Below are 72,089 nucleotides of genomic sequence, written 5' to 3' on the forward strand. Positions count from 1 at the left end.
GCAATAAGGAGTTCATGATCTGAGCCACAGTCAGCTCCTGGTCTTGTTTTTGCTAACTGTATACAGCTTTTCCATCTTTGGCTGCAAAGAATATAATCAATCTGATTTCGTTGTTGACTAAAACACAGGAGGTTCTTATTGTCTCACATCCTTCTCAGCATTTGTTATCATATAGCTTTGTAGTTATTTTAATGTGATGGATGTAAAGTGATAAATAATGATTTAACTTTGCATTTCTTTGAGGATTACGGAGATTGAAACACCTGAATCTGCTTTTTAATATGTTTCACTTCCTAGTCACATATGTCACCTTTTTGTTATAACTTGGGATGCAATTTATGTTTCCCAAACTTGTAAAAGACTCTCATATTCTAGATAACATTGTCTTGTTTTTTTTTTTTTCTTTCTTGCAATCCCCCATGCCTGTAATGTTCTCTCAAACTTTCTCTGTGAAGCAAAAATCCTTAATTTTGATGTATTGACATCCATCGATATTTCACCTTTTGATAGATGCTTTCTAGTACATTTTTACACTTAACTTTTACAGTGTTACATTTCACATTTTCATACACTTAAGATATTAAAATTTCACTTGTGCAAAGTGTAAGAATAACAGTCCAAATTAATTTTTCTTAATAATTTCCCATTTCCTTGACATTGTTTCTTAAATAATCACTATTACTCTCATACTTCTTGGTTCCATATATAACCACATTGATCCATCAAGCACTATCAGTTCTTAAGGTTCACTCTTTTTCCGTTGCATAATTTGATAGCTTGTATTCCTACTACACACATTTTATTTCATGTCTTTGCTGCTTGTAGTACAATCCAGTTACATGATTGTACTTTCCTTTTCACTTTATTTTAGTAGAATATGGATATTGTTTTTTCACATCTTTTTTTCTTTACCAGTTTGGCCAGAGTTTTACCAATTGTATTAATCACTTTTTAGTCAGCTTTTGGTGTCACTGATTTGTTTCCAATTTTTTTCCCTTTTCAATATAATTGATTTATTCTCTGCTTTTATTATTCTCTCCCTTTTGTTTACAGTAGATTTAATTTGCTTTTCTTTTCCTAGTTTGTAAAGGTGGAAGCTTAGGCCGATGATCTGGGACATTTTTCTGCCCTGATGAAAACATTTAGGTTAGGGTAGCTAGCTGTTCTTCAATGACCACTCAGGCAATCTTTTCCTATCATGTTTAGTCTCTGAAGGGCTTCCCTGATAGCTCATTTGGTAAAGAATCCCCCTGCAATGTAGGAGACCCTGGTTTGATTTCTGGGTTAGGAAGATCTGCTGGAAAAGGGATAGGCTACCCACTCCAGTATTCTTGGGTTTCCCTGGTAGCTCAGCTGCTAAAGAGTCCACCTGCCAAGCAAGAGACCTGGGTTCAATCTCTGGGTTGGGACGATCCCCTGGCAAAGGGAAAGGCTACCCACTCCAGTATTCTGGCCTGGAGAATTCCATGGACTGTATAGTCCATGAGGTTGCAGAGTCAGACATGAATGAGAAACTTTCACTTTCATGTCTGAAAAAGCCTTTAAAGTTCATCTCTGAGAAATATTTCTTACAGGTATAGATACCTGGGACAGAAGATTTTTCTATTTTTTTCTTCAGAATTTTAAGAAAACCACTGGTTATTTTCTCACTTACATGGTTTCTGATGGGAAGTGAAGTGAAGTTGCTCAGTTGTGTCTGACTCTTTGCAACCCCATGGACTGTAGCCTATCAGGCTTCTCCGTCCATGGGATTTTCCAGGTAAGGGTACTGGAGTGGGGAGGAAGCAGTAATTTTAGTCACTGTTCCTCTGTGCATGGTGAGTCCTTCCTTTGCTACTGTCAACATTTTCTTATCTTCTTCAGCAGTTTGAGTGTGATATCTCTGAATGTGGTTTATATGTTTGTATAGTGTCACCCTGATTATTCAACTTATATGCAGAGTACATCATGAGGAATGCTGGGCTGGAAGAAGCACAAGTTGGAATCAAGATTGCTGGGAGAAATAGCAATAACCTCAGATATGCAGATGACACCATCCTTATGGCAGAAAGTGAAGAGGAACTCAAAAGCCTCTTGATGAAAGTGAAAGAGGAGCGTGAAAAAGTTGGCTTAAAGCTCAACATTCAGAAAACTAAGACCATGGCATCTGGTCCCATCACTTCATGGGAAATAGAGGGGGAAACAGTAGAAACAGTGTCAGACTTTATTTTTCTGGGCTCCAAAATCACTGCAGATGCTGATTGCAGCCATGAAATTAAAAGACGCTTACTCCTTGGAAGGAAAGTTATGACCAACCTAGATAGCATATTAAAAAGCAGAGACATTACTTTGCCAACAAAGGCCCATCTAGTCAAGGCTATGGTTTTTCCCGTGGTCATGTATGGATGTGAGAGTTGGACTGTGAAGAAAGCTGAGCGCTGAAGAATTGATGCTTTTGAACTGTGGTGTTGGAGAAGACTCTTGAGAGTCCCTTGGACTACAAGGAGATCCAACCAGTCCATTCTAAAGGAGATCAGTCCTGGGTGTTCATTGGAAGGACTGATGCTAAAGCTGAAACTTCAATACTTTGGCCAGCTCATGTGAATAGTTGACTCATTGGAAGAGCCTCTGATGCTGGGAGGGGTTGGGGTCAGGAGGAGAAGGGGATGACAGAGGATGAGATGGCTGGATGGCATCACCGAGTGGATGGACATGAGTTTGAGTGAACTCAGGAAGTTGGTGATGGACAGGGAGGGCTGGCATGCTGCGATTCACGGGGTCTCAAAGAGTTGGACATGACTGAGTGACTGAACTGAATTGGAATGATCCTGCTTTGGGTTCTCTTAACCTCTTGACTCTCAATTTTGGTATCTTTTATTACTTTTGGAAATTACAGGCATTATATATCAAATATTTGTCCTGTCTTTTACTCTGTCTATTCTCTTTCTGCGGAGAAGGCAATCTCAAGCCACTCCAGTACTCTTGCCTGGAAAATCCCATGGATGAAGGAGCCTGGTGGGCTGCAGTCCATGGGGTCGCTAGGGGTCGAACACGACTGAGCGACTTCACTTTCACACATTGGAAAAGGAAATGGCAACCCCCTCCAGTGTTCTTGCCTGGAGAATCTCAGGGACGGGAGAGCCTGGTGGACTTCCGACTATGGGGTCACACAGACTCGGATACGACTGAAGTAACTTAGCAGCAGCAGCAGCAGCATTCTCTTTCTGAGTCTCCAGTTATAAGTATGTAGATGATTTGACATTGCCTCACAGCTCTTTGATGCTGTTTGTTTTAATACTCACTTTCTGTTTGTACTTATGTTTTCGTGATTTCAAAACACCAAAACTGACCCAGCTTCAAGTTTGCTGGTTCTTTCCTTAGCCAGTGGATCTTAACTTAAGTCTCAAGGCTGACAGGTGTCATTTTCTCTCCCTAAAGCCTTTGTCCTGATGAGACAAAGAAGCATTCGCATCAAAAATGGATCAAAGTCCCTGTTGCTTCACACTCTCACCAGCATTTGGTGTTGTCAATGCTCTGGATTTTGGCCTTTCTAATAGGTATGCAGTGGTACCTCATTGTTTTAATTTGCATTTCCTTGATGATATAGGAGAATCTTGTTGTATTTTTATCTGCTATTAGTATATGTTCCTTGGTGAGATATCTTTTAAGGATTTCAGCCCAATTGTTAAGTAGGCTGTTTGTATCCTTATTGTTGAGTTTCAAGAGTTCTTTGTATATTATGTGTACCAGTTATCATGGATTATGCCTTTGGTGTTATATTCTTATTAATTTTCATTATGAAATTTAGAGCTGTGTTAGTTCCCAAAAAAATGACTATTGTATTTTTTACTGTAATCTTGAACAATTTAGAAGTTATATGAAGAGAATTAATATCTTATTATGTGAAGTCTTTCTCTTTATTTTTTAAAATTTTTTATTTATTGTTTTTTTTAATTTTTTAAAAAAAATTTATTTTATTGGAGGCAAATTATCTTACACTAATATATTGCTTGGTTTTGCCATATATTGACACAAATCCGCCCCGGGTGTACATGTGTTCCCTTTCTTGAACCCCCCTCCCACCTCCCTCTTCCACATATCCTCCCTCCAGGTCATCCCCGTGCACCAGCCCCAAGCATCCTATATCATGCGTCGAACCTGGACTGGTGATTCATTTCACATATGATAATATACATGCTACAATGCCGTTCTCCCCAATCATCCCACCTTCACCCTCTCCCACAGAGTCCCAAAGACTGTTCTACATAGCTATGTCTCTTTTGCAGTCTCGTATACAGTGGAGAAGGCAATGGCAAGCCACTCCAGCATTCTTGCCTGGAGAATCCCAGGGATGGGGGAGCCTGGTGGGCTGCCGTCTATGGGGTCGCACAGAGTCGGACACGACTGAGGTGACTTAGCGGCAGCAGCAGCAGCAGCATACAGGGTTAAGGGTACCATCTTTTAAAATTCCATATATATGCATTCAGTTCAGTTCAGTTCAGTTCAGTTCAGTCGCTCAGTCGTGTCCGACTCTCCACGACCCCATGAATTACAGCACGCCAGGCCTCCCTGTCCATCACCAACTCCCGGAGTTCACTCAAACTCATGTCCACAGAGTCGGTGATGCCACCCAGCCATCTCATTCTCTGCCGTCCCCTTCTCCTCCCGCCCCCAACCTTTCCCAGCATCAGAGTCTTTTCCAGTGAGTCAACTCGTTGCATGAGGTGGCCAAAGTATTGCAGTTTCAGCTTTATCATCAGTCCTTTCAATGAACACCCAGGATTGATCTCCCTTAGAATGGACTGGTTGGATCTCCTTGCAGTACAAGGGACTCTCAAGAGTCTTCTCCAACACCACAGTTCAAAAGCATCAATTCTTCGGTGCTCAGCTTTTAGTATACTGTATTGATGTTTTTCTTTCTGGCTTACTTCACTCTGTATAATTGGCTCCAATTTCATCCACCTCATTAGAACTGATTCAAATACATTCTTTTTGATGGCTGAAAAATACTCCATTGTGTATATGTACCAAAGCTTTCTTATCCATTCATTTGCAGATGGACATCTAGGTTGCTTCCATGTCCTGGCTATTATAAACAGTGCTGCAATGAACATTGGAGTACATGTGTCTCTTTCAATTCTGGTTTCCTCGGTGTGTATGCCCAGGAGTTCGATTGCTGGATCATATGGAAGTTCTATTTCCAGTTTTTTGAGGAATCTCCACACTGTTCTCCATAGTGACTGTACTAGTTTGCATTCCCACCAACAGTGTAAGAGGGTTCCTTTCTCTCCACATCCTCTCCAGCATTTATTGCATGTAGACTTTTGGATAGCAGCCATTCTGACTGGTGTGAAATGGTATCTCATTGTGGTTTTGATTTGCATTTCTCTGATTATGAGGGATGTTGAGCATTTTTTCATGAGTTTGTTTGCCATCTTTATGTCTTTGGAGAAATGTCTGTTTCTTTCTTTGGCCCATTTTTTTTATTGGGTCACTTATTTTTCTGGAATTGAGCTGCAGGAGCTGCTTGTATATTTTGGAGATTAATCCTTTATCAGTTGCTTCATTTGCTATTATTTTCTCCCAATCTGCAGGCTGTCTTTTCACCTTGCTTATAGTTTCCTTTGGGGTGCACAAGCTTTTGATTTTAATTAGGTCCCATTTGTTTATTTTTGCTTTTATTTCCAATATTCTGGGAGGTGGGTCTTGGAGGATCCTGCTGTGATTTATGTCGGAGAGTGTTTTGCCTACGTTCTCCTCTAGGAGTTTTACAGAATCTGGTCTTACATTTAGCTCTCTAATCCATTTTGAGTTTATTTTGGTGTATGGTGTTAGGAAGTGTTCTAGTTTCATTCTTTTACAAGTGGCTGATCAGTTTTCCCAGCACCACTTGTTAAAGAGACTGTCTTTTTTCCATTTTATGTTCTTGCCTCCTTTGTCAAAGATAAGGTGTCCATAGCTGCATGGATTTATCTCTGGGCTTTCTATTTTGTTCCATTGATCTATATTTCTGTCTTTATTCCAGTACCATACTGTCTTGATGACTGTGGCTTTGTAGTAGAGCCTGAAGTCTGGCAGGTTAATTCCTCCAGTTCCATTCTTCTTCTTCAAGATTGTTTTGGCTATTCGAGGCTTTTTGTATTTCCATACAAATTGTGAGATTATTTGTTCTAGTTCTGTGAAAAATATCGTTGGTAGCTTGATAGGGATTGCATTGAATGTATAAATTACTTTGGGTAGTATACTCATTTTCACAATATTTATTCTTCCAATCCACAAACACGGTATATTTCTCCATCTATTAGTGTCCTCTTTGATTACTTTCACTAGTGTTTTATAGTTTTCTATGTACAAATCTTTTGTTTCCTTAGGTAGATATATTCCTAAGTATTTAATTCTTTTCATTGCAACAGTGAATGGAATAGTTTCCTTAATTTCTCTTTCTATTTTCTCATTATTAGTGTATAGGAATGCAAGGGATTTCTGTGTGTTGATTTTATATCCTGCAACTTTACTGTATTCATTGATTAGCTCTAGTAGTTTTCTGATAAAGTCTTTAGGGATTTCTGTGTAGAGGATCATGTCATCAGCGAACAGTGAAAGTTTTACTTCTTCTTTTCCAATTTAGATTCCTTTTATGTCTTTTTCTGCTCTGATTGCTGTGGCCAAAACTTCCAGAACTATGTTGAATAGTAGTGGTGAGAGTGGGCACCCTTGTCTTGTTCCTGACTTTAGGGGAAATGCTTTCAGTTTTTCACCATTGAGGATAATGTTTGCTGTGGGTTTGTCGTATATAGCTTTTATTATGTTGAGATATGTCCCTTCTATTCCCACTTTCTGGAGAGTTTTTATCATAAATGGATGTTGTATTTTGTCAAAGGCCTTCTCTGCATCTATTGAGATAATCATATGATTTTTATTTTTCAGTTTGTTAATGTGGTGTATTACATTGATTGATTTGCAGATATTGAAGAATCCTTGCATTCCTGGGATAAAGCCCACTTGGTCATGATGTATGATCTTCTTAATGTGTTGTTGGATTCTGATTGCCAGAATTTTGTTAAGGATTTTTGCATCTATGTTCATCAGTGATATTGGCCTGTAGTTTTCTTTTTTGTGGGATCTTTACCAGGTTTTGGGATTAGGGTGATGGTGGCCTCATAGAATGAGTTTGGAAGTTTCCCTTCCTCAGCAATTTTCTGGAAGAGTTTTAGTAGAATAGGTGTTAGCTCTTCTCTAAATTTTTGGTAGAATTCAGCTGTGAAGCCGTCTGGACCTGGGCTTTTGTTTGCTGGAAGATTTCTGATTACTTCCTCTAGTTCCGTTTTTGTGATGGGTCTGTTCAGATTTTCTATTTCTTCCTGGTTTAGTTTTGGCAAGGTGTAAAAGACTCTGATGCTGGGAAAGGTTGGGGGCGGGAGGAGAAGGGGACGACAGAGAATGAGATGGCTGGATGGCATCACCGACTCTGTGGACATGAGTTTGAGTGAACTCTGGGAGTTGGTGATGGACAGGGAGGCCTGGCGTGCTGTGATTCATGGGGTCGTGGAGAGTCGGACACGACTGAGCGACTGAACTGACTGACTGACTGACTGACTTTTCTAGGAATTTGTCCATTTCTTCCAAATTATTCATTTTATTGCCATATAATTGCTGATAGTATTCTTTAATAATCCTTTGTATTTCTGTGTTGTCGGTTGTGATCTCTCCATTTTCATTTCTAATTTTATTGATTTGGTTCTTCTCCCTTCGTTTCTTGATGAGTCTGGCTAGTGGTTTGTCAATTTTATTTACCTTCTCAAAGAACCAGCTTTTGGCTTTGTTGATTTTTGCTATGGTCTCTTTTGTTTCTTTTGCATTTATCTCTGCCCTAATTTTTACGATTTCTTTCCTTCTACTAACCCTGGGGTTCTTCATTTCTTCCTTTTCTAGTTGCTTTAGATGTAGAGTTAGGTTATTTAGTTGACTTTTTTCTTGTTTCTTGAAGTGTGCCTGTATTGCTATGAACGTCCCCCTTAGCACTGCTTTTACAGTGTCCCAGAGATTTTGGGTTGTTGTGTTTTCATTTTCATTCATTTCTATGCATATTTTCATTTCTCTTTTGATTTCTTCTATGATTTGTTCATTATTCAGCAGCATGTTGTTCAGACTCCATATGTTGGCATTTTTAACAGTTTTTCTCCTGTAATGAGATCTAATCTTACCGCATTGTGGTCAGAAAAGATGCTTGGAATGATTTCAATTTTTTTGAATTTACCAAGGCTAGATTTATGGCCCAGGATGTGATCTATCCTGGAAAAGGTTCCGTGTGCGCTTGAGAAAAAGGTGAAATTCATTGTTTGGGGGTGAAATGTCCTATAGATATCTATTAGCTCTAACTGGTCTATTGTATCATTTAAAGTTTGTGTTTCCTTGTTAATTTTCTGTTTAGTTGATCTATCCATAGATGTAAGTGGGGTATTAAATTCTCCCACTATTATTGTGTTATTATTAATTTCCCTTTTCTTCTTGTTAGTAATTGTCTTACATATTGCGGTGCTCCTATGTTGGGTGCATAAATATTTATAATTGTTATGTCTTCTTCTTGGATTGATCCTTTGATCATTATGTAGTTTCCTTCTTTGTCTCTTTTCACAGCCTTTGTTTTAAAATCTATTTTATCTGATATGAGTATTGCTACTCCTGCTTTCTTTTGGTCTCTATTTGCATGGAATATCTTTTTCCAGCCCTTCACTTTCAGTCTGTATGTGTCCCTCGTTTTGAGGTGGGTCTCTTGTAGACAACATATATGGGGGTCTTGTTTTTGTATCCATTCAGCCAGCCTTTGTCTTTTGGTTGGGGCCTTCAACCCATTTACGTTTAAGGTGATTATTGATAAGTATGATCCCATTGCCATTTTCTTTATTGTTTTGGGTTCGAGTTTATATACCCTTTCTGTGTTTCCTGTCTAGAGAGGATCCTTTAGTATTTGTTGGAGAGCTGGTTTGGTGATGCTGAATTCTCTCAGCTTTTGCTTGTCTGTAATTCTTTTGATTTCTCCTTCATATTTGAATGAGATCCTTGCTGGGTACAGTAATCTGGGCTGTAGGTTACTTTCTTTCATGACTTTAAATATGTTTTGCCATTCTCTCCTGGCCTGTAGAGTTTCTGCTGAAAGATCAGCTGTTATCCTTATGGGGATCCCCTTGTGTGTTATTTGTTGTTTTTCCCTTGCTGCTTTTAATATTTGTTCTTTGTGTTTGATCTTTGTTAATTTGATTAATATTGCCTTGGGGTATTTCGCCTTGGGTTTATCCTGTTAGGGACTTTCTGTGTTTCTTGGACTTGGGTGATTATTTCTTTCCCCATTTTAGGGAAATTTTCATCTCTTATCTCCTCAAGTATTCTTTCATGGTCTTTCTTTTTGTCTTCTTCTTCTGGGACTCCTATGATTCAAATGTTGGAGCGTTTAATATTGTCCCATATGTCTCTAATATTGTCCTCATTTCTTTTAATTCGTTTTTCTTTTTTCCTCTCTGTTTCATTTATTTCTACAATTCTATCTTCTAGCTCTCTTACCCTGTCTTCTGCCTCTGTTATTCTACTGTTTGTTCCCTCCAGAGTGTTTCTGATCTCATCTATTGCATTATTCATTGTATATTGACTCTTTTTTATTTCCTCTAATTCCTTATTAAACATTTCTTGCATCTTCTCAATTCTTTTCTCCAGTTTATTTATCTGTAACTCCATCTTGCTTTCCAGATTTTGAATCATTTTCACAATTAAAATTCGAAATTCTTTATCAGGTAGGTTCCCTATATCTTCCTCTTTTGTTTGTGTTGGTGGACATTTATCCTGTTCCTTTACTTGCTGGGTATTTCTCTGCCTCTTCATCTTGCTTATATTGCTGTGTTGGAGGTGGCCTTTCCGTCTTCTGACAGTTTGTGGAGTTCTCTTTATTATGTTGTTACCTCGTTGTATGTGGGGTTGGATGGGTGACTTGTCAAGGTTCCCTATTTAGGGAAGCTTGTGTCGATGTTCTGGTGGGTGGAGCTGGATTTCTTCTCTCTGGAGTGCAATGAAGTGTCCAGTAATGAGTTTGAGATGTCAGTGGGTTTGGAGTGGCTTTGGGCAGCCTGTATATTGAAGCTCAGTGCTATTCTCCTGTGTTGCTGGATAGTTTGCATAGTATGTCTTTCACTGAAATTTGTTGACCCTTGGGTGGTGCCTGGTTTTAGTATATGTATGGAGGCATTTGATGAGTACCTATCAATTAATGATCTCTGGAACAGGAGATCTCTGGTGTTCTCAGCATTTGGCCTTAAGCCTCTGCCTCTGGTTTTCAGTCTTATTCTTGCAGTAGGCTCAAGGCTTCTCCCTCTGTTACTTCCAAGGCAGTTCCTTCTGTTGAAAAAGCTCTTCTGTTTTCTGGTCTCCTCAGTGTCTAATTCCCGTCCTGACACCAGGATGCGGTGGTGGACACTTTCTTTTTTTCCCCGCTCACCTGTTCAGTCCTGCTGTGGGGAGGGAGGAACACAGCTGACAAATATCCCTGGCGTCTGTGGGGAGTGCTCGCAGTGTCTCGGCTACACTGGGAATGCTCCCTCTCGAGGCGTGTGGGCTTTCCCTGTTTATGCTGCTTAGGCTCTAGGTTGCTCTGCTGGGAGCTGTCCGCGGCCGTCTCTGGGTTGCATGCACTTCCCAGGTCTGAGCGGCTCAGGTTCAGGTCCTCGGGTACTCGACAAAGGCGCAGACTTGGCTGGGCCTGCGTTTTGTGCCTTCCCTGGTCCTAGCAGCTCAGGTGACCAAGCATTTCGCGAGTGCGGTCACTGCGACTAATCGCCTTTCCGGTCCCTGCTGCTTGGTTTTCTGGGAGTACAACCGCGCAGTTTCTCAGGTGGATATCGACCGGCCCGAACCCAAGAAGTCCTGGCCAGCAAGGAAGCCTGCCTGCAGCTTGGCATGGGAAGCCTCTCTGGGGCCGCGGCTGCCCCGGCCAGGCGCTGGCTGCCCTCCCCACCCGCATTGGCGGGGGCTGGGGGCTGGGCCGCCCGCTGTGGCTCCCTCCGCTCAGTGCCCTGTTCTGCGGGTGGGGCTGGCGGAGTCCTGGGTTGGGGCTTTTGGAAGGCTTTTCCTAGTCTTTTCGCCTTTTAGCTGCAGCTTCTGCTTTGCTATTTTAAGTTTGAGCCCTCAGTTTGCCCTGGAGCGTTCAAGCCCAGTTCTTCCTCTAAGCCCCCTCCCCGCACGCCTCCCTGCCCAGCCCCCGCCTACTAGTGGGGGGCGCAGGCATCTGCACCGCTTCTCCTCTGAGAGTTTCCTCTGGGCACTTAGTCTGTGAGTTTTAATTGTTTATGTCTTTTGTCTCCCAGTTATGCGGCCCTCTGAGGTTCCACTCGCCAGTGTTTCCAGGTGTTTGGAAACTTCTCTCTTTTTTTTTTAAGCCTCCCTTCCCGGGACGGAGCTCCATCCCTCCCTCTTTTGTCTCTCTTTTTATCTTTTATACTATTTCCTACCTCCTTTTGATGACTATGAGCTGCTTTTCTGAGTGCCTGATGTCCTCTGCCGGTATTCAGAAGTTGTTTTGTGCGATTTACTCAGTGTTCAAATGTTCTTTTGCTGATTTTGTGGGGGAGAAAGTGGTCACACTGTCCTATTCCTCCGCCATCTTCCCGTGCTCCCTCTAGAACCAGACATCCTGGAATGTGAAGTCTTTCTCTTTAACAATAACTTTTACTTTACAGTTGTTCACATTTCTTTTAGAAATTTTTCAGTTCAATCACTCAGTAGTGTCAGACTCTTTGCGACCTCATGACTCTTTGCAACACACCAGCCTTCGCTGGCCATCATGAACTCCCAGAGCTTGCTCAAACTCATGTCCATTCAACCACTCATCCTCTGTCGTCCTCTTCTCCTCATTCATTCAATTTTTCCCAGCATCAGGGTCTTTTCCAATGAGTCAGTTCTTTGCATCAGGTGGCCAAAGTATTGGAGCTTTAGTTTTCAGCATCAGTCCTTCCAATGAATACTCGGGACTGATTTCCTTCAAGATGGACTGGTTGGATTTCCTTGCAGTCCAAGGGACTCTCAACAGTCTTCTCTAACAACACAGTTGAAAAGCATCAATTCTTCAGCGCTCAGCCTTCTTTATAGTCTAACTCTCGATTCCATACATGACTACTGGAAAAACCATAGCTTTGACTAGATGGACTTTTGCTGGCAAAGTAATATCTGCTTTTAATATGCTATCTTGGTTGGTCATAGCTTTTTTTCCAAGGAGCAAGAATCTTTTAATTTCATGGCTGCAGTCACCATCTGCAGTGATTTTGGAGCCCCCAAAATAAAATCTGTCACTGTTTCCATTGTTTCTCCATCTCTGTGCCATGAAGTGATGGGACCAGATGCCATGCTCTTAGTTTTTTTGAATATTGAGTTTTAAGTCAGCTTTTTCACTTTCTTCTTTCACTTTCAACAAGAAGCTCTTTAGTTCCTCTTCACTTTCTGCCATGAGGGTGGTGTCATCTCCATATCTGAGATTATTGATATTTTCCTGGCAATCTTGATTCCAGCTTGTGCTTCACCCAGCCTAGCATTTTGCATGATATGTTCTACATATAAGTTAAATAAGCAGGGTGACAATACACACCCCTGATGTATTCCTTTCCCAGTCTGGAACTAGTTCCATGTCTGGTTCTAACTGTTGCTTCTTGACCTGCATACAGCTTCCTCATGAGGCAGGTAAGGTGGTCTGGTATTCCCATCTCTTTAAAATTTTTCTAGTTTATTGTGATCCACACAGTCAAAGGTTTTGGCATAGTCAATAAAGCAGAAGTAGATGTTTTTCTGGAACTCTTGCTTTTTCTGTGATCCAATGGGTGTTGGCCATTTGATTCCTCTGCCTTTTTTAAATTTGAATTTAGAATGCCTTTGCTAAATTTGAATTCTTGAATAGCATTTAAAATTTTGATTTGTCCATCTTGCAGGCTTCTTAAGTTAATTCCTAGATATTTTACTTCTTTTGTTTCATTTCAAATGAATTATCTTTTCCAAATGGCAGTTATTTGGTGATGTGAAGATGATTAATTTAATTTAATATTTAATTTTTCACTGAAATTTGGTAGATGCTTTTACTGCTTATAATTTTTTCAGCTCTTTTTTTATTCTTTTCCCCTGCTACTGCTGCTGCTAAGTCACTTCAGTTGTTTCCGACTCTGTGAGACCCCATAGACGGCAGCCCACCAGGCTCCCCCATCCCTGGGATTCTGCAGGCAAGAACACTGGAGTGGGTCACCGTTTCCTTCTCCAATGCATGAAAGGCTTTTCCCCTAGAAAACAATAATATAACCTAAATATAATGATAATAAAGCTTTCAATTTCCATATTTCTTTTCTTCTCTGATCTAACTGAACTAATACTTTCAAAACAATGTTATTTAAAATAATGATAAAAGATATATTTGTTTTATTTTTATTTCAATTAAATGCTGCTAATGTTTCTCAATTAAGTATGATTTTTACAAGTAACTTAAATGTCTTAGATTGAGAATACTAACAAATACTTTGGGTGCTTGTTAATGCCCTTTCAGTGCATATAGAGGTCATTTATATGACTTTTATTTATTGTTTCCTCCATCTTCAAATTTATATAAATAGATATACTAGCGTTTAAGAATCCTTACATTCTTAGAATAAATAACAATTCATAAACTGTATTTTTATATTAATTTGCTTTTTGGAATCTGCTTTTATTTTTACAGTTATAATATTGATTGAGTGTAAGTTCTACTCAGCTTTCCTTTTCTGCTTTTTTTCTGGGTTCCGAGTCCATATTATTCTTATTTCCTAAAGAGTTTTTGGGTTTTGTTACATTCTTTCCCCTATTTTATTATTTTTTTTGAAGATATGATTGCATTGTGGTGAATTTTTCCTTACAAGTTTGGTAGAAATCCCTGTGAAGTTGTTTGAACATTTGAATTTTGGAAAGAACAGCTTTATAGCAACATATTCTAGAGTAATTGTCTGGCAATATTTTATACTGTTTCAGGCTTTAGTTTTAATTTATATACTCAGATAATTTATCTCCTATAAGTTCTCATTGTCATTGAGCAGAGTAGTGAGCAAAATATTCTATCATTATTCTATTAGTGTTTTCTCTGTCCATGGTTATTGTCACAAAAACATTTCAATGTTTTATATTCATATTTTACTTTTTTTCCTGTTTCAATGATTAAGAGTTTAAATATTTTTTGTGTTTTAAAGTAAATTATTCTTAATGTATTTTTATTCTATTAATCTAATAATTTTTAATCCATTAAAGTTTGCTTTTATATTTGTTAGTTCCCTTTACTTGCCACAAGTTTATTTTTTATATTCTGTCAAGAGAAGTGTTTTCCTGATTTATTTTACTTATTTTAATCTTTTAAGTATTAATGTGACATTTAAAACCTCAGATTTTCTTTTGAGTAATGTTTTAGTTGTATAACATGTTTGTTCAAAATTTGCTAGTCTGGTGTAAACTTGCATTTCTTTCAGAAGTTATTTCCTTATGCCAAATCCATTTTGAATAATCAATTTACCAAGCCGAATTAACCTTAATGTACTCAGTTACTTTGATATGGCTCTATATAATTAATAAATAAAAAATGCATGTACCTAATATGATAGGGTGATAAATAAATACAAGAGCAATACATTTTTCCATCTGAAAAATTTATTTCTTGAAACAGCAATAATATAGAAATGAATAAACTAAGTCTGAATCTTTCAGGTCTCTTTTGATTAGCTGGTTTGCATATCCTTATACAGAAAATAGGGCTTCCAAGGTGGCTCAGTGAGTAAGGAACATGCCTGCAATGCAGGAGACACAGGAGATATGTGTTCGATTCCTGAGTTGGGAAGATTCCCTGGAGGAGGCTGCGGCAACCCACTTCAGTGTTCTTGCCTGGAGAATCCCATGGACAGAGGAGCCTGGTGGTCTACAGTCCATAGGTCACAAAGAGTTGGATATAACTGAAGTGACTGAGCACCTGTACATACAGAGAATAATGATTTTATTCTAACACACCCTCTTAGAAATTTGAGAAATACAACTAGCTTCCTCCTGTTTCAGTTTTCAAGTCTTCACAAGCTTGAGAATGATGTAATCTGCTGGATATAACAAAGGACTTCACAGTGCCTGAGAGTCGGTTTATGTCTTTGAATCCATTAAAAGCGTTTACATTGAGTTTTATGGAATTCTGAGAATCAGTTCATTTTTCATGATACGCAGTCAATTTACTCATGTTGGCCAGAAGATCTGGAAATTAGATAGGATTTAAAATTTTCTGTCCCTCATACACTCAGTGGGCTAAATTGTACTGGCATCTGCTTGTGTATAGGTCTGACATGAGGACAGAAGGAAAGAGGAACGCAGGCTAAATAGCTACTGTTGCCTTGTGATGAAAGTTACTATATTGACATTTCCACATTCAGGTCTGCTGAGTGCATGATGGGATTGTGTGGATCTGTGCATCCCCACCTCTTCCCATACTCTCTGCTTACTCCATGCCCAACCTCAACATCAGGAGCTGGATAGTGACAGTGGTAATAATGATAGACTTGATGATTACTGAGTATTTTCTAGATGTTTTCATTTACAACTCACTTCATCTTCACAACAAACCCAGGAGGTAGGTACTATTATTGCAGTAGGCATCCCAAGGTTGTCCAGTTCTCAATCCCCAGAACCTGTGAATATGTTGTGTTCCATGAAATATTACATGGCAAGAGGCATGGTTTCAGACGGAATTAATGATATTAATCAGCTCTTAAATTAAGGACATTATACTGGAAAATTCAGTGGGCCCAGCATAACCACCAGTGTTCTTTCTAAATTTTATTTTTTGAAGTATAGCTGATTTACAACATCTTGATAGTTTCAGGTGTATCACACAATGATTTAAATGTGACAGCTGTCATATCAACATGCATTAAAAAAGACATCAAAACTGGTGAATTTCGTGTAGTCATTTTAATCTTGAACATGGAATAAAAAAGCAACATTTTCAGCATAAAATGCTTTATCATATCAATAAAGATAAAAATTCAATTGAAATACAAAATGAAAAATAGTTATGTAGGTACAGGAGGTAACATTAGGGAAGCCAAGTTGAAAAACAAACATTGGATGGAAGACCTGAGCAGATATATCTGACTGTGTACCATGGAGCAGGTAGATTCTGAGGTTAAATCCAGACAATAACCCTCATAAAAATAAAAAGGGAATTTCTATAGAGCTGAAACAATAAATCATCTAAAATGTATGATTTCAAACAAAACTATGGGACATACAAAGAAGTAGTAAGGCATGGTTTATACTCAGTTTCAGAAGTAGAAACTGTCCATAGAAACTATTTCTGAAAGGGTCCATTTGATGGACTTAGCAAAGACTTCAATCCAGCCATTAAAATATGTTCAAAGAATTAAAGGAGACAATTTGAAGAGTAAAAATAAATTAGGATAACAAGTTAGTAAATATAAAATATCAATAGAGAAAATAAAATATAGAGTCAATTATTACAACAAATGGAATATGGAAATCAAGAACAAATTTGAGTTGGTGGAATAAGGAATCACTGTGAACATGAATTAGATCAATACAAAATAGCCAATTTCAACAATAGGAAACATACTGAAGAATAGTGAAGAGACAATAGGACACATTCCAGCTATGAATCCCAGCTGTCTCCTGTCTCCAACTAGGAGATAGAAAAAGAAACAGAAGAAAAAAAGAAAATGAAGAAATAATGGCTTCTGCTGCTAAGTCACTTCAGTCGTATCCGACTCTGTGTGACCCCACAGAGGGAAGCCCACCAGGCTCCCCCGTCCCTGGGATTCTCCAGGCAAGAACACTGGAGTGAGTTGCCATTTCCTTCTCCAATGTGTGAAAGTGAAAATTGAAAGTGAAGTCGTTCAGTCGTGTCCGACCCTTAGCGACCCCACGGACTGCAGCCCACCAGGCTCCTCCATCCATGGGATTTTCCAGGCAAGAGTACTGGAGTGGCTTGCCATTGCCTTCTCCGGAAGTAATGGCTAAAACTTGCCAAATTTGGTGAAAAATAGAATCCAAGAGATCTCAGATACTCATGAAACCTAAGTAATATAAACACAAAAAACCACAATTAAACATTGTCAAATTGCTGAAAGACAAAGGCAAAGACAAAATCTTGAAAGCAGTAAAACAGAAATGGTTGTCAATAATAAGATTAAGAACTGACTGTTTATGACAAACAGTGCAGCCTAACAGGCAGGATGGAATGACATATTCAAAGTGTTGATGAAGAAAAATAGAATCAATGAATAAATATTATATGTGTTTACATATAAAGCTAAAAATCAATAGAGAAAGTAAATATGGTAAACGACTGATGCTGAGGCTGAAACTCCAACACTTTGGCCACCTGATGCGAAGAGTTGACTCACTGGAAAAGACCCTGATGCTGGGAGGGATTGGGGGCGGGAGGAGAAGGGGACGACAGAGGATGAGATGGCTGGACCATCTCATCTGGCATCACTGACTAGATGGACATGAGTTTAAGTGAACTCTGGGAGTTGGTGATGGACAGGGAGGCCCGGCGTGCTGCAATTCATGGGGTTGCAAAGAGTTGGACACGACTGAGTGACTGAACTGAACTGAACTGAATTATGCTTGTTTATCACAAAGGAAGGCAGATAAATCGAAACAAAAAAGATATGAAATGTGTAAAAAAATAGAAAAATGTAAATCCAACCCTAAAATAGCCATTTTAAATGTAAATAGATTAAACATTTCAATCAAAAAGCAGGGATTGCTAAAGTGAATAAGGAAGGTTTCTATAAAAGAAATATTTTATTTATAGCCAAAGAAATAAATAACTGAAAGCAAATGATGGCAAAATGATATACCATTCAAACTGCAACTATAAATAATCTGAAATAGCTGTATTAGTATCAACATTGGCTTTAAGCAATATTGCTAAAGACAGAAAGGGACATTTCCTATTGATAAAGTAGCCAATATGCCATGAAGATTTAACAACTGTAAATGCATTTAAATGGAGTCCGAAATAAATGAAGAAAAATCTTATATATTCATAAGAGAAATAGACAACTCAGCAATCTTAGTTGGAGATTTCAATATTCCTCTCGTAGCAATCACAGGCAACCAGAAAAAAAAAAAAAGCAATAAGGATACAGAAGACTAAAATGACCCTATCATTCAACTTGACCTGACTTATAGAGGACTTTCACTCAACAGTACAGCTTCACTGCATGTGACTCATCCTCCAGGGTAGACCCTAGGCTAGGTCATTAAACAATTTTTAATAACTTCAAATGGATGAATTAAGTTGGAAATAAACAACAGAAAAAAGTCTGTGCTTAGAGGAAACTTTGTAACTTTAAACACTTATAGTAAATGGAAGAAAGATCTAAGATCAATAGTCTCAGCTTTCACCTTAAGAAGATAGAAAGCTAAGAGCAGCCAATCCAGTGCCAATAAGAGGTAGATGGAAATAACAAAATCAAGGTAGAAATTGACAAAAGAGAAAAACATTAGAGGAAATCAATTAAACAAAAAGTTCTTTGTAAAGATAACACAGTCAATAGATATTTTACTAGACTGATGAGAACAAAAGATGGAGAGATAGAAACCGGAGCATAAAAAGGAATGTCGAACCTTGTACATTGACCTTGATTTCACCTCTGCCAGACACATATTGTACATAAAGGAACTCCTAGATAAATTTGGGACACTGGATGACATTAGTCAAATAGATGTTTCTTATGCTGTAATGATGTGGAAGCAGTAGGAGGGGGTTTGACATAACCCCCAGACTCCTGGGGGAGTTCTTTGAATAGCAAAGAATTTCAGAAGATAATCCAAACTTCTCCATGCCACTAACAAAAGTTGGGAACTTAACTAAGGAACACTTAGCAAGACGATCCTCCGGGTTTGATGAGAGACCCAAGAAAAATGTTTTTTCTTTGAGAAAGATATAGCTCATGTATTTTGTTAGATTGCAGTGACAGGAAAATTATCTTAATTGATCAAATTTTACTTATTTTTCAGGGAATGCTGTGATTCATTCAGTTCAGTCACTCAGTTGTGTCCAACTCTTCGTGACCCCCATGAACCGCAGCACGCCAGGACTCCCTGTCCATCACCAACTCCCGGAGTTCACCCAAACCCATGTCCATTGAGTTGGTGATGCCATCCAGCCATCTCATCCTCTGTCGTCCCCTCCTCTTCCTGCCCTTAATCTTTCCCAGCATCAGGGTCTTTTCAAATGAGTCAGCTTTTTGCATGAGGTGGCCAAAGTATTGGAGTTTCAGCTTCAGCATCAGTCCTTCCAGTGAATATTCAGGACTGATTTCCTTTAGGATGGACTGGTTGGATCTCCCTGCAGTCCAAGGGACTCTCAAGAGTCTTTTCCAACACCACAGTTCAAAAGCATCAATTCTTTGGCGCTCAGCTTTTAGACAAACAGATTAAAGCACAGACTCTTGGATGCTGGTGATAGGACCTTGGCAAACCCAGTTAACCTCTTTAAGTTTCCATATCTGAAATATGCGCTTCCCAGGTTGTATAGTTGGTTGAAAAAAAAAAAAAAGAAAAAAGAAAATTCTGCCTGCCAATGCAGGAAATGAAAAGGATGTTGGTTCAATCCCTGGGTCAGGAAGATTCCCTGGAGAAGGAAATGACAACCCACTCCAGTATTCTTGCCTGGAAAATTTCATGAACAGAGAAACCTGGCAGGCTACAGTTCATGGGGTTTCCGAGGAGTTGGACTTGACTGAGCACACACACTACTACCACTACTGCCATTCAGCCCTAATACAGTGTGAATCATAATCTCCTTAAACCTAGTTCTACAAATAATAGGGTTGTTTTGATGCACAAATGATATAACATATGTGCAAGGTACTTCATAAATGTTCAAAGCACTGTAAAATATTTATCTCTCTATATATTAATTCTTGTCCATTTCTGGGCAAGGAGTTTTTTCCTAATTTTTTGACTGACTCTTATTTTTTCTCTGGTGTGCAATTTTTTAAAGTCTTTCAAATTATTATGGAAATGTATTGTTTTATAGTTTCTTTGTATAAAGTTAATAATCTGAGGCCTTGTTAACTCTGGTAGTATTTTGTTTTCTTGTAAGTTTCTGCTAGATCTGACATATGAGATCAGTCTACAATTTTCTGAAATTTGTATCATAGTCTTCCCACAGTAGTACTGATGGATGCGTCTCTTCTTTACCTCCTCAAGACATGCTTCCAGGTAATTCACACTAAAATACAGATTCTTGAAAATGATTTTAGGTGAGAGTTCTGCTAAGGACATGGGTTGGAGGGACAAAGGGTTTGGTATTTAGTACAGATCAAAGTTTTCACATATACTGCATCCAACCCCCAAATATTTGGATTCAGTACTTCTGGATGGGGCCTGGACATCTGTATTTTTAAATAGAGTATTTTAAAACACTGAAAGACACCCCAGCTAAGAACTTCTTATCTATGGGATAAAACATTCCAGAATGTCTAGCATCAGTCAACACATGCGAGGTTTTTGGAAGGGCATCCGGGACTGTTTGGCCTACTTGAAACACACCACACAGATCATTGTTTGGTGGCCTTAAAACCAGTCAGCACATAGAGCTCTCTCTGGCATCTGACCGTCTCTGAAATAACACAGGAAGACTTTCTGTCATAGAAAAAAATAGAAGCTAATAGAGAAGTAGAAGCCCAGTATGCTAAATATTTTTATTGCATGTCCTTTGTCCCCTCTATATAATTATTTATCTTAGTGAAACTGTTAATGCTGATGAGTAGTCAGTTTATGAAATATAATTCAGGGTAGGCTATATTTAATTTTTTTATTCATTGAGTTATACTTGAACCTGGAACGTCATCCTCAGAGATTAGATTTCACAAGTAAATGTCTGAATAATTTAGGGTTCATGTTTATAATAATGCTGGAGTCTCATAAGGTCTTTATGCAAACTTGTTTGTTTCTGAACAAATTATTGGAAATAGAAACACATTTAATTTATTGCAATTGTACTTAAGATTAAAAAATTGTGGAATAAGGAGGAATGTGTTTGAAAATATTTTAATTTTCGACAAGACTTGAAGACAATTCTTAGGAAAGAGTTACCATAAAAGTTATATATAATTTTACCATCTAGATTAGAAGCAAAATATGTCATTTTTTTCATATTCTTTTGTGGAAGTGGATGTAAAGTTCTGATGATATTACAAAGCCTTGACTCTCAGAAACTGGTCTTCCCAGCCATGCAGAAATCAGAGTTGACTTTGTCTAAAGGTGAGGGGAGAGGTCATTTGCTTTAAGCAAAACATGACACTATTTTTAAAGTCTCCAGATGACTTTGATGTATAACCAGGTTTGGGAAACACAACAGTTTAAAATGTATAAATTGATTAAATAAAGGTTTTTGTCTTTACAAGTAAATTTAATCATGTCAGTTATTCTTTATAAAATACACTTATTCACTGGCTTCTAAGTGTCAGGCACCATTTCAGATATTTTCACATCCATTATTTCAACAGTTTTTTTTTTTTTTTTTCCGAGATGTGACTTGGTAGATTAAAAATACAAACAAGCAATATTAGCCTCTCTTCTTTGAAGGGAAAGCAACATAACATCATGATGCTTAAGTCTGAGGAAACAGCTTCAATAGCTACTGTTTTAAAATGAAACACGTCTTGTCACATTCATTTTCTGAAATATCATCCAAACTGTTTTGTTGTTGGTTCAGGGAATAGTGAGGAGAAGGTTGATTGATGAGAGGACAGATTTATTCTCTTTTCTAATTATAAACTTTCTATTCTGTGTGGATGATGTCACCAGGAATGACTTAAAATATATAACGTCCCTCAGAAAGTTGAGGGTACAGTTTTGTTATGAGGAATTAGGGTCCCAGGTGCCTGGAATGTGAGTGTTGGATGACCTTAAAATTCTCCCCTCCCCATGAGTTTTTTTGAAATTAATTAATTAATTTTAATTGGAAGATAATTGCAACATTGTAATGTTTTTTGCCACACATCAGCATGAATTGGCCATAGGTATACATGCATCCCCCTAATCCTGGACCCCCTTCTACCTGCCTTCCCACCTTATCCCTTGGTTTGTCCCAGAGCACTGGCTTTGGGTGACCTGCTTCAACATCAAACTCACACTGGTCATTTATTTTACTTAATGCAGGTATCGTGAGCTCATTTTAGGGATGGGTTTCTTTATAGCCACTTTTAAAAAGTCCCTTATAAAGTCTCCATGCTTCATTTGGTGCTGGGTATTTGGGAAAAATTTCTTCTGAACAGCTATTTTTTTTTTTTTAACTTATGGTTGAATGGGGACAAAATGATACATAATATGACAAAACTCTTAAATTTCTTCTTCAGGGCCAAAACCTCAGAGAATCATTGCAAAACTTCCTGTAGAATCCCAGGGCTCTTGGTGGAGTTGATTCACTGAGCATCCAGGACGAAGGACAACATTCTTCCTCAAAAGGTCCTGTGGGAACCACAGTTGGGCAAGTTGGGACTCAAACTGATGTCTGTTCTCACCCGTTTTTCTGAGACTCAAAAAAGAAAAGTCCAACTTAGATACTAAAGAAAAAGCAAAACCCAAACTCCTTTGCTTCCTCATGCATTATAAATCAAAATTCTCATTTAAGGAAGAAATTTAAAAGAGTATTTTGTCCAAACACCTACTTAGAGAATTAAAGTACTATAAATTTTTTGGTTTAATCTCTGATCATGTAACAGAGGCCTCAAGAGGCTAAATAAATGTTTCCAAATTACATATTTGGAATGGCTAAATATATATTTAGCCAAGCCTTCTCATTCTTGAGGATGATTTAGAGTTTAAACAGCTGTTTTTTAAGTTTTGACAGCTATGTAACAGAGTTTTCTAGGATGGCAGCCATTTCCTTCTGTCATTCTCAGCCTCAGGCTGAAAGGTGAAAGTTTTTTTTCTTTCCTTTTCTAAAACAGCAAAGTTGATTCAGAAGGATCAGTTGTTTTAGGGAGGATCTCATTTGTCCCTCTCTAGTCATCCTTGCTGTACAGGTCCATCATCTTTCCATAGCAAACAGCAAATTTCTCCTTCTATATTTTTGGTATGAGCTAGACTAGTTAAAAGTTAAAGATGAGGTTCATGATAATATCCAGATGTCTTTGTTACTCCCAAATTCAATAGCTTTTACATATGAAGCATATTTATGTGATCTGATACATTATGATTTTTTAATTTTAATTATAATAAAATTTTAATTTTTTAAGCACCTCTTCAGCAGGTTGGCCTTTCTATTGCATGAGAGCAGGTCTGGTTAGATCTGAGTAAAATGTCTTAGAACACTGAACCAAGGGATACTACTCACCTAGACATAAACAGCAGAATTCAGTCATGTCACTCTTTTATTCAATTAATCCAGGACATGGTTTTCATGATGATTAAATAAAAGTGGAAATAAATATTGAAAAAACTTAATGCATTAATATTCCTAAATCTTATTTTACCTCTAAATGTATCTGTTAAGACACATTGGTCTTCACTTGCATTAAAATAAAGATTTTAAAGATTGTAATAAACAATATATTGAAGATGAAAGTCAAAAACTTCTCCAAATTTGCATCTCTAATAATAGATATGTCTTTGACCAACTGTATATTTTCAATTTTTAAAAAATCTCTTTTTCCTCTTTTTGAGGAGAGGGATTCTTTAATCCCTGGATTAATAAAAAAGGCCAACTTAAACCAAAACCAAACCCAAAAACTATTGAACTGATACATCAACACTTTTAGAAAACTTCATAATTCTTGTTAGAAGTTGTTTTATAACAGAAAAGAACAAGTCTGACTCCATATTGGATCTGTTTCTTTACTTCTAACTCTTGTGCTCTGTTGCCTGTGTTTAGTACTTCTGGCTCTGTATCTCTGTGGAAGAATGTTGCTTATAGCCTGAAATACACAGCAAAGCTCATTCTCAAGACTCTGTCTCCCAAATTTGACTTTTAAAAGTATACATTTACCCATTCATATAGAGATAACAAGTTGCAGAGCAGAGAATAACATTTGCTTTGTTGGAGTTTTACAGGAACAGGTGACCTGAACTATGTGGATGCAAGAACAAAGGATACCGATGCCAAGAAGTTTGTAATAGCCAGTCACACTGCCTATTCCTTGCTAGTATAAAAGAAGTCTGAATTCTAAGTCAGGCAAGATGGTTTCTGGGGACATGAGTCTGCCATCTTCCCAGTCTTCTGGCTCCCTGAACGAAGTCACTGTTCCTTGCCCTGAAAATTCATCTATGTATTGGCCTGTCCTATGGCAAGTGGGCTCCCCTGGTGACTCAGATGGTAAAGAATCTGCCTGAAATGCAGGAGACCTGGGTTTGATCCCTGGGTTGGGAAGATCCCCTGGAGAAGGGAACAGCTATCCACTCCAGTGTTCTGGCCTGGAGAATTCCATGGTATAGTCCACCGGGTCTCAAAGAGTTGAACACAACTGAATGACTTTCACTTTCAGTTTCCTGTGGCAAGCAGTATGAACTTGGACTTGGGAGCAATTCTAAGTAGAAACATTTATTTTTTGTGTTTGTCATTAATTTTAATAAAGTTATTTATAGGCACTGTATATTAATATGTATTCAGAAAAAATTTAAAAAATATAAAAATAATGATCCTGAAAAAGGGTAATTTAACCAAAAATTAAAGCATATAAAATCTCACATAGAACTTTTTATTACTGGATGGAGGTAAAAGTGACAAAACTTACTTACTTTGTTGATACTGTCAAGAAGATCTTGTTTCTTTCATTTCAAAGAAAAAAAGACACAACAATGGTTGATAGTGATATTGTAAAGAGAGAAGCCTCAAATTCAGGTGTTGGGTATCTCTATTGAAATATCTTTTTTGTGTGATGAATTATATAAATAATTGCCTACTTTGTGTGCCTTTTCTATCTTAAAGCCTTTAATAAATATAATTTTAAAGGCAATAACTTCTGTTTCTTTCCACTGCAACTTCGATGTATAATGGATGATTACCTGTTGTTCTCTTTAGTGAAACTCTCTTAAAATGAAAGACACCTGTTTTAAAATCTGAGATTAGAGAATAAGAAGTTAAACTTATCACTCAATTTATTTCCTGGCTTCCAGTTAGAGTGTATCATGAATACAATTTATTAATATAGCACTGTTCTTCAATTGCGCTTATAGTTTGTGGATTCCAGCTATTCAAGAGGATTCTGCTTCTCAAGAGGATTCTTTTGATTAATTTCCTGTAGGACCTCATAAGACAGTAAATAAAACTCACCCATAGGAATTCTAAGGTTTAATGTGGAAAACAAACAGAGTCTTCACTAAATAAACTATAGAAAACAATTTTTTATCTAAAAAATGTTTAGACCGTTCTTTTGGAATGATCTTGTTTGAGGAACATTAAAAAAAACATGAAAATATCCTTTGGGTTCTTCAAATTCAATCTCTGGTATGTTGAAATCAGTTTCTATTGTATCTAAAAAAATTAAAGATATGTGTTATCGCATTTTTCATATAGATGAATTAATGTTGACTTTCTTAAGCTAAGCAGATTTCTTATGGAGAAGTTAACATTTACTATATATATATATACATGGAAATTAGTGGACATAAGGATCTCACAGAATTCAATCCAGTCAACTTTAATATCCAATATATTTTGATGGAAGATGAGTCAGAGTTCATGAGTTGTTGCTGACACCAGAGTTATATTCTGTGTAACATTGAATTCTTGAGTGTTTCATGCATTTTGCAGGGAGGGAGTGACATATCTCAGAGAAGAAAACAGCTCAAAGCACATCAACTTCTAGAATTTTAGATCAGTGGTGTTTTTCAATTACTTATGTGTACATATCAGAAAGGGTAGTTCCATAGATGCTGAGTAACAAGCAACCACCAAATCTCAATGACCTAAAAATTAGGGTTTAGTTTTATGTTCATTACATATATGCTTTGGGCTCTGTGCCACATTATCTTCACTAAGGAATGTGGGTATCAGAGAGTCTATCATTCAGGGAAGAGTGATTTTTCAAGCTTTCCACCTGCAAAAGATACTTAATCTTTCACTCTTATATTATTGGCTGACACAACTATTCCAACTTCAAAGGTCAATTAAGCACAATTTTACCACATGACTGAAAGAAGAGAGCAGAAATAGTAATAAAAATATTAGTGAGCAATACCAATGATTATGCCTGCCTGGAATATTGGTGTCACATATTTTGAGTGTATATTCCCTATCCTGTTTAAAAATAAACATTCTCCTTCTTATGAGGAAAAACAACCTCCTAGATTTTTCAGTGCTTCCATAAAAAAGCCCTAGCCTCCTGAGACAAGGAAACATATAGGACACAAAGATCGGAAATATTTGCTTTTATTTTTCCTGGAAGCATTTGACTTCTCACATATTATGAGAGTTAGATTGGTGGCAATTTGGATTAGGATTCTAGGTTAAGTCCCAAGGTGCCAGAAAGACTGGAGAGCCCTCTCTGTCTAGCTATTTACATTCCAAAATCTATGAAGCCCAGAACTTGGCAACATCTCTAGGTCATGAAAGCACATTTCAGTGTTTATCTGACCTTGGAAAGATGTATTTACATTTTCAAAGTTCAGGGTAAGAATCCAGAATCCTTGCCATCACTTCTCAAAGGAATAGACGTTATATATTTTTTCTCCTTTCAAAAAGGGAGGCAGATAGCTGTCTCTCCTGGATATAAACAGGGAAGATGCACTGTTCTCCATTCCTTTTCAGATACAGACTTAAGCTTGCATAGGTAGGACATTTTAACAATACCTGGCTTTCCTTGGTGTCGCCACTATGATGACACCTCAAGGTATAAGGGACCACAGTGTCATTAGTTGATCTTTAAGTGAAAAATAATAGTCTGGCCTTGGTACCTTTTCCTCATTTGCTCATTAGTAAAGATCAATATTAAAAATCTAACACTTCTCAGGAATAGAGATGTAGACAGGAGAATGGACATGTAGACTCAGTAGGGGGAAGAGAAAGTGGGATGAATGGAGAGAGTAGCGTTGACCTATATACACTGCTGCTGCTGCTAAGTCACTTCAGTCGTGTCCGACTCTGTGTGACCCCATAGACGGAAGCCCACCAGGCTCCCCCGTCCCTGGGATTCTCCAGGCAAGAACACTGGAGTGGGTTGCCATTTCCTTCTCCAATGTGTGAAAGTGGAAAGTGAAAAGGGAAAGTGAAGTCGCTCAGTCGTGTCTGACCCTTAGTGACCCCACGGACTGCAGCCTACCAGGCTCCTCCATCCATGGGATTTTCTAGGCAATAGTACTGGAGTGGCTTGCCATTGCCTTCTCCGCCTATATACACTAGCAAGTGTAAAATAGATAGATGGTGGGAAGCTGTTATATATCACAAATTGCTTAGCTTGGTGAACCGTGATAACCTAGAGAGGTGGGTGGGATGCTCAAGAGGGAGGGGGTGTGTTATATGTATAGGTATAGCTGATTCTCAGGTGACTCAGTGGTAACGATTACCACTGAGTAATGCGGGAGATGCCTGACAATGTGGGAGATGCAGGAGCCACAGGTTCCATCTCTGAGTCTGGTAGATCCCTGGAGGAGGCAATGGCCCACTCGACAATTCTTGCCTGGGAAATCCATGGACAGAGGAGCCTGGGTGGGCTACATACAGCCCATGGGATTGCCAAGAGTCAGACATGACTCAGCAACGACTCATACACACATAGCTGGTTCACTTCACTGTACAGAAGAAACCAACATGACACTGTAAATCATTTATACTCTTACAAAAAACAATCTAGCATTTCTCAGGGAAACCAGTCAGATCCAGACACTGCATCAAGTTCAGGCCTCTGGTGATATGCTTTGTCTCCATTTCACGGGGAGATGCCAGGGTGTCTGTGAAGCCCTGGTGTGGCATCTCTAAATGCAAAGATATATAAAAATAAAAGCTATTTGCCTTGCATCTCTCCACTATCCAATATACAATAACTGGTCAGGTCCAAGACACCACAGTAAACACTCCTGGTGGGAAAGGAGAAGAAAGGAAGTCACACAGCCAACCTGTCCACACGATGATGACATCCTGTAGGACAATATATCAAGAGTCCACCACCATCCTGCCCCATCACACTCATGTTTTGGGTCTAAATGTTTGCTTGCCATACTTAGTACCATTCAGTGCATATTCTCTGGGAGGGTGTTATCTATAGAACAGACTTCTACCCTTTATACTCAGAGCCTTCCAAATCCGTGGCTGGATACAGTTAATAGTTAATTGAAAATGTGTGATTAAAGCTCAGTCAGGGAACTACTTACTAAACTAACCCTGAGCAAAGATTCACAACTGGGATCAGATACACACAAAATTCCCTCTCTTCTCCAAAATGCCTAATTTTTCACTGTTTGAATCTCTCAAACTGTATTGTACTGTCTGAAATTTACTTTTTGTATCATTGGTAACATTTTTAGTATTAGTAATAAAATACAATTATTCCTCTCTCTACATACATACATACATAGTGCCAATCTGAAAAATGAAACACATTTTGAATATGCTCTTAAGGCATTACATGAAAAATGAAAAATGAGGCTGAGATAAATCAAACATGGAGCCAAGTTGAACAGAAATACAACTCTTGGAAACCAATTTGGAAAATTTCAGTCAAGCTTTATTCTGATAGAAAATTCCAAATTAAGGAATAGTGCATGCCACCTTAAATTTTCTTTTTAATGAAGAACTTAATGTATTTATGTGCATAGTGGGTATATATATTGAGCAGGATCTCATACTTTCACAATATATATTCATAAAAGGATATAATGTGTCTTGGTTTGATACAACATTGCTTAAACAAACTTTGTTGGCCCTCAGATGAAATGCTAACTGATAAGACAACAAATGTTATGTTTAAAACTAACCTCAAATAAAAATAGAAAGTGTGAACACAAAAGTCAAGTGGAATTCATTCCTCTCTCTTATCTACTTCTTCTTAACCTTTTTTTTCTTCCTTCCATTTGTTTATGGAACAGACCATTTTTATTCTAATGTACTCAACAAACATTCATTAAATATTTGCAATGTATTAATCCTATAATATTCTAAGGTTTGGGAAAATATTTTATACATATTGAAATTAAAAAAAATTTAAGGTTGTAGATTTAAAGTTTTGAATTCATGGAATTCAAAAATCCGAATGATATACCAAATATTTACATGTAGGTATTTATCACTCCTGTCCCTGACTGCCCCGCACTGAACAACTTGTTCAATAGAACTCCTTTAGAAAACATGTTTTATATGCTCCTGTGTAACTTTCTAGTGTCTCTCTATGTAAATATAGGCAAATGTAAATATATTTCATTGTGTCCCTAAATAAAGTATATGACAGTGTCATGTATCTTTACTATGTTTTAGGTTTTTCCCTTTCACTTATCTATGTATCTTGGAGAATTTTCCATATCAGGGTATTAAAAATCTTTAAAAAAATCTGCACATGTGTAATTATCCTATGGTGTATTTAATCTGTTCCCTTTAGATAGGTATGCCTAGTTGTCACTGGATTATTTGCTAACAGAAAAGTACTGCTAGAAAATAATTTCCCATGCAAAAATCATTTCAGGTGTTTCTGCAGGGTACATTCTGCAGGGTATATACACCATCCTTATGGCAGAAAGTGAAGAGGAACTAAAGAGCCTCTTAATGAAAGTGAAAGAGGAGAGTGAAAAACCTGGCTTAAAACTCAGTATTCGAAAAATTAGGATTATGGCATCTGGTCACATTACTTCATGGCAAATAGATTGGGAAAAAATGGAAAGAATGACAGACTTTTTATTTTCTTGGGCTCCAAAGTCACTATGGGTGGTGACTGCAATCATGAAAATAAAAGATGCTTGTACCTTGGAAGAAAAGCTTGACACACCTAGACAGCATATTGAAAAGCAGACATATTACTTTGATGACAAATGTTCATATAGTCAAGGCTATGGTTTTTCCAGTAGTCATGTATGGATGTGAGAGTTGGACCAGAAAGCAGGCTGAGCACCGAAGAACTGGTGCTTTCTTCGAAGAACAACTGTGGTGTTGGAGAAGACTCTTGAGAGTCCCCTGGACTGCAAGGAGATCAAACCAGTCAATCCTAAAGGAAATCAATGTTCAATATTCATTAGAAGGAGTGACGCAGAAGCTGAAGCTTCAATACTTTGGCCACCTAATACAAAAAGCTGACTCATTAGAAAAGACCCTGATGCTGGGAAAGATTAAAGGCAGAAGAATAAGGGGTTGACAGAAGACGAGATGGTTCGATGGCATTACGACTCAAGGGACATTGAGCAAATTCTGGGAGATGGTGAAGGACAGGGAGGCCTGGCATGTTGTAGTCCATGGGGTCGCAAAGAGTCGGACATGACTGAGTGACTGAATAACAAAAACGTTCCCATAAAAAAATTGCTGGATAAAAGAGTTTTAAATTTTGTTAGGTTTTATTAAATTGCCCTCTATATGGATTGCAGTATTTTGTACTCCAGGAATGAATGAAATTTCAATTTTTTATATAACCTCACCAGCAGAGTGTATTGTCAAACATTTTGAACTTTTACCAATATTATAAGTAAAAAAATTATAGTATTTTAAATGACATTTCATTTATGATGAATGAGGCACATTTTTATTTCTCAGGAAATGTTTTTCTTTGATTTTCAAAGAACTGTTCATGTCTTTGCTTTGTTTTGCTTTGCTTTGCTTTGTTTTTCTGATGAGTTGTTTTCTTTCTAGCTTTGTCGCTTATCTTTCTTCAGCTTATGATGACTTTGCAATTAGTTTTTCTTATAGTGGCATTTAAAAAAAAAAAAACTAAACTCTAATAATCACTCACTTTAAAGACTTTTGCATTTTAAGCAACAGATAGGCTATCCACTCCAGTATTTGGCCTGGAGAATTCCATGGACTGTATAGTCTATGCAGTTGCTAAGACTGAGTGACTTTCACTTTCACGATAGGCCTTCATTCTCCACCCTAATGAATAAAAAATGCAACCCTGTTTATTTTTAATAATTGTATGGTTTCATGCTTTGCAGGTTTTGATTTTTGTTCTATTGATAACCATCTTGGATTTTCCAATTGCAACTATATTATCTGCAGAGTATTGATTTTACTTCACTGCTATAATTTTACACTTCTGATGAAAACACATTTCTTCCATAATTGCAATGGCCGGTGCCTCTAGCACCTTGTTCATTAGTCATGGAGGTCGTGAGTTTTCTCTTCCTGCTTCCAGTGTTCTCTCTCACATAGCGCTGGTTTCTGGGCTTGATCTGTTTGTGGGCACCTGTGCCCTCATGTGTGTGCTAGTGAATGTTTCACTGATTTTCCTTTTGGGGCATTTTTCCTTTGTAAATAAAAATGAGTATAAAATTATCAAATGCCATTTCAGCATTCAGAAAAGGGATCTTTTGACTTTTTTTCACCTTAGATATAAAGAGAATTAAATAAAATAAAAGGTATTTTTAATATTCAACTATCTCTTTATGCCTGGAATAAGTCCCAGGCATATCTGGGAGATTTATTTTGATGGTGGTTATTTTGGATCCATGGTTATTTCAGTGTTCTGCTGTATGGGTTTGCTACAATTTTTTTTTTTTGCTGATTTGCTTGACTATGACTTTTTTGATTTAATGTCAATATAACTCATGCTCTATTAAAATAGGTTTCAATCTTAATTTTTAATGTGCTGTGGAATGGCTTCCCTGGTAGCTCAGCTGGTAAAGAATCCGTCTGCAATTCAGGAGATCCCAGTTCGATTTCTGAGTCACAAAGATCTGCTGGGGAGGATATAGGGTACCCACTCCAGTATTTTTGGGCTTTCCAGGTGGCTCAGCTGGTAAAGAATCCGCCTGCAATAAGGGAGACCTGGGTTTGATCCCTGGGTTGGGAAGATTCCCTGGAGAAGGGAATGGCTACCCACTCCAGTACTCTAGCCTGGAGCATTCCATGGGATCACAAAGCACTGGACACAACTGAGCGACTTTCACACTTTTATGACCTAGTATATGATCTTGTTTTATGTAACTGACGTGGGCCCTTGTGTCAGGTACTGACAAACATATTTCCATACATGCATCAGATTTACTTTAAAAATATATTGTTCAGGTCTTCATTGTTCTTGTGTTTTTATCTTTTTATTTTGTCTTTGAATGGCTAGTGAATTTTTAAAAATAGCTTATCATATAACATGTATCTTATGCCATTTAACACAATTGAAATGATACTTATATTTTTGTATTTTCATTTTCTTTTCTTACCATAGTTGCAACATCATGCAGATGTGAACTAGAAGACTTTCAGAGTGTTTAAACTTAACCACAGTTTGTTATAAGTCAAATGTCAAGAACTGTTTTATTGTCAAAGGGCAGATTCTGGACATGGCATTCCTGACACAATGTCACATTTGTAATTTCAACACCAGTTCCTGCTTCTTGAACATTCTCCTGCCCTTTAATGAAACTTATGAAAAGTTTAGCAATTCTTTTGTTATTCCTTAAAATGAACATAATGGTTGCAGTTGATGAAAGTTGCTACCATAGAGCCCAATTGATATAGAATGTGACTCCTGTCTGCTTAGGGTCAAATTCCTTCCATTCCAAAGACATATGTGGCACTCTTTCTCCACAAAAGAAGGCTTTTCCACAATTCATCACATTTAATTGTTCCTGTGTACATTCATTATGCACAGTGAAGGCTCAGAAACATGAAGGGAATATCGGAGAATAATGAAACTCCAATCTCATATAACTTGTATGTTTTTTCCTCAAGTTAAAGATATAAACATAAAAAAATTGCCTAGAGGTCTCTGTGAAAGAAGAAAGCAATCAATATACTTTTGATTTTTTTTTCTATGTCAAATCTTGTGCTTATTTAGAAATATTGGAGAATTACTCTCGCTTATTTGAAACAAGCTCATTTGGGTTTGAAAAATGGACAAAGAAAACAAAAATAGTTAAGAAAAAATTTTAAACCTGTGCTTACAAATGAATAATAGTAATTAAAGATGTTTTAGTAACTTAAAAAGATTTAGTAACTTGAAAAGAACTTAGAGGTAAGATTCATGAAAGGGAAATATATCTGGCCTACAATTATAAAAATCTAATATAACCATGAAATGGTATCTCATGTCCCTGTGTAATATTGAAGTTATTGATTCAAAAGACAGTATTCATGACAGCAATGATGCTGACAATGCTCAGTCATGTCCAACTCTTTGTGGTCCCATGGACTGTAGCCCACCAGGCTTACTCCTCTGTCCATGGAATTTTCCAGGCAAGAATACTGGGGTGGGTTGCCATTTCCTCCTCCAGGGGATCTTCCCAACCCAGGGATTGAATCCACATTTATTCCATCTCCTGCATGGCCAGGTGTGATGCAGAAGGCATTAGTATAGACTGCTGACAGGATGCAACCATTTATGAAGAAATTTGGATAAGAATGTAATGGCAAAATACTATGACCCAATAAAGCAGTTCTCATGTCCAAAGGAGATATTTAGACATTAGTGCAAATCTTTATACACAAGTAAGGGCTTCCCTGCTAGCTTAGCAATAAAGAATCTGCCTACTATTCGAGAGACTTGTAGCAGATGCTGGTTAGATCCCTAGGTTGGGAAGATCCCCTGGAGAAGGAAATGACAACCCATTCCAGTATTCTTGCTGCAAATCCCTATGGACAGACAGGAGCCTGGTGGGCTACAGTTCATGGTGTTGCAAAGAGTTGGACATGAATGAACTACTAAACAACCACAACATGGTCATTGAAGTATTATTTAAGACAAAGACATTCAACCTTCTCTCTAGACACAAGCTAAATGTCCAATTATAGCATTAAAAGTTATATCAATTGCAGCAGATTGATAATGTGGGTGATTATGCGGTCATATAAAATTGGTAATTTTGAAGGAAATTTAGAAGCATGGAAAAATATAGCATAACATCATGTAAAGTAAAAGTTCTCAGCATATTTCTATTTGCATTTTACCTCTATATGTAGACACAAAGCATGAAGCAATATTTTAAGGAACATATTCTCACACATACATAAAATTAATTTTAACAGTAGATATTATTATGTAATAGGATTATATGATTTAAATTTTGTCTTTATATTTTACATTTTTCTTTTTTTTTTTTTACTTAATATATATGTCAAGTTTTTAACTGTAAATTTTTGTTAGGGGAGATTATATTTCTTATTTATCTCTGATTTTAGTTCATCATCAGTCATTTTTGCAGGATAATCAGATAAGCCATTAATGTCTTCATTGCACTCAACTTTACAGTATAGACTTTCAAGGATTAGTCTAGATTCACACATCTAGCTTTCTCTCTCTATGCTTCTTTCCCACTGATTACTTCCAAACTTGATGCATCACACATGAAGTTGAAAAGAAAAATATCTCTATGTTTCTCCATAATGTTTACGTAGCTATACTGCTAAAAAATGGAGAATCTTTTTTTTAAATTTTAATTTATTTATTTTAATTGGAGGCTAATTACTTTACATTATTGTATTGGTTTTGCCATACATTGACATGAATCTGCCCTGGGTGTACATGTATTTTTAAAAGTATAAAAATAATAATAGGCAGCAATCACAAAAATACAGTACTAGGTACATTTATTGTGATGAAATATATACAGAGGTTTAAATCTTTAAATGTGCCTTTTGCTAAAATTGTGCATTGAAAATTAAGTGGAAATCTTCATTATTATGGAATCATCTAGCCAAAGTGTTGATGTACTGAGAATTTTTCATTTTGTTAAAATAAAAACCGGTCAGAAATTGTGTTAGGGCCATTTCAATGTGCAGTGTTTGAGTTCAGGAATGCAGCTTTATTAGCCCTGAGTTATTGGACAGAATGATTACTTCAGGACAGCACATGGGATCTTCTGGTCAGTCCCAAACAGAAACAGCCTGAGACTCAACTCACCTGGGAACAAACTGTGAAATGACCCCGGAAATGATACATTAGCCTAGTCAGTTCCTCTGCCAACCTGATTTTTATCTACCACAAAGATTGGGGAGGTGGACAGGTGTACCAAATAGTTTTGCTGAGACAGCACACACATGCCTGACTTAATCCTTCTCTCAAAATATAAGGAAATACAGAAGACCATCCTACTAACTGGGTCTAAGTACATACTTTTGTAGTATTGGCAAATTTTACTTCAGTCTCTTTTAATTCTAGGATTTCAGGCAGTCATAGGTTAACATTTATTTAGCCATAATATTTAAATTTAAAATATTTTTTCAAACCTATTATATATCTATATCTATCTATCTATATCTTTATAAAAAAAGTAGCAAACATGCCAATTTATTTATTGTGCCTCTATTTGAACATTTAGCAGGTGCTATTCCTGACATGCTTGTGTTAATTCCCCCCTTTTTTTTAATACAGAAAAAACACTGGTCCCTGACTGGTAATCCGTAACATAGAACTTTTAGCCAGCCACATTATAATTACAAAACAAATGTGTATTTTCTTTTATACATGGAATATTATGTTAAAATGAGCAGTAGTTTAGAAAACATTATTAAATAGGTATTAAAAGGTAATATAAAACTGACATCTGTGAACTGTCAGAGATATCTTTAAAGCAAATGCATTTCTTGAATTAACCAGATTGAAATCAACTTCACATTTCTACCTTCTTCCAAATCATTGTGAATTTCTCTGATTTGGAACTAAAATACTGGTAAAAAACATTCAACTGCTTTAGTGATTATTTAGCTCTTATAATATTAAAGTTGTATTAGCTGCTGTATGAAGCACATTATAATATACCTCCAAACTTTTACATTTGAGACAATCTTTGTTTGATCTAGGAATTTAGATAATTAGATGTTTCTAAGTTGTCTCATCTATCACGCAAGAATAAGAGTCACAGATCTCAAGAAGACACTAGTTAGCGCTATGTAAATTCTTTGCCGTCTAATCTCCAAAAATGAGATTTTCTTTCCTAAGAATAATTATTGCCATTTTAAACCTTGGTATGTTAGATTGTAATAAAGACTCTGACTGTGTTATTGATGTTTGACTGCCAAGAGCTTTCAAGTCCATCACTTGCCTTCCCATTTTGCCCTACATCTGAGCAAGCTGATAAGAAAATGCAATTTCTCCTTCTTTGGCACCAGCAATAAATCTGGACCCTGCAAGTCCTGATCTGCCAGCAAGACTGTTCACTCCAGCCCCACTGCCTAATTACCGAAAAGCTAAGCCCGTCTCCTTTTCCTGCAATTTCTGAATCCATTTTCAGACCTGCGTGGGAGCCTGCACTGCATTCCCAGAAAGCCTCGTTATGTCAGCAATAAACCTTTTCATACCCTCTTATGTGTGTGTGTAGTGATGCAACCCCTCCACATCTGAACCACGTTTTTTGAGAGGCATCCATCCTGCCTTTAACTGATTGCAGCACAGATTCAGTGAGATATACTCACCTGTAAAAATAAGAGGTCCAGAAGGAATTCTAATTCCTCTTAGAGAAAACAAGCATTTAAGTATTTAAAATTCACAATTGTGTCTCTGATTCTTTCTTTTTCAATCTGTTTATGTCAGCTTGTTTTTTCATCATTTAGGTCAGATAGACAGTTCACCCCCGAGCGTTTGACCTAAGCCTCCAATTTTTTCTTGTTCAGAGAATAATTCATTAAGCTTCTTTATCTTTCCTGTAACTTGACTTTCCTAGTGTTAGCTCATTCTAGGTGTTAGCCTTGATATGACTGGTCACTCATCTGTGTTGATCTGTTTCTCAGATGGACTATCCTTTGTCTACCATTTTCTCACTGCTGCTGTACCCCTTAGAAATTAGTCGAGTCTGTACCCCCACTTTCTGCATCCTGCTCTGAAGAGATAATTGAGCGTTAGGTTCAAAGCCTTCACATTTCCCACCACAGAACTAGTAAACTGACTCACGTGTTGAATGGTAGCATCATGCTCAGCTCCATATAGATCTGACTTGACCTAATTTTTGATATGAATTTAGACCCACACACTCTTAGTCTCAGAGAGAGGATTAACAGACTAACTGAAATGCAGGAGCAAATGTCCATCTCTTCTCTTAGCTATCTCACCAGGAACATTGTTTATTTGTGTTATCATTGGAAATAAGCAGAGGCCTTGGGGCCACAAGATGCCTGGTTGCCCACAGTGGAGGTGAAACCTTGAAACGCCCTCATCTTGCTTTGAAATCTAGCTTTATCAGGTCCTGACTGCTGTCTGTAATAGTTATCGATGTGCTTTTATCAGTTGCCAATTTGTAACCCTCATCAGAGCTTGAGTTGTATTTCTTTTACAGCATGATCTATGAACCATAGGTGCCAAACGAGATTTCTTCTGTGACGACCCATATTTTTCATTCATTCCCAGTCTTACACAGAACCCGAATTTGGTCTCTCTTGACTCCAGTTCTTCCAATCTTGAAAGGATCTGAGTAAACTTAAGGAATTCCTAGAATCATAGTTAGGAGTCATCTCTCAGATCTACGGATATGAAATCACTCTGTCATGTCATCTCTTTCTTTCTTTCATGTCCCTCTGTTGTGTCACCTGGCTGAGTCTCTGTTGGCAAAAACTTCTTTTTCCCTCTAGGGCTGCTCAGAGTTCAAGTTCTGGGAATTTCCATTTCCTGGAGTGAATTCCTCGCTTTTCAGTGTTCTGAGTACCCAGCTGGGGAAATAAAAAGAGTTTCAGAATTTATCATTCAGTTTTCCTATGTTCATTTATTTCCCCTATTTTTGGTTTGTGTTCATCCTCTCAATAGATTTCTCTGGATCTATGGATCCTCTATTTTTTTTTTTTTTCCTTCTTGTCCATATAATAACCATGTAGTAGTCTTCTTAGACTTGGGGAATGCTTGTCCCTCTGGAGAGGTGGGGTGGAAAGAGAATCTAGGTGTCTAGCTATTTACCAAACAGCTTTGAGCACATTTTCTGTATTTCAGTTTTCCCTTTGCTCCACGTTATAGAGGCATTTGGTCCTGTCAGGACTCTAGTCAAATGTTGATTTTTAAAGTGAGGGTTAGATTGGATCTGTGATCCTCATGCTTTCCAGGTTCAAAAATATTGTTGATATATTCTTCTCCTGTTCACATACTCTGGTATGTGCTTTTTATTTATTTCATTTTTTCAGTTAAAAATTTATTTTTTATTGAAGGATAATTGCTTTACAGAATTTTGCTGTTTTTCTGTCAAACCTCAACATGAATCAACCTTTTAACTGCAGTTTTAATGCAATTTCAGGATGGGCCAAATTTAGATAAGTACATTCAATCCATTGTCTTTACCTGGCCATCTGCCTCTTTGACTGCTATTCTTGACTTATGTCCTAATCTGCAGTCCACAGAAATATCCAAGACTAATAAGGATTCATCATGACCCAAGACTGCAATGACATCAGAGACTTATTTATATCTGATGGGGAATATGATGGCTTCCACAACAACCTTGGAAGAAGAAATGACCATTTATGACTCCAGTGAAATTCAGAGCTCATGAGCAAGTTCATAATTCTGGGTTGAATTACAACCTTAAAATCAATTTTTAGTTTTGCTAATTTTGGAACCAATTATAGGACAGCTATTGTGAATGGACTACTTGTGTCCTTCCAATATTGCTATATTGAAACCTCAACTCCCAATGTTATGGTATATAGATGTGAGGTCTTTGGGAGTTGATTAGGTCATGAGGGTGGGCTTAGAGTTAGATTAGGTCATGAGGGTGGGCTCTTCAGGTTGGGATTAGTGGCCTTATAAGAAGAAGAAAGAGAAATCTGTCTCTCCCTCTTTATGTGCACAGACTGAAGAAAGGCCATGTGAGGACACAGGGAGAAGGCAGCTAAAATCCAGGAAGAAAGCTCTCTCTTGGAACCAAGTCTGCCAGCACTCCGAGGTTGAGCCTCCTAACCTCCAACACTGGGAAAAAATTCTGTTCTTTAATCCATCCAGTCTAGGTTTTTATTATGACTGCATGAGCAGACAAAAACACTGGCCAGCCCTGCCTATCGGGACAGGGGTGATAAAACACCCTATTACAGCATTTCCTAGCTTTTTGGCTAAGGTTGTTATGCTAGACTTTAAAAGGTAAACACTAAACCATGAGAAGCATCTGCATATTAATTATAATTGACACTTGTACTCTGACAACCATTAGGCTTGAGAGAAATAGAGAAGTGAAAACATTTTTGTCCTGAGTTTTCAAGCTACTGGTATTTTACTGGAGTCATGGGACTGAATCTTTTTTTTTCTTTATGGACTTATAATTGATATAAAATTGTAAGATATTCAAAGTATACAATGTGCTAATTTGACACACACATACAATGTAAAAGGATTCCTTCCACTGATAATTAACACACTCATCACCTCATGTAATTACCTGTTATTTTTCTGCTTTTTCTGGTGAGAACACTTAAGTTCTATTCTCTTAGGAAATTTCAATTCTACAATACAGTGTTATCAATGAGAGTCACCAGAGCATACATCAAATCCTCAGATCTTATTCATCTGATAGCTGAAAGTTCATACTGTTTTGCCAATCACTCTTTATCTCCCCCACCTTTTGGCCTCTGGTAACCACTTTTCTACACTCTGCTTATATGAGTTGGATTTTATTTTTAGGTTCTAGATATAAGTGAGATCATGAGGCCTTTGTCTTTCTCTGCCTAGCTTATTTCACTGAACACAATGTCCTTCAGTTTCATTCATGCTCTTGCAAATGACAGGATTTCCTTCTTTTTTAAGGCTGAATAATATTTTAGATGGAAAAAGAAACCATACTTTTAACTTTTTTATCAATGAACGTTTAATTTACATTGTTTCCATACCCTGGCTGCTATCAATAACACCACTATGTGAGAGCACAGAATATTTTATAATAATGAATTTATTTTATTTGAATAGGTATCTAGAAAAGGAAAAAAAACCTAAAAATTATATGAAAGATTCTGAATAACTAAAATAATCTTGAGAAAGAACAACAAGCCTGGAGGCGTAACACATCCTGATTTCAAACTATATTAGATATAGTAATTAGCACAATATGATATTGACATAAAAAATAGATGTAGAAGAAGAGAGCCCAGAAATAAACCATGCATATTATGGTGAATTAATTTTTGACAAAGGAGCCAAGGATATATAATGGGAAAAAGTCTGTTCAGTAAATGGTTTTGGGAAAACTGAACAGCTACTCACAGAAGAATGAAATTGGACCTCTACTTAACACCATACACAAAAATTAACCCAAATGGACTAAAGAACTTGAACATAAGACCTGAAACTATAAAAAAGAAAACATAAAGCATAAGCTCCTTAACTGATATGGGTTTTGGCAATAATTTTTTTATTTGACATCTACAGCAAAGGAAACAATAATAAACAAATGAGACTATGTCAAACTAAAAAGCTTTTGCACAACAAAGGAAATCACCAATAGAAAGTATACAAAATATGCTAGAAATTCATACAACTTAATATACAAAACCTACAAATAGCCCAGTTAAAAAACACGTGGAGGAGCTGAATAGATATTTTCCCAAAGACCACATACATGGCCAACAGGTACAGAAAAGGTGCATAATGTCACTGATCATCATGAAAATGTAAATTGAAACCACAGGGAGTTATTACCTCACACCTGTCAGAATTGGTATCATTGAAAAGACAATAATAACAAGCAGCAATGAGGATGTGAGGTAAAGGAAACCCTTGTGCTCAGTTGGTGGGAATTTAAATTGGTGCAGCTGCTATGGAAAACAGTATGGAGTTTGCCTAAGAAATTAAAATTAAGACAACCATATGAACAAGCTATCCCACTTCTGACTATCCTAATAAAGGAAAAGGAGTAAATACTTTTAATGAGAAGCTGACAAAATTCATCAAGCAAAATCTTTATCCACAGCAAATATCAAACCTTGAATGAAGGTTAGGAGAAGGATATTAACTATAAAAGGATGCAGACTCAACTCTTGTTCTCTCCTCATGGAATTGTACTAAAGCTGTGTCACTTGAAAGAATTGCTTAAAGAAACAAGAGGCTGAAACCAGAACAAAGTCAGTCACGGAGCGAGGGCTAATAAAACGAATCCATCTAACATAAACCATACTGATAAGCGATTTAGACTTGACAGGAAACCAGGAAGGGAAGTGGCTTAACAGAGAGAGGAGCAGACTCAAGAAGGGTTATTTTTTCCAGGATAAGAAATGTGAGTTTGTTTTTAAAAGGAAGAGAAAGAGCCAAGAGTGAAGGGAGGTTGAACGTAAAATAAGTGGACATAATTAAGAAGGAAAATTCTCAGAGCAGACAGGAAGGGAGGAGATTCAAAATAAAGGAGAAAGAGTTAGCTTTGGACTCAACTAGAAACAGAGTGAAAAGAGACAAACAGGATTCAAGATAATTTTGATGGGGAGGGAAGGGAATTTGAAGAAATTAATTCCTCACAATAGTTTCTTCTTTCAGTTGGAGACTTTGCTATCTGTTAGGAATTTAGATCAAATAAATTAAGAATAAAACTGTGATAACAGACATGGAATGAGCAAGTGATGTAAGTAAAGTTAAATATATTGTAGAGTTCGGTGCAGAGTTTCCATTTGAGTGCTATTGAGAAGTAGGCCTTTATGATGAATAAACATTCATGGATGAACTGGCATTATGAGGGTGATTGGTTAGGTTAGTATTAAAATAATTATACAATGACATAGTGTAATGGAAAGCAATTGGAATTTGAAATGGGTCAATCTATGTTTATATGTTGACATTAATATTTTCACTGCTATCTTTTTTTAAAATTAATTTTTATTGGAGTATAGTTGTTTTGTTGCTTTAAATAATACAATAACAACATTGTGCTATTTTCTGCTGTACAGCAAAGTGAATCAACTATATGTATACACACGTGTGTGTGTGTTAGTCGCTTGGTCATATCCACTCTTTGTGACCCCATGGAATGTAACCCTCCAGGTTTCTCTGTCCATGGGATTCTCCAGGCAAGATTACTGGAGTGAGTTGCCATTTCTTTCTCCAGTGTATACACATATATCCTCTTTTTTTGATCTCCTTCCCATTTAAGTCACCACAGAGCATTGAGTAAAGTTCCCTGTGCTATACAGTAGGTTCTCATTAGCTATCTATTTTATACATAATATCAATTGTGCATATATGTCAATCCCAATCTCCCAATTCCTCCCTTCCCTCCTCTCCCCCCTTGGCATCCATACATTTGTTCTCTACATCTGCATTTCTATTTTTGCTTTGCAAATAGTATCCTCTGCAACATTTTCTAGATTCCACATCTATGCATTAATGTACAGTATTTGTTTTTCTCTCTCTGATTTACTTCACTCTGACTCAGTACTCTGTGTAGCTCAAATTTTGCAAGTATAAAATGGAAGTAATGATGGGATTAAGTGAGACACAGTGTTTTTTTAATTATTATCATATTATCTTTGTTATTGCCACAGTCTAATGAAAAATAAGCTTGCATGTGGTATTTCACCTCTCAATGAAAGAAGTGTGAAAGACATTTTCAGGAGACCATGTGGGTTGGGAGATAGGATGTGAAGAATTATTCTTTCCCAAGATAGTCAAGCCACACCATCTCTGACAGTGTTGTCTTACACACTCTTTCTGTTGAGAGGTCAAATTTATAGTCTTTGCGGTTGAGACAGAAAAGACTGCTGAGGCTTTTGACTAGTCACTTGAGACCCAGGTGCTGTTTGATGACCTCCAAGACTAGGTCATAGAAGAGATTCAACCTCCACATTGCTCACTGACACCCTCCCTCTGGAATCCTGACCTGTAACATGAATAGTTCCATTGCTGTGAGGTCCCCATGCTGTCAGGAAGTCCAGAAAAAGATGTCATAGGAAAGCTATGAGACTATATGAGGAGAAAGATGGATGACCATCCTCCAGCTGCCTCCTTTTCACCTACAATCTGCCTGTAACTTCATGGGAGACTCTGAGTCTCACCTGCCTAACCAATGTCTTTATGGATTCCTAACATAAAAATCATGAGAAATAACACCATTAATAGTTTTATGATGCCAAGTTTTGTGGAGATTTGTTTTGCAATGTTAGTAACTGATACAATGATGTTTCCATCTTTTCTCAAATTTATTGCTCAAAAGGTTTTATTAATAAATGGGAAGATTACATTTGTTGTTACATTATACTTATTGTCTTCAGAATGAGATATTTAATTTTTCAAGTTGACATTATTTTTCACCTCATAGAAACAATTTATTTGATCTGTGAGGGTTATGGAACTCACTTTCCCCCTTTCTTCCTTATTTCTATCTCTTTTGGGAGAAATGAATCTGAATTTCATAAATGAGAGTGACAGCAAGAGAAGGACGCATTACTTTCTGGGTCAGTTACTAGAATCAACAATATCTTCAGTCAACAAAAGATTAGTTAAAGTTATGTTTATACCATGCAGGATGTATTTTAAAAGCATTTCATATTTCTATCACTTGGAGATAATCGGTAAACCCCATTATTTTGACCTAATTTTGATTTTACCTCACTCTGTATGGTTGTGTAATGTATTTTGCAGTATGATTTCTCTGCATTTTAGTATAGCCAGTGGATTTTTCACTTATGCTAATAGAACTCTTGTTTGCAAACTTACCTCATCTGGCCAAACTTCTTAAAGCACCTAGTCTCCATGGTTACTTATTGAGCCAAATTATGATGATGAATGATGATGCTGATGAGTGTGATAGTGACGTGAATTCTTTTTTTCTTTTCTTCTTTCCTGTGTTCTATTTTAAAGATTTCAATTCCTTGTCTTCCAGTTCTGCTTAGGAGTTACCTGTAATTAAAATATCTTTTTCTCTTTGTATATTATAAAATCCATAGTCTAAATTAGCCTTAAGAAATGTGTATCATCAGGAATGAAAGAAGATTTTTCTAGTTACTCAGGTATCCCCTGCTTCTATCAAAAATGTTTGCAGGATGAATTTATGAAAGGGTTTTTGGCATTCCCAGGGCATAATCCCTTTTGAAATGGAGCAGAACTATATGGTTCTTTCCCATCATGTCCTCAGCCTGCTTTTTGTCTGTGGAAAAACTTCACAAGGATAAGTTTAGTCAGAGAAGTGAGAACATGCAGAAATGAAGGGAAACTATCAAAGAAGACCAACTAATAATAGTCTATCCGTTAAGCAAAGTCAAGGACCTTTAGTTCCTCCTCAAGGACTGGTAGATAATATTCTGAGTCATATCCTGTGAGCTGTCTTGAAGATGCTAAAACCCCCACCAGGTGGAAGAAATTAACCATGTGATGACCAGAATGTAGCCATTACATAAGCAACCACAGTTCCTAGAATTGGCCTCCAGAGATGGAAGCATGCCAACCCTGGAACTGAAAGTTAACTGTACCTAAATCAAATAAGCTGACACTGGTCAGATCACCAGTGACCAATTTCAAGAGAACTGTTGGAGCTGACTGTGATGTTTCTGTATGTAACTTCCTCCCTCTGTCTATAAAAGCTCTTGCCCACTGATGTCAGTGGGTGGTGGGGATGGGGATTTGCTTTTGGACAGGTGTCTACCTTCCCCTCACCAGTTGCCAGCATCCAAAATAAAACAAACTTTCCTTTCCACTGAACTTGCCTCTTCATTGGCTTTTTGAGCAGCGAGCAGCTGGACCCCACTTTTGGTTACACTTTTTCTTTCTCCCATTCTGGATGTCAGCTCCTCCTGCATGCCTCCCAGGCCTCAGAACCCAAATGTTCTCTCTCCTAAAATCATAGAAAAGCTTACTTTTAAATCATTAATTCACACTGAACTGTAAATGGCTATTAATGGTGACATTTAATTCCTTCATAAATACTACCTTTAATGGGAGAACAGCTAAAATAATAAAGACCTCTGTAGCATTACCAGTTGATTGTGAATATTTTTGAAGGTGGTTCAGTTCAGCTCAGTTCAGTTCAGTCACTCAGTCGTGTCTGATTCTTTGAGACCCCATGAATCACAGCATGCCAGGCCTCCCTGTCCATCACCAACTCCCTGAGTTCACTCAAACTCATGTCCATCGAGTCGGTGATGCCATCCAGCCATCTCATTCTCTGTCGTCCCCTTCTCCTCCTGCCCCCAATCCTTCCCAGCATCAGAGTCTTTTCCAGTGAGTCAACTCATCGCATGAGGTGGCCAAAGTATTGGAATTTCAGCTTTAGCATCAGTCCTTCCAATGAATACCCAGGATTGATCACCTTTAGAATGGACTGGTTGGATCTCCTTTGTTTTTTTAAAAATTTATTTTAGTTGGAGGCTAATTACTTTACAATATTGTAGTGGTTTTTGCTATACATTGACATGAATCAGCCATGGGAGTGCATGTGTCTCCCATCCCGAACCCCCCTCCCACCTCCCTCCTTAGCCCATCCCTCAGGGTCATCCCAGTGCACCGGCCCTGAGAACCCTGTCTCATGCATTGAACCTGGACTGGTGATCTATTTCACATATGGTAATATACATGTTTCAATGCTATTCTCTCAAATCATCCCACCCTTGCCTTCTCCCACACAGTCCAAAAGTATGTTCTATATATCTGTGTCTCTTTTGATGTCTCTCATACAGGGTCATTGTTACCATCTTTCTAAATTCTATATGCATGCATTCGTATACTGTATTGGTAATTTTCTTTCTGACTTACTTCACTCTGTATAATAGGCTCCAGTTTCATCCACATCATTAGGACTGAATCAAATGTGTTCTTTCGAATAGCTGAGTAATATTTCATTGTATATATGTGCCAAAGCTTTCTTATCCATTCGTCTGCTGATGGACATCTAGGTTGCTTCAATGACCTGGTTATTATAAACAGTACTGCTATGAACATTGGGTACACGTGTCTTTTTCAATTCTGGTTTACTTGGTGTGTATGCCCAGCAGTGGGATTGCTTGGTTGTATGGAAGTTCTATTTCTAGTTTTATAAGGAATCTCCACAATGTTTTCCATAGTGGCTGTACTAGCTTGCATTCCCACCAACAGTGTAAGAGGGTTCCCTTTTCTCTGCACCGTCTCCAGCATTTATTGTTTGTAGACTTTTTGATACCAGCCATTCTGAGCAGCGTGAGATAGTTCCTCATTGTGGTTTCGATTTGCATTTCTTTGATAATGAGTGATGTTGAGCATCTTTTCATGTGTTTGTTCGTATTTCTTCTTTGGAGAAATGTCTTGTTTAGTTCTTCGGCCTATTTTTGACTGGGTTGTTTATTTTTCTGGAATTGAGTTGCAGGAGTTGCTTGTATATTTTTGAGATTAATTCTTTGTCAGTAGTTTTGTTGGCTATTATTTTTCCCATTCTGAGGTTGTCTTTTCACCTTGCTTATAGTTTCCTTTGTTGTGCAAAAGCTTTTATGTTTAATTAGGTCCCATTTTTAAAATTTGCTTTTATTTCCACTACTCTGGGAGGTGGGTCATAGAGGATCCTGCTGTGATTTATGTCGGAGAGTATTTTGCCTATGTTTTCCTTTAGGAGTTTTATAGTTTCTGGTCTTACACTGAGATCTTTAATCCATTTTGAGTTTATTTTTGTGTTTGACATTAGAAAATGTTTTAGTTTCATTCTTTTACAAGTGTTTGACCAGTTTTCCCAGCACCACTTGTTAAAGAGATCATCTTTTCTCCATTGTATATTCTTGCCTCCTTTGTCAAAGATAAGGTGTCTATAGGTGCGTGGATTTATATATGAGCTTTCTATTTTGTTCCATTGATCTATATTTCTTTTTGCCAGTACCTATTGTCATAACAACTGTAGCTTTGTAGTATAGTCTGAAGTCAAGTAGGTTGATTCCTCCAGTTCCATTTTTCTTTCTCAAGATTGTTTTGGCTATTTGAGGTTTTTTGTATTTTCATACAAACTGTGAAAGTATTTTTCTAGTTCTCTGAAAAATACCATTGGTAGCTTGATAGGGATTACATTGAATCTATACATTGCTTTGGGTAGTATAGTCATTTTCACTATATTGATTCTTCTGATCCATGAACATGGTATATTTCTCCGTCTATTTGTGTCATCTTGGATTTCTTTCATCAGTGTTTTATAGTTTTCTATATATAGGTCCTTTTTTTCTTTAGGTAGATTTATTCCTAAGTATTTTATTCTTTTCATCGCAATGGTGAATGGAATTGTTTCCTTAATTTCTCTTTCTGTTTTCTCATTGCTAGTGTATAGTAATGCAAGAGACTTCTGTGTATTAATTTTATATCCTGTAACTTTACTATATTCATTGATTAGCTCTAGTAATTTTCTGTTGGTGTCTTTAGGGTCTTCTATGTAGAGGATCATGTCATCTGCAAACAGTGAAAGTTTTACTTCTTCTTTTTCCAATTTGGATTCCTTTTATTTCTTTCTCTTCTCTGATTGCTGTAGCCAAAACTTCCAAAACTATGTTGAATAGTAGTGGTGAGAGTGGGCACCCTTGTCTTCTTCCTGACTTTAGGGGAAATGCTTTCAATTTTTAACCATTGAGGATAATGTTTGCTGTGGGTTTATCATACATGGCTTTTATTATGTTGAGGTATGTTCCTTCTATGCCTGTTTTTTTCTGGAGGGTTTTTATCATAAATGGATGTTGAATTTTGTCAAAGGGTTTCTCTGCATCTATTGAGATAACCATATGGTTATCTTTCAATTTGTTAAAGTGGTGTATCACATTGATTGATTTGCAAATCTTGAAGAATCCTTTCATCCCTGGGATAAAGCCCACTTGCTCATGATGTATGATCTTTTTAATGTGTTGTTGGATTCTGTTTGCTAGAACTTTGTTAAGGAATTTTGCATGTATGTTTGTCAGTGATATTGGACTGTAGTTTTCTTTTTTTGTGTGTGTGTGGCATCTTTGTCTGGTTTTGGTATTAGGGTGATGGTGGCCTCATAGAATTAGTTTGGAAGTTTATCTTCCTCTGCAGTTTTCTGGAAGAGTTTGAGTAGGATAGGTGTTAGCTCTTCTCTAAATTTTTGGTAGAATTTAGCTGTGAAGCCATCTGGTCCTGAGCTCTTGTTTGTTGTAAGATTTTTGTTTACAGTTTCAATTTCTGTGCTTGTGATGGGTCTGTTAAAATTTTCTATTTCTTCCTGGTTCAGTTTTGGAAGGTTATACTTTTCTAAGAAGTTGTCTATTTCTTCCAAATTGTCTATTTTATTGGCATATAGTTGCTGATAATAGTGTCTTATGATCCTTTGTATTTCTATGTTGTCTGTTGTGATTTCTCCATTTTCATTTCTAATTTTGTTGATTTGATTCTTCTCCCTTTGTTTCTTGATGAGTATCGCTAATGGTTTGTCTATTTTATTTATCTTCTCAAAGAACCATCTTTTAGTTTTGTTGATTTTTGCTATAATCTCCTTTGTTTCTTTTTCATTTGTTTCTGCCCTAATTTTTACAATTTCTTTCCTTCTACTAACCCTGGGATTCTTCATTTCTTCTTTTTCTAGTTGCTTTAGGTGTAAAGTTAGGTCATTTATTTATTTTTTTTTCCTGTTTCTTGAAGTAAGCTTGTATTGCTATGACCCTTCCTCTTAGCACTGCTTTAACTGAATCCTATAGGTTTTGGGTTGACGTGGTTTCATTTTCACTCATTTCTATGCATATTTTGATTTATTTTTTTATTTCTTCGATTTGTTCATTATTCAGAAGTGCATAGTTTAGCCTCCATATGTTTGTATTTTTAATAGTTTTTTTTTTCTTGTAGTTGACATCTAATCTTACCACATGATCAGAAAAGATGCTTGAAATGATTTCAATTTTTTTGAATTTACCAAGGCTAGATTTATGGCCCAGGATGTGATCTATCCTGGAGAATTTCTGTGTGCAATTGAGAAAAAGGTGAAATTCATTGTTTTGGGGTGAAATGTCCTATAGATATCAATTAGGTCTCACTGGTCCATTGTATAATTTAAAGTTTGTGTTTTCTCCCTAATTTTCTGTTTAGTTGATCTATCTACAGGTGTGATGGGGTATTAAAGTCTCCCACTATTATTGTGTTATTGTTAATTTCCCCTTTCATACTTGTTAGCATTTGCTTTACATATTGTGGTGCTCCTATGTTGGATGCATATATGTCTATTATTGTTATAGCTTCTTCTTGGATTGATCCTTTGATCATTATGTGGTGTTCTTCTTTGTCTCTTTTCATGGCCTTTATTTCAAAGTCTATTTTATCTGATTTGAGTATTGATTCTCCTGCTTTCCTTTGGTCTCCATTTGCGTGAAATAACTTTTTCCAGCCCTTCACTTTCAGTATGTATGTGTCCCTTGTTTTGAGGTAGATCTCTTGTAGAAAACATGTATAGAGGTCTTGTTTTTACATCCATTCAGTCAGTCTTTGTCTTTTGGTTGGGGTATTCAACCCATTTACGTTTAGGGTAATTATTGATTAGCATGATCCTGTTGCCACTGACTTTGTTGTTTGGGGTTTGAGTTTATACACCTTTTCTCTGTTTCCTGTCTAGAGAAGATCCTTTAGTATTTGTTGAAGAGCTGGTTTGGTGGTGCTGAATTCTCTCAGCTTTTGTCTGTCTGTAAAGCTTTTGATTTCTCCTTCGTATTTGAATGAGATCCTTGCTGGATATAGTAATCTGGGTTATAGGTTTTTCTCTTTCATCACTTTAAGTATGTCCTGCTATTCCCTTCTGGCCTGAAGAGTTTCTATTGAAAGGTCAGCTGTTATCCTTATGGGAACCCCCTTGTGTGTTATTTGTTGCTTTTCCCTTGCTGCTTTTAATATTTGCTGTTTGTGTCTGATTTTCATTAATTGGATTAATATGTGTCTTGGGGTGTTTTGCCTTGGGTTTATCCTTTTGGGATCCTCTGGATTTCTTGGACTTGGGTGTCTATTTCCTTCCCCATTTTATGGAAGTTTTCAACTATTATCTCCTCAAGTATTTTCTCATGGTCTTTCTTTTTGTCTTCTTCTTCGGGGACTCCCATGATTTGAATATTGGGGCATTTAACATTGTCCCAGAGGTCTCTGAGGTTGTCCTCATTTCTTTTCATGCTTTTTCTTTTTTCCTTTTTGCTTCATTTGTATCCACCATTCTATCTTCCACCTCACTTATCCTATCTTCTGCCCCAGTTATTCTACTGTTGTTCCCTCTGTAGTGCTTTTGATCTCACTTATTGCATTATTCATTATTGATTGACTCTTTTTTATTTCTTCTAGGTCCTTGTTAAACATTTCTTGCATCTTCTCAATCCTTGTCTCTAGTCTATCTGTCTGTAACTCCATTTTGTTTTCAAGGTTTTGTATCATTTTTACTATCATTATTCTGAATTCTTTTTCAGATAGACTCCTTATCTCCTCCTCTTTGGTTTGGTTTGGTGGACATTTATCATATTCCTTTACATGCTGGAAATTTCTCTGCCTTTTCATTTTGTTTAGATTGCTGTGTTTGGAGTGACCTTTCTGTATGCTGGAAGTTTGTGATTCCTCTTTATTGTGGAGGTTGCTCCCTGTGGGTGGGGTTGGACTAATGGCTTGTCAAGGTTTCCTGGTTAGGGAAGCTTGTGTCGGTGTTCTGGTGGGTGGAGCTGGATCTCTTCTCTCTGGAGTGCAATAAAGTGTCCAGTAGTGAGTTTTGAGGTGTCTATTCGTTTGGTGTGACTTTGGGCAGCCTGTATTTTAATGCTCAGGGCTATGTTCCTGTGTTGCTGGAGAATTAGTGTGGTATGTCATGGTCTGGAATTTGTTGGTTCTTGGGTGGAGTTTGGTTTCTGTGTAGGTATGGAGGTTTTTGGATGAGCTCTTTTTGATTAATGTTACCTGTAATCAGGAGTTCTCTGGTGTTGTAAAGTTTTGGAGTTAAGCCTCCTGCCTCTGGCTTTCAGTCTTACAGTAGCCTCAAGACTTCTCCATCCACACAGCACTCCTTTCGAAGAGAATGGGCTGCCTTTCTGGGTGTCTGGTGTCCTCTGCCAGCATTCAGAAGTTGTTTTGTGGAAGTTGCTCAACATTCAAACGATCTTTTGATGAATTTGTGGGGGAGAAAGTGGTCTCCACATCCTATTCCTCTGCCATCTTAGGACCATCCCCTGGTATTGGTTCGTTTTAATGGCCATGAAATAACACTTACACATGATTGTTGGGTACATTAATTTGTTTGCTTCAAACTCACATTCACTGATATTTACTTACAGAAGATGACTTGTATCCAGATTTGGGTCTAAATTGGCTTATTCATTTCCAGATAAAAGAGAGAATGGATTTGATATCTTAAGACTATTGCTTTTCAACCTATGGGATTTTCTGAAACCGGAAATATTCTTCATGTAAGCAATGGTGTAAAATGTATTTTAAGTCCTCAATGAATTGTTGTGGCTTCTTTTTGTGCAAACAAGAAGTCAGCATAGTATGTAGGATAAGGAGAAATGCATTTCTTGTAATGCATATAAATTAGGTCATTTTAACTGTATCCACCCTGTCCTTGGGGATAGCCCTGCTAAAAGAATGTCTGGCTCAATGTTGCTGGAAACACAGGGGCTATGATTCTACTTTGCTGACCAGCTAGCAAAGTATGTCTACTGAAAGCCAGATATATGTCAATGGATACAGAATTTTGGTCCTCTTTAGTTAGTTTTATCTATTAGTTTAGTTAATATCAACAACTTTTCCAGGATATTACTGAGGGCCACATTATTACATGTACATGTTTAATTTGAGACCATGTGGTAAGACAGTTGCTGATCACTAGATGTTTATTGGTAGACTGCATCTCCTGTTTATTGCATTATAGTTGAAGTAATTTGCCACTGTGCTTGGTATATTATATGAACTTGAAAACATTTGTTAAATAAATACAATTGTGTCATCAAATACCTGAATTGTAACCCCATTCCATCGTTCCTAGATGTGTGACATCTCCCAGAGTTCTTATCTGTAAAATGGTGGTGATAATAATAATTTCCCATAAAGTTGGACTGAGTGTTACTACAGGCAAAGCTATTTTAAAAGTGCCAGCATATTAATAGTGAACACTGCCTTAGTCATTTAGCTGCCCAGATATAGCTCCTACCCTCTTGGTCACTTCAGCAGAATATAACAGAGCAGTGCTTCTTACGTTGGTTTTGAGTAGGGAAACTTGTAAGACTATTAAAAATATGGATTCCTGGGTTCCCACACTGAGTGTTCTAAATTGATTTAGAGTTTGACGCAGGTATAGAGATTTATAAATGTTCCTCAGCAAACCCTGAAGCACAGTCCCAGCTGAAGAAATACCAGACTTAATGCAGTAAATAAAGTCTTGTCTACCATGAAATCTTATGGTTTTTCCTCAGCATATCTGGAAATCAGCAATAATATATCAAAATCACTCTGCTTATGTTCACAGTTCCTTTTATGCTATATGAAATCCAGATAGATAATACCTTTATAATCTTAACATTGTTAAAGCCTGGGTTAATGTCTCTCTCGCCCAGGATGTGTGGGTTGTTAAGTTTGTCATTGTAGGACCATCTTTGTGAGATGCGAACACCTTGATTAATGATGAAATTTACACATGTATATTCCCTAGAAGTGACGATTGTGTCTTTTCAAACTTCCTTTGTAGGGACTACTGCTTTGATTGGGTGTCAGGAAATAAGGGCTAATACTCTGAACAGACATATGTTTTGCTGTAAGAATTCCTTAAGCATGATGTCGGCAACTGACAAGATGAAAAATGGTCCTGTGATTCATTTCCAGTCTCAGGCTTGTAGACCTACTTCAATATTTTGAAAGGCTCTCCCACATCCTGTGATTGTACTAAATCAGAACTGTAAAGATCTCAACAGTCTGAACTTGATCCAAGGGTTAAGATAGCATACTCTTTATTTTCTTTTTCACCACACACTTAATGCTATAAAAATAAAGTTTATGAAGAAGTATTAAGTATGCTTAACAGGCACATTTGGGCTTCAAACCTACTGTCATACTCAGTTATAAATTATTTCCTTAAGAAAAAAAGATAGCATATACTTCACACATGCCCCTAAACATCAAGTGAATGGAATGAAAAAACATATCCTTGGATTTTTGGAACCATTTGCAATGCCAGACCACTTGGGGCCAGCCATTAGTATCTGTTGTGCTTTGATGCTTTGTAAAGTTATTCTCAAGCAATGGTCTTACTGGTACTCAGTCAGGGGACAGGCCAGAGGAGCTTCTCAGTGTGATGTGTTTCCTGTGGCAGAGAGAGGCTTCTATTGTCCTTAAGTATATGGAGGTGGAGAGCAACACCAAGAAAAGTCAGATGGGAAACACATGTTGATTCCATTTAGAAAACACAATTCTTTCCTTAGGGTCAACATAAGCTTTGTATCAAGAAAGAAAGAAGGTCACTAAAGAACAACAGAATCTCATTTGAAATATACAAACAAGAGTGTATGATCCCACAAAGACCATTCAACTGAAACATTTTCTAGCTGTTCTGAGCAAAAAGAGGGCATCTTTAACATTTGCAAATAGTCGACTGTGCTGTATTCAAATATGAGAATTTATTTTTAGACACAGACCTATGACTATAATATTGTTATTATTTTTATTTATCCAACAAATATGGATAGAATCCTTACGAGGTGTTAAGCATCATGATAGGAACTAGGACCTGGTAGTAACAGGACTGGCAGTTCTCTTTCATCATGGGGAGAAACATTATTTTTATATTTTCAAATAAAAAATTAATAGTCATTGTAGAACATTTGTAAGTATAAAAAATAAAAAAAAAGTCATCAATAATTGATCTCACTATCCAAACAGAACACTTGACTTATTTGTATTCATGCCATCCCACTCCAGTACTCTTGCCTGGAAAATCCCATGGACGGAGGCACCTGGTAGGCTGCAGTCCATGGGGTAGCGGAGAGTCAGACACGACTGAGTGACTTCATTTTCACTTCCTGTGTGTATGATTTATATACATAATTATGATAATGTAATAGTTATTATGAATCAAATTTGCATCCTACTTATTGCATCTGTTACTATAATGTGAACATATCTCATGGCATAAAAAGTTATTCCTAAGCCACCTCATGCGACGAGTTGACTCACTGGAAAAGACTCTGATGCCGGGAAAGGTTGGGGGCGGGAGGAGAAGGGGACGACGGAGAATGAGATGGCTGGATGGCATCACCGACTCTGTGGACATGAGTTTGAGTGAACTCCGGGAGTTGGTGATGGACAGGGAGGCCTGGCATGCTGTGATTCATGGGGTCGCTGAGAGTCGGACACGACTGAGCGACTGAACTGAACTGACTGAAGCCTTATTTTCAAAAGCTCCCTATCCCATCTTTTGAGAAGAGCTTTCTCCATACTATTTCTTGACACCAGTGTTATCTGGTGTTATCTGGAACAAGATATTTATTATCTAGAACATGATATTTATTATCTGGAACATGATATTTACCTGAGCCAATCTGGTGGCTTAAAAGCTTATATGTCTTTTTTATCTTTAACATGTCGGGAAGAATGATCTGGGAAAACTTTATTGTTAGGCATTGTTTAAACTATCTGTATCCAGGGAGTGATCCAAAGCTCTCCAAATAAGTGACCACACTCTTAAAGAGGAAACCTCAATGGGGGTGGGTGCATATTTATCCTTTATATTATTATGATGCTACTTCCCAATGATAGAACCCAGTGTCAGCTACTGCATGAGTGGGATCAGTGTGTTAAATCACAAGTACTTCTGCTTCCCAGGGCATGCCACCCTAAATCCTCATGTTCATTTATCTCACCAGCATTTCATACCCCAGTGCATGATTTGTCTAGTATGATTCCAATGTATTGTTGGATAAAATAAATAATGTTTAATTGTATATAATTATCTGGGAGACTATATCATTGACGGGGCAACTACCCATTTAAAGATGGGTGGCAAATGCTCCCAGTCACCAGAGAATGTCTGAAAGCATTGGCTTGGACCTAAGTGGGTCTTTAAATAAGCCTTCTGTAGAACAACTAATTACAGAGGTCATATAATTTAAATCCAAAATTCTGCTAGCAAAGCAATGCTCTTGTGTATTATTGAGTACTTCTATTTCTCAAGTTAAGGAGAGAGAGAGAAGCAAAAAATAAAAATAAAAATAAAAAATAGTAAGAGAAGAAAATGCAATTTGTTCAAAAACCCACAACCAACAACAGCAAAAATAAACCCCACAAAAAGAATTACAATCGAAGAGCTGATGAAGTTGAAGGGAGAAAGTAAGAGAGGGAAAAAGGAGGTACAATGCAGGAAGAAGGTCACATGGTGAGCAGTATGTGGAACTTACACTCAGTGGCAGCAATTGAATGAATGCTCTCACCTGACCTACTGCGTTGTTCAGAGGACTGAGGCTGAATTCAGGTAGTTTCTTTGGGGATCTTGCGATCTGGAAATATGGTATATATTTCTTTTTCTGTCTTAAAGCAAAAGAACAGAATAAAAAAATCTGTGTACCTATTAATGCCCTTAACAGAATGACAAGTGTGTTGGACAATGTTATAGATATCTCTTTACGATTATTACAATTGTTCAGTCACTAAGTTGTGTCCAACTCTGTGACCCCATTGACTACAGCATGCCTGACTCCTCTGTCCTACACTATCTCCTGGAGTTTGCTCAAATTCATGTCCACTGAGTAAGTGATCTAAAAAACAGCTATTTATCAATATCAAGTGGAAAGTCCCATAAAAATGTGCAGTTACTGAGTGATTACAATGTGTTCAACATGGATGTAGGATATTCACAAGTTAGGTGGTGGTGTACTAACATCTTTCAGGTAGAGAAACTGAGCCACAAAGAGATAACTTAATCAGCATGGATGCATAGGCTTATTCCAGAAGCTAGCCTTTCATCCTCTTAATATTCACATTAACTAAACAAACAAAAACAAAAATCCAGGAATAAATGAGATTTTAAAGCATATTTTATGATTTTATTGAATATTTCCAACATTGATTCAACTAATATTTATCAATCGCCTTCTCATTTCAAGGTAGCATCAGATCCTGATATCGTCATGATGAAGGATCACACAAGTGTCTGCCACATGGGAGGCAGGATCTAGAAAGATTATTAAATACAAGTCTTTGATCCATTTTCCATCCATGGCAACCACAAGTCTGGGGGCTCTGGGTCCATTTTAATTTTTGTATCATTACTATTACTATCAGGTTCAGTACCTTCAAATATGCATTCATTGGCTTTGGGAGACTCTTATTCTAATCTTCACTAAAAATGTTGACGATGCTATTCAGCAAGTTGCATCTACTTTTTATATCAAGTATGTCATCTATTAAGAAATGATGGTAATGCCTACCACAGTTGTGGGAGAAAATGATGACAAGTTTTGGTACAGCTCTCAGCTCTGCGGTAGGGAAAGGAAGACAAACAAAACCCCGTTTTGTCCACATTGAATAATTATTACACTGGAGAGATAATCCATGATCTTAAGTTAATAAGAGAGGATGACCTCAAAACAGCCTGATTTGAAAGTTTACAGGTTGAAGCAGATATTGAGGATCAGGAACAGCAGGCATGTTGTAAAAGAAACTTTTGCTCTTGGTGTTCTTGTTTTCCTAAGGATGTTGAAATAATGGGGTGAAACCCTGGAAACAATGATGCATTGGAAAAGCTATTTGCATGTGGTGCCAGAGATGAAAAGATGAAGTTTTGAAGACACTAAAAAGTGGGCTGAAAGGGAAAGGAGTAACTATGCCTCCAGAAGGAGACTTTCCTGAGCCAAAGAGTTTTCCCCAACATTCCGGAAGACTATCTTGTTGTCTTTAGGGAGTCTGAAAATGGGAGTCTGCATTCAAGATGTTTAGCTGTGTTTCACATGTGTGTGATTTTCTGGAACTCATGATAAGTGTCCTGCATAGAAAGTAATTCGCATCATTGTGGTAGTCAGGACAAGTCTTCTTGGGTCCTTAAAATCTGTGCTTGTATTTTTTTCATTTTATTTGTGTTTTTTCTTTTCTCTTCTGGCTGTGTTTTCTTAGGAATAACTTGGAGATGACAAATAATGCCTTAAATTCATAGATCTTCTTCTTCCTCTGCCTCCTACATCTTTTTGCATGTATATCCACTGGTTGAACAGGATTTTCCTCCTCTGAAATAGTCACATTAAAAGCTAAATTTATAAATTTCTGCAACTAGATTTGATGGTAGTAAAGAATGTGGCTAAATATAAATTACCATTTTATTGGTTCATGAAAGAAAAAATATTTTAATGAGAAGACCATCTCTTTTTTCAAGACATGAGCAGCATCAGCATCACTTAGTAACTGGCTAAACATGAACATTCCCAGGACTTATTATAGACCCACTGAATTAGAAACTCCATAGGTAGAGCTCAGGGATACATATTCTAACCAACTCTTCAGGGGATTTTAATGCAAGCTCAAGTTTGAGGAGTTCTAGTTTGTATCATTTCTGCTCACACTCTGTTGGCCAGACTCAGTCATGTGATCCCACCTGGATGCAAGCTGATGAAGGCAGCCCATTCTTGGAACAACCCTGCTCTTCTGGACACAGACATACTCAAATTTGCCCAGAATCTTTGGCAAAGAAATAGTCATCTCTTGCTAACACTAATCTTTTAGAAGAAAAGTTGTATTATGAGTAAATAGTTTAAGATGATACTAACAATACTGTTTGCCCAGCAGTCAACCTCATTTTGTTTACTCTTATTACTTTAAATCTAAAATATAGTGACAATTATATTACATATGTGGGCACTGTGGACAAATTTTCAACCAAAAGTCGTGATAAAAGAAAAAAGGTTTCAATGAATAGGATTATTCTGAAAGCAGGAGATCTGAATTTTATTTTATTTGTCAATTGTTGACTGAGTGACACATGAAAAGTTGTAACTTTTAAAAAAGAAATTCAAATGAAAATAAAGGCTTGATTATTGAGTTTACAGTGAGATGACAGTTTAACATTTTTTAATGTTAATATTTTCTGATTATATGAAATTCAATAATTAAATGATTATGCATTGCATTATTTTATGCTTTTCAAAGCCAGTTCTCAGGAATTAAAAAATTTAGTCAAAGACAGATGAATTAAATACTTAAATACTGAAAACAATACAAAATTAATAATTCTTTTTTTTCATAAATTTTGTGTGATTCAACTTAAAAAAATTTTTTACCTATCAAATTAAATAATTCACAATTTAAGACTGTTCCTAGTGGTTTTACTATGAGATAGATGATAAATGATTTATTAATTATGTTTTAAGTTTTTCCTCATTACTGAGGGCATAGCAATAAATAGGAATAATAGGCACCTATTCCAGGCAGCAAGGAAACAATAATGCTTTGCTACTCAATGTTCTGGAAGCAAAGTGCCTGAGAATATGTATTTATTAAATGAGTGAAACACAAATTTCAAAACATTAAGGGTGGTAGTTTAGATATGACTCAAACATCATTGTCCTAACAATTCCCTGGAGTGTTGTAACAATTTTTCTTGACTTACACCTCTATCAGAAAGGTCGTCTGTGTAACCACCAGTGTTGTTGTTTAGTTACTCAGTCATGTCCGACTCTTTTGTGACCCTATGGACTGTAGCTTGCCAGTCTTCTTTGTCTATGGGATTTCCCAGGCAAGAATACTGAAATGGGTTGTCATTTCCTTCTCCATGGGATCTTCCTGCTCAGGGATAAAACTCATGTCTCCTGCATTGCAGGTGGATTCTTTATTGCTGAGCCACTGGGGAAACCCGAACCACCAGTGCAGCTAAAGAAAAATAAAAAGAGCATCAACTAATTATCTCTGAAAAATGGTATCAGTGAGTCAAGCAGGCACTGGTTGTACATTGAGTTTTCAAGCCTTCTCATGTGTTACAGTAGAAAAGAAATTAGTCCAATTTGTAAAAGAAAAAAAACAACAAAAGGTAAAATAAATCTGTGTGTGTGAAAAGGCAAGATAAATAAAATGTATTTGACAGAAAAATTATAGCATTGATTAATATTTCAATTAAATAATCAAAGAATAAGAAGAAAAAAAATTTTTTTTTTCCAAAGTGAGTGAATGAACCCCAGGGACGGGGGAGCCTGGTGGGCTGCCGTCTACGGGGTTGCACAGAGTCGGACACGACTGAAACGACTTAGCAGCAGCAGCGGCAGCAGAATGGGCTAGATCAGGCCCATTAAGCAAATTTGAATGAGGAAGATGAACAAAAATTTAATTCACTTTTTTACAGAATGCAAATCATTTTTCTTTTTGATCCCTATTTATTGAGAACATTGTTTCCTTTCCTGCATGTGCATGAATGCTAGATTGCTTCAGTCATGTCCTACTATTTGTGACTCCATGAACAGTAGCCCACCAGGTTCATCTGTCCATGGGTTCTCCAGGAGAGAATACTGGAGTTGGGTTACTGTGCCCTCCTCTTCCTTTCCTATCTCTCCTTAATTTTAATATCAAATATTCTTAGAATTTGGTATCCATATTTTCAGAAGGGATATGACAGGTCCTTTAATTTGCTCTGTTTATATTTCATATGTTCTTTATTCTGCCCCTCCAAATACCATGACAAGGAAGATAATTAGTTATTTAAGGAAATTAAAATGAGGATTTTTCAGCATATTTTCAGGATATGATGTGTGTTCTTAATATTTGATTTTTTCTGAAGAATTTTTTACTCATATAATACAAACCTTATATTTTGGAAGTCCATTCTAAAGGCCATTTGCTCCTTATACATTGGAAGTCCATTCTAAAGGCCATTTACTCCTTTATCCTAATGTTAACCTGGAGAATTTCCAGTAGAAAAAGTATATTTCAAGAAATCTTCCTTCAAACTTGCCAAGCATAGCATGAGAATCTAACTTCTGTGTCACTTTGAAAGTGAAAGTTGCTCAGTTATGTCTGACTCTTTGTGACCCCCATGGACTATATAGTCCATGGAATTCTCCAGGCCAGAATACTGGAGTGGGTATCCTTTCCCTTCTCCAGGGGATTTTCCCAACTCAGGGATCGAACCCAGGTATCCTTCACTGCAGGTGGATTCTTTACCAGCTAAATCACGAGGGAAGCCCATAACTCCAGGGGATCTTGCCACCCAGCGATCAAACCCACATCTCCTGCATCTCCTGCATTGCAGGCAGATTCTTTACCCGCTAAGCCATATATGTCAAAAAATAAAGAACTGATCCTTCCACTCTGAAGATTTCCTTTTGTTTGATTTTTTGGGGAATGAAAAATTTCCAGGAATGTATTAGATGAAAACATTATGGAGCTATTGCACTAATTACTAATGACAGGAAGGCAATGATAGTCATAGCGGAAAAATCTCTCCCCACAAACCATCTTAAGGATCATCTATTAAAGATTACTTCAGTGTTCCTCAAGAGTTCCACAAGCCAATCATTTTAAATTCATATTTCCATCTATGTATATATAGGGGCTTCCCTGGTAGCTCAGCTGGTAAAGAATCCACCTGCAATGCAGGAGACTCTGGTTCGATTCCTGGATCAGGAAGATTCCCTGGAGAAGGGATAGGCTACCCATTCCAGTATTCTTGGGCTCAGGTGGTAAAGAATCCACCTGCAATGCAGGAGACCTGGGTTCAATCCCTGGGTTGGGAAGACCCCCCGAAGAAGGACATGGCAATCCACTCCAGTATTCTGGCCTGGAGAATCCCTGTGGACAGAGGAGCCTGGTGGGTTACAGTCCATGGAGTCGCACAAAGTAGGACACAACCAAGCAACTAAGCGTAGCACTGCACATATATGGTTAAGGCAGTTTAAACACCACCTTTATAGCTGCCAAAGCATAATCTAACCACTTAAAACACATGCTATCTGTGGCTTCAAGTATGAAACTCCTAGTATGCATGAGAGCTTTCTAGGCTTTCAGTCTCTTAAAGAAACTGAGAAGGACCATAAATCTGTGAGCAGAGTCCTCTCTTAATAACCAAAGTAAGTTCTCTTGAGTGATTAAGAATAATATTCTTAAATAATTTGATCCAAATTGAGCTTAAGACTTAATTTAAAGGAATAGGTGAAAATAAAATTTAAATTGCTTACAAAATTATCTGGTATACGGAAATGCATCACATGAGGCCAGCGAAGCTGGCATATTCCCTCCCTTCACAAAAAGTCTGTGCTTGTAGGGGATACAAATTTAACAAATATCAAGCTGATATTTCTTCTTAGTTTTTCCTTAAATGTTTGGTATATGTTAATATCTCAGGGTTCTCAAACTGAACAGATGCATTTTTCTATGATGAACTACCCTGTAAAATTTGGTAATTTATTAATGCCATTTGAGGTGATCAAAACCAAATCCCCCATTTTTAAAACAAGAACATTTAAGCTATAGCTTATAGTTACTATTCAGGCTTTAATATCAGTGAATGAACATTTTAAATTCTTTTATCCATTAACAGCAACGACCAATGGTTGTGATGTTTACATTTACTACTTTTCTTGAAATAAATGATGCCATTTCCTATGCTGAATTTTTGTAAATGTAGAATCACTTACAGTGAAGGAATGCTGGTTAGCACTATTGTAGGAGTTTAGCTATGGTTACAAACTCTGCCTCCCTGGATCATTTGTTCATGTATCCATGGTAACAGCTTGACTTGCATGGGAACCATGTTAAGCTACATCCATTGAAATGCCGCGATATGAGCAAACCTCGCAACGTGTCTTGGGGTTGTCAAGCTAGTTTATTATCTTTCAGGTATTTTCTAATGTGTTACATATTGTTTCACTTAGAGCTTCTCAAGTTTGCACCGTTTAAATCCTCCATGTTTACTCTTTCCCCTCCAAACAGACATGAGCCATCATCTTCTAAGAAAACTGGACCTCAGCACCAAAGGAAATGCTAGGTTCTCATTCATACTCTCAGAGTATCCTGTGAAAGCATCTATCAAAGAATCTCTAGTGATTTAAGGAATGTCTGCCTCTTGTTTATTTTTTCCCAGTTTTATTGAGATGTAATTGACACACATTCACTTAATATATCGCTTGCTTCACATAGACGCATGTGGCCTATGCATTGAGACTTTAGGCCTTATTTACATTTGTATATTCAGCTCCTTGCCCCAAACCTAGCACATCTAGTCATTTATTTAACCACTCTGTGATAAGTGCCTCCTTGGGGTAAGCTTGAGTTTGTTTTAAGGACTCCTTTCAGTTCATTCAGTTCAGTCGCTCAGTCGTGTCTGACTCTTTGTGACCCCATGGACTGCAGCACTGCAGGTATGTAATTATGGGCACTTACTTTCCCAGTCTTCACCTCCTTTTGTTTTATCTGTCAAATGAATATAATGTAGCAGCTACCTGGCAAGATTGTTGTGAAGATTAAGTTGTCAATCCATGTAACTTGCACAAAGTCAGCTATGCACAAAATGCATAAATGGAAGATATTATTATTATTACTATTACTAGCTTGGCACTATTCTGGGCACTGGTGGTAAGTGGTAAACAAACATAGCAAGGGAGACAGTTTGACGCAAGTAGCAGATAATCCAGGTGTATTCTGATTGTAATTAAGGTTACAAAGACAGAGCACTCTTATAGAGAATTTCTTGGGAGCAAGGGCCTAAAATAGTTAGCGTAATCAAGGCCATTCTGAGGAGATAAAATCTGAGTCGATAACTGAATTATGGAAAAAGCCAGCTACTGAAATTCTGAATTGGGAAAAAGCTTTGTAGGGATGAAAAACAGAAAGAAATTCAGCATGTGAGCATATTAAAAAGTGTTTATCTGAATGAATCACTGGAAGACTGAATACATTGTCCTATTTTAACATATTCAAATGCAAATCCCAAAGAGATTCCTGCATTTTCCCAAACATTTGGTCTGTATTTTCTATAATCAAATGCTGTGCACTATTAAAATTTATAAATGCTTTTCTTTTTGATTTCTGAATCTGGACAATATAAATTGGTATAGAATCATCATTATTTGCTGGATATTTTAAAGGTAAAATTGGCTAGCACTTATTGAATGCTTTCCAAAGAATGTTCTAAGCTCATATCAGTAAAGTGAATTCTCAAAACATACTTCTGAGTATAACTCTCCCTACAAGATAGATAATGAGACACAAAAAAGTGAAGTAACTTGCCCAAACTCTCAGAGTGAGGACTGTGTGAGCTTACTAATTTGTCTTAGCAACAGTATAAACCTGTCCGTTTTTCAAATTTAGACAAACTTATTCTTTAGACTTTATACATTTGAGTGTTTTAATTTGGCTTTATGTGTACTTACAATCAGGGATTCTCTGATGGCGTTAGTGGTAAAGAACCCTCCTGCCAATGCAGGAGACATAAAAGACTTAGGTTTGATCCCTGGGTCGGGAAGATTCCCTGGAGGAGGGCATGGCAACCGATTCCAGTATTCTTGCCTGGAGAATCCCATGGACAGAAGAGCCTGGCAAGCTACTGTCCAAAGGGTTTCAAAGAGTCAGACATGACTGAAGCTATTTAGCATGCACTCATGTACTTACATTCACAGACTCACTGTTTTGTAATTTCCCTACAGACATGGTCACTGGCATGTGTTTAGGATCATGCTGTAAAAACTTGTGAGGATTAATGCCTGGGGTCCCAAAGATTCCCTGAGAACCTTCAGAACTTTCTGCATGGTTGGAGGGATCCGAGCTCAAGCCCTGTCTGGAGGCAGATGGATTTGCCCTCTGGTTGTGAAGGAGCAGGGCTCCAGCTGACAAATGGGATCACTCACTGTTCTGTTTCTCTCCTGTGTCAAATCTAAAACTGATGAACCTACAATGGGTCTCATCAATTTCAAAAGAAAAGTGTTCTCTGATATCTTTTGTTGGTCTTAGAAGATAAATATCTCTCTTGGCACCTCTGACATGGCTATGTGCCTGTGTAGGTCAGCAGTAAATAGATGGGGGTGATAGATGAAAATAGCAATCCAACTGGACAGACCTCACCCAAAGCCCACAGCTGCTTGCCCTGAGAGGGTGCATGGATCTCTTGGTCATCTTTGGTTAACGGTCAGTTTGAAGTTTTCTCCACCCAAACTAATAAACATGTCCAAAACAACTAATACCACTTCCCATCTGGGGGACATATCAGGCAGGGGTGGCTTCATTAGATTTGAAAGGGACAAGGAAGAGGTTTAGTGAAGAGAAAGAGACACTGGGTTATTCTTTAAAAAAAAAAATTATTATTGTTTTTTACTTTATTTTAATTGGAGGATAATTACAATATTGTGATGGTTTTTGCCATACATCAACATTAATCAGCCATGAGTATACAGCTGTTCCCCGATCTCGAATCCCCCTCCCACCTCCCTCCCACCCTAACCCTCTGGGTTGTCCCGGAGCACTCATTTTGGGTGCCCTGCTTCATGCATCAAACTTGCACTGGTCGCCTATTTTACATATGGTAATATACATGTCTCAGTGCAGCTGTGTATGAGTTGGAGAGTTCGGGTCTGAGTGGCAGGGAGAGGTTGCATGTATTTCTCTTATGTTCTGTTGTCACTTTTTTCTTTCCAGAATATCAGTGACATTTTCTCCCAGATGTACTTTCTAGAATAACCAATGTTGGCTATTTAATTTGGATAGTCATGAGTTCTGTTATAAAATAAAACACTTCCAGCAATTGTCAAGACATAAAAAGGTTCATGCTGTGCTATCCAAGGTATGGGTTTTCCAGACTTAATGAGGAAGTGTGAACTTCTTGGTTTGTTGTTCTGACACAGCTGAGGGAAAACCTTGTCATACAATGAATGGGCACTCAGCCAGCAGGCCACTTCTGAATAAAAGCACTTAGTATTGTGCCACAGCATATGAAAAATAGCTTATAAGACACCAATCTGGAAATTGTTGAACTAAATAAACAGAGGATATGATATTGTTTGGTTACCTTCAACTTAAAAATAAATGTTTCTGTTTTGGGCAATAGGATAACACCTAAAAATAGTCTTGATTATGGTAGTCTCTGATTGTGTCACTATTCCTCTGGGGCATCAGATAGAACTGCGTCACATAAAATAAGGCACTTAAAACATAAGCCCTCACAATAGAGTGTTGTCAGCCTTGAAATACTCTTGCTATAGGCCTTTGGAAAAGTATTATTTTCAGCCAATTCAAGTACTTACTGAAATGAGAGTAAATAAAAAGAAAACATTCTGGAGGCATCTGACAAAGAAAAGTGTGCAAAATTTGAACATAGTTAGGTGCCAACTCTCATTTCTGCTCTGTACAGAAATATTAAAAGTAAGCACAAGAATGTAAGTCAAGAATGATCACTTTCCTACTTAGAAAATAAGTGGCATTATTAATCAACTACACTCCAGAATAAAATAAAATTTTTAAACAAGATATTTAAAGAAATAATTATTTATACCTTTGGGGGGAAAAAAGAAGTGGCAGTTTTTAAAAGGGATTTTACACAAGGAATACATTTTTTGGAAATGACAAGGAAACTGTTACTACCAGAATTTTGTTACAAATCATTTAAATCCTATCTAGTAATTTTCTATAGGAAGTCAAAATAACAAATAGGGTATGAAAAACGGAAACTTACCAACTAATTAACAACCACTTTTAGTTATATGTAAGAGGTACATACAACAGACCAGTTGTTTGAGTGGTCCTCTTAGAAATAGTAATGGTTTTGGAAAGACGTTAGTCCTTTGGGGATGTGGAGGAGGATTCTACAAAGGTGAGAACAAGTAGGTGAACCTTAGTGGGTAAATGGAAATTTTCCAGACAGAAAAGGGAGATGGACAGTTCAGTCCAAAACTCTCCAAGAGTAGAGTCTTCAGAATATGAGATCCGGGTCATGCTTTGTGTGACTGATGTATGAAGTTGTGAATTAAGGATGAAGAAGTACGTTGAAAAGATTAGTTGAGGTTTATTTCCCTGTTAAAAGTGAAAGCAAATTCAATCTCAAGAACCTTTAATTGAAATATATGAAAATCTAGGGTAGATAAACACTGGTTTATGTGATTGAAATCTAGGGTTAGATAAAGGTGCTTCCTGTTTCTCCTCGATTCCCGGTCTTTCTTCATCAGCCAGGGCTGTTTCTCACCTGCTTTGCTCAGCTCTGCTTCTTCTCTACTGGGCCCATGCTTCGCTATATACTCTTCTTATCCTGAATGGGCTTTCTACCCCATGTCCTTCCTGTTTCAAGTCTGGAAAAAAAAGGAGGATGAAGCTCCCTCTGGCTATGTCTATGCTTGACTTGAAATTCCTTCTGAGTAGGTTGTTGCTTTGGCCAGTCACCCCTTCCTGATTCCACAGTGCTCAGTATAAGAGTTTGGTTCTCTGGCACTCCTACAGCTCAAGGGCGAGGGGTGGGGGTGGGCTCCACTGGGAGAATGAAGAGAGTGTGAGTCATGGCAGTTATGAAACAGCAAAGGTCCTCTCTAGTCTGTCCCTTTGGCCACCTAATGTATGAACCCAAGTCACTCTTAAATTCCTTATTCCCAGTGACTATACCTGTCACCAAGCCCAAGCTCATACTGCTCGCTTCCTAACAGAACAACCAATTGAGAGACAGCATGTGGGGACAAGGGATAGTGATTTTGTTTGGAAAGCCACCAGATGGAGAAGATGGTGAACTGGAGCGCCAAAGAACCATCTTCTCTGGGTTTGGGTGCTAATTTCTTTTATAAAACAAAGTGGCAGAGGTGAGGAGGTAAAGCAATCAAGATGATAGTGTGTGTGTTAGTCGTTCAGTGTGTCCCACTCCTTGCAACCCCATGGACAGTAGCCCACCAGGCTTCTCTGTCCATGGAATTCTCCAGGCAAGAATACTGGAGTGGGTTGCCATTCCCTTCTCTGGGGGATCATTCTGACGCAGGGATAGAACCTGGATCTCTTGCATTATAGGCAGATGCAAATATTTCCTGGTTCTGGCCAAACTCTAGGAGGGAATGTGTTAATTTCCTCTTTCCTGAAGCCATTCACAGGAGGGTCTGGTCAGGATGTTTCCTGTGAACTTAAAGGTATTTTATTTTAACACTCAGACATGGTAGGCAGGGTCCTAGAGATGAAGATAAACCATTATGCACACTTTCAGCAACTGGAGACATCAATTTAGTAATTAACTTACAGCAAAACTAATAGAACACAAAGTTTAAAGCAAAGGAAACAAATATGGAGTCAGATTTGTTCTTCCCTGTTACATACGGTCTAAGTCTCCACCTCTGGTTAACATCGATTCATCCATCAGGTCTAGAGGCAGTTCCTCGCAGTCCGGCAAGCTGATAGAAAGTGTCTAACTTCTTTCAATAACTCATCATGTGCAAGACACAATTATAGAGAATAAAAATATTTGCAATAAAATTTCTGTTGGATGGGACACATGGGAAATAAAATACAGTGGCCGAGAGTCCACACCACAAATAATAGTTGGCTTAAAAAATAGCAGCATTTTTTGTCTTGTTATTTCTGGTGCTAGAAAGAGTTCTTTTGTCAGCAGATCTGAATTCATTGTCCTGGTTTTGTTCCTCTGGACAGTTTCTCTTATTTTTTTGTCCTGAGAGGTCATATGGGAGACAGACTTGTGGGGTCTATCCCATCCCTTCCTGTTCTGATAGGATTAGGAATTTGGGATATGTTTTCATGATTATAGTTGTAACCTATTGTGTTCCAATGTTGATGGGACAACTTTCTTAAAATTCAACTGGGTTTTCAATCTGTGTGTTCCAGACAGTTCTGTGGGCTAGATCTAAAAACCAGATGTCTCCTCAAGCCAGCATTTGTATTAGAAAGAGACCCTATATTTTTCTCCTATTGCCCTCTGACCACTTTGCTCTGTCCATCCCCTTTATCCAAGCTATTAAAATTGAATCCAGCCTCTGTATCCTGACACAGAATTAAATCTCAGAGTTTTGGGTGAAATAGAAAAGGATAGCTTTGTTGCTTTGCCAGGCAAAAGGGGCCACTGTGGGCTGATGTCTTCAAAACTGTGTGTCCCAACCTGGAGGGGGTAGTAAGGAGTTATATAGTAATGGGTCAAAGAGGGAGCAATCAGCTCATGGACATTCTTCTGACTGGTTGGTGGTGAGGCAACTGGGACTTGGCATCATCAACCTTTTGCATCTGACCCATCTCAGATGTATGTGCTTGTGGGTAGCATATAGTTAACTTGTCTCACCTGGTAAAGATTTCAGTATCTGCAAAATAGCTCAGAGATATTGTTGTGTGTATCTCTTGACGGGGAGCCAGGACCCTGCCCCAAGCCTTCACTACTGTTTCTCTTGACTGCTTCTCCTTTTTCTCTGCATCCTCTCACTTCCCTGATTGCAACTATTTGAATCTCTCCAGGAAAGTCTCTGGAGGCTAAATGAAGTCTATTTCCTGTAATCAAGAAATGGGGGACACAGAAAGGCTTTTGTGTCCAGGAGCCCTACAAGGTCCTGCTAAGTTTTATTTTCTAAACTTTGCTTCTGCTTGGGGCAATTTAACACATTAACATTGACATGGGCAGTTAGACAACTTTGACTCTTGTTCCCAGGTGCACGTGTGTGGCATCATTGAGGTCAAGTTATCCTTCTTTTCTAAAAGTGAAAGTGTTAATTGTTCAGTCATGTCCAACTCGTTGTGACCCATAGACTGTAGCCTGCCAGGCTCCTCTGTCCATGGGGATTCTCCAGGCAAGAATACTGGAGTGGGTTGCATGCATTCCTCTAGGGGATCTTCCCAACCCAGGGATTGAACCCAGGTCTCCCATACTGCAGGCAGATTCTTTACTGTCTGAACCACCAGGGATTCTCCTAAAATCTAGCCACCCCAGATGGGACATGAACCCACAACCCCTGGCATAGGAGGTCAATGCTTTATCTGCTAGGCATTATCCATTCTTTTCTAAGTAGTTTAAAATAAGAGCTTCTTTGGAGGAGCCTGATGAAAATGGCTTCCCACAGGTTTTAATATTATTTCCTGCTAGTTTCCTCACATCACTGCTTTTCTTGGCAATAGTTTTAGTTTGGAGGGGAGAATTTAGCTTTCTAATCTTTCAGATTTCTCAGAGACCTTGAATGGGCTTCAGGCAAGAAAGGTATTTCTTAGCTAAGCCACAGTCTTTTCCTGACTGCACTCAGATGAACCAATTCCTACATAAGCCAGTCTTTTTTATTATAAAGCTTACAGAGAACCATAAGAACAAGGATCATGCTCCAAAATCCTACATTTTTCATATCAAGACAGGGAATGCTGTTGTATTATTAAATATAAGTTCTGAAAACCAAGCTAAAACAGATGCAAATTTATCTATTTCTAACCTTTGTAACCAAATTACAAATATTACTGTGCCCCCAACACAGAGATGTGAGAGCCCTCCTATCTCCTTAATTATGAACTTGGTGTCTGTCATTTATAATGTTCCTTTCTTAGGGCCAATTTTTTTATCTCCCAATGGCAAGTGAGAGAAAAAACAACCCAAAGTATTTAACAACAAAAGGAGAGCATTGACTCGCAGCTGAAAAATCCAGGGCCTGTGAAACTGTGTAACCTAGACTGTGACTTGAACCTATGGTCTTTTAACTGAGATCACATACCTGATCTCAATATTGAATGAAACTCAGGTCCTTGATGTCTCAGCTCAGAAAGAATTTAGTGGGACATAAAGTGATAGGTGGTTGTTTTTCAGTCACCTAGTCATGTCCAACTCTTTGCGACCCCATGGACTGCAGCACACCAGGCTTCCCTGTTCTTCCCTATCTCCCAGATTTGCTCAAATTCATGTCCATTGAGTGGATGATGCCATCAATCATCTCATCCTCTGTCGCTCCCTTCTCCTTTTGCCCTCAATCTTTCCTAGCATCAGGGTCTTTTCCAGTGAGTCAGCTCTTCACATCAGGTAGCCAAAGTATTGGAGTTTCAGCTTTAGCACTAGTTCTTACAATGACTATTCAGGGTTGGTTTCCTTTAGGATTGAGTGGTTTGATCTCCTTGCAGTCCAAGGGACTCTCAAGAGTCTTCTCCAACACCACAGTTCAAAAGCATCAATTCTTCGGCACTCAGCTTTCTTTATAGTCCAACTCTCACATCCATAAATGACTACAGGAAAAACAATAGCTTTGACTATTCAGACCTTTGTCAGCAAAGTGATATCTCTGCCTTTTAATACACTGTCTAGGTTGTTCATAACTTTTCTTCCAAGGAGCAAGAATCTTCTAATTTCATGACTGCAGTCACCATCTACAGTGATTTTGGAGCCCAAGAAAATGAAATGACACTGTTTCCACATTTTCCCCAGCTATTTGCCATAAAGTGATAGGAGCAGATGCCATCCATGGTCTTAGTTTTTTGAATGTTGAGCTTTTAGCGAGCTTTTTCACTCTCCTCTTTCACCTTCAAGGGGCTCTTTAGATACTCTTCACTTCCTGCCATTAAAGTGGTATCATCTGCATATCTGAGGTTGTTGATATTTCTCCCAGCAGTCTTGATTCCAGCTTGTGCTTCATCCAGCCTGGCATTTCACATGATATACTCTGCACATAAGTTAAATAAGCAGGGTGACAATATACAGCCTTGACTTACTCCTTTCCCAATTTGGAACCAGCCCACTGTTACTTTTTCAGTTCTTCTTGTTGCCTATTGTTCTGCATACAGGTTTCTCAGGAGGCAGGTAATGTGATCTGGTATTCCCATCTCATTAAGAGTATTCCACAATTTGTTATCCACATAGTCAAAGTCTTTAAAGTAGTCAATGATACAAAAGTAAACGTTTTTTTTTTTTTAATTACCTTGATTTTTCTATGACCCAGAATATGTTGGCAATTTGATCTCTGGTTCTTCTGTCTTTTCTAAATCTACCTTGTACATCTGGAATTTCTTAGTTCACATACTGCTGAAGCCTAGCTTGAAGGATTTTGAGCATAATCTTGCTGGCATGTGAAATGAGTGCAGTTGTATGTTAATTTGAACATTCTTAGTCATTGCCTTTCTTTGGGATTGGAAAGAAAACTGACCTTTTCCAGTACTGTGGCCACTGCTGAGTTTTCCAAATTTGCTGGTATATTGAATGCAGCACTTTAACAGTATCATCTTTTAGGATTTGAAATAGCTCAACTAGAACTCCATCACCTCCACTAGCTTTATTTGCAGTAATGCTTCCTAAGCCCACTTGACTTCACAATTCAGGGTGTCTGACTCTAGGTGAGTGACCACACTATCGTGGTTATTGGCCAGCATTCTTGGCCTTCCCCAATCAATAGAAATTAATCAGAGGTCAGATAAGAAATTCAGGCAAGGGTCTATTGGGTCCTGTGATACAGTAGGGAGTAGTGAGAACAAGTAATAGGTCCCCTTGCTCACTCCCCAAGGAGTGATGGGCTGGTTCCTTATATGTGGTGATGGTAGGTGTGGGTCCAGGGGTCAGTCTGGAGGGGTGGCTTAGGTGGTTTACTCACCCCTGGTGGTGTTGAATGCAGGGGGCATGTACAGTTGATTGGCTGATTCTGAGTCACATACTCCTATTCTTAAAAAGTGGCTGCACTGAGTGAGAAGGGGTTGATTTCCTAAAGAGTCCAAAGTATTGCTACGAGGGAGATAGGAAACACAGAGCTTTCATTGCAGAGTGGGCTATAATCCTTGGAGGCCTTGAAAATCTGGACATATTTTACAGGAATGGAGTCTTACTAGATTTCTAGAAGTAGGCAACTGCTACGAACCAGTGGATGTCTAACTCTTCAGTTCTGAAGACAACTATTTTGTGATTTTATTTTCTTCATTCTAGCATTGTGCCTGCAACATAGTAGTTGTTAAAAAAAAATCATCAGGTTGTTGAATACTATGATCTGTTTTATAAAGATAGTCATGATCTCAGAGGGAGAGCAGTGAGTGGTCCTAGAGAGAGATCTTAGTTTCCTGCTCAGGAATCAAGCCTGGGTAATCTGGATGAAAACCAAGAGTCCTAGCTACCACACCACCTGGGCCTAGAGGCTAGAAACAAAATGACCCTGGCTCTTGCCCCTATTTGAAAGAAAGAATGTTTCAAGGAGGCAAAAACTGTAAAAACAGGCACAAAGTGTATTATTAGAGACATTACACAGTGTATGGGAGAGCACATAGGAAAACTGGTTATCCAACTCAGAAGCA

The sequence above is a fragment of the Moschus berezovskii genome, chromosome 19 (genome assembly GCF_049115385.1).
Source record: "Moschus berezovskii isolate FMDL1 chromosome 19, NW_MosBer_1.0, whole genome shotgun sequence".
Classification (NCBI taxonomy): domain Eukaryota; kingdom Metazoa; phylum Chordata; class Mammalia; order Artiodactyla; family Moschidae; genus Moschus; species Moschus berezovskii.